This window comes from Pipistrellus kuhlii, unplaced genomic scaffold (assembly GCF_014108245.1).
Source record: "Pipistrellus kuhlii isolate mPipKuh1 unplaced genomic scaffold, mPipKuh1.p scaffold_m20_p_20, whole genome shotgun sequence".
Taxonomy (NCBI): Eukaryota; Metazoa; Chordata; class Mammalia; order Chiroptera; family Vespertilionidae; genus Pipistrellus; species Pipistrellus kuhlii.
The window spans coordinates 15,512,645-15,569,246 of NW_023425516.1; the positions used below are offsets into that span (position 1 = coordinate 15,512,645).

The window sequence follows — 56,602 nt, forward strand, 5'->3', positions numbered from 1 at the left end:
TGATCCAGACTTTTCTCTCACTAGTAAAGGCAGGTTGTTAAAATGAAGAGACAGAGGAGGAGCAGGCCTCCCCTGCCTCAGCTAATTAAATATTAGACAGTAAAGATGCTGCTACCTAGGAGCAGACTTCATTCATTCATTCAGTATTTGCTGAGGGTTTATCATGTGCTCAACACCAGAGACTCTGTAGTGGACAGACTGAGGCCCCCTTGCCCGATTCTCCCTGACCTGGACCTTTGGATTTCTCAGCACCTTCTATCACACACACTGCTCCCCAGAAGTGGGCAGTGTTGAGGTTCTTCCCAGGAATTGCAAACTCAAATTCCTGCTGAAATGTGGAATTGGGCTGGGGTGGGGGTGGGAAGGAGGAGTTAGGCAGTAGGGAGGAGTGGAGCCTGCAGCCCAGTGCATGACCCGCATTCTCATTTTAAAACACTGTCTACTAAGCAGAACTGAAGGCAGTTTGCATGTGCCCTGCAGGCCTTGAGTTTGAGACCACCGAATGAGAGGGTGGTGTGGCCGGGGCCAGGCTAGGCCCGGGCCTCTCTGAGGGCCTCTCGGTGAGAATGGGGATAAGTTTGTTTGCAGGTGTGGGCCCAGCCCAGAGGGCACAGGAAAGGCCTGTGTGGGCATCTGGGAACTGGAGAGAAGCCAGTGTCCGTGGGGAGCCTGGTTCTGTGTGTGTGTGTGTGTGTGTTATCTCCAGCTTCTGGGGGAGAAACACAAAACATACCATTTCAAGGGCAAGATGAACTGATACTGGAAAGATGCTGATTCACAAACAAGCTACATTCATCAAATACTTGCTACGTGCTAGCCACTGAGCTAAGAGCGTTATATACATCATTTTCTGCTGAGGGTGGATGTGGGTATTCCCATTCTACAAATGAGGAGATTGAGGCTCAGAGGGGTAACATCTCATTTTCAGTGAATGCCAGGTTGACTTGAGTCATGCTTTTAGAAAGGTGCATTGCAGGTCCACTTAGGAACAGAAGCACCCACGAATCTATAAAAGCTTCTGGATGATATGAGATCGGAGCTGTGTGACATTCCAGAGTTGAAAGAGATCCCAAAGTGAGTGTCTTTTGCTCAGACCTTATCAGTCAGGTGAATCCTGCTGCAGCCTCCACTCCCACCTTGAAGGATCTCGCAGAAATAAAGCAGCTATGGAACCATTGTCTTTATCCTACCTCCCTGCCTGTGGCAATTTCCAAAATTAGATACTTTTCTCCACCTATTATTTACTAAAGTTCAGTTAGTCCTCAAACCCTCTAGAAACCCTTTAGAACATCTCAGGGAAAAGACAGAGACTCCAATATTATTAGCCTCTATTGTCCCATCACTCAGCTGCTTGAAAATCATCCCCAAGGCAGTGGGTTATGTAAGAAAGGAATGCTCTAGGCTGCAATGAACAAAATAGTTGATAAGAATGCCTTAAACACTAGTGATACTTACTAGTTAACAGGAAGCCTAGAGGTAGGCAGTTCTAAGAATGGGACAGTGGCAAATGGTCAATCGGACCTAAATTTTCTCCCATCTTTCCATTTTGGTCTCCTTGTTGTGACAGTGATATTTCTCCTCATGGTCACAGGATGGTTGTTGCTGCAGCACCAACCATCATGCCTTCACAATAATTTCCTAAAGCAATGGAGAGAAGAACATGGACAAGCTTTTTCTGTTCCAAAGGAATAGAAATAGATTTCTCCTTTTGTCTAATTGGCCACATCTGGGTCACATGTCCATTCTTAGACCAATCCCTGACAAACAGGAGATGGTGCAGAGGGATCATCCCTATAGGGACAAAAAATGACCAGGAGCGGAAGGTGGTGTGTATCTAGGAGACAGAGAAATTCTGGACACTCCCCAAACCTTTCTAGACCATGGGCTTTCACCTTAAGAAACATTCCATCTCATACCAGCCACCATTTATTGAGCACTTACCATGTGCCAGGCTCAGTGCCCAACACCTTGAACAACCTATGAGGAGGCTTCTAGAATTTCTATTTTCCGGATGAGGAAACAGTCCTGTTGAACTGAAATAACTTGTCTAAGGTTAATAAGTGCTGAGCTCTGATGATTGACACAACCACCGCTTTACACTGCAGGGGACCCCTCAGTGGGTGGCAGAGCTAGTAGTTTCTATCTTAGGAATCTAGCCCCTGAGATCTGGGAGTTGGGGGGATCTCACAGCCCTGGAGGACTAGTAGGGTTAACACTGCCGTCCTCTCCTCTGAATACTTACAAAACAGGGGGTCTCCCACAGCTGAATCTGGGCGCATCTTGCTCAAACCCCACCAGAGGACTCACTGCCCTGATGCCATTTGCCCCTCCTCTTTGGGAACACAGGGGGCAGGAGGGTAAACAGCATGCTGGAACCATCTGCCCAGCTCCTAATAATAAATCGTGAGAGGAACAGGTTTCAGGCAAACATTGCTTTAAAAAAAAAAAAAGAAAAGAAAGAAGAAGCAGCCTCTTTTCACACCCGGGCAGCCATCTGCCGTGCCCTCCTCATGTGCCAAGCTGTGGGAGGAGGGGGGAGGGGGAGAAGGTGCCTCTGGGTTCTGCACCACCAACAGGGGTGGCTCACAGGTTCTCTCCCTCTTGCCTCTGTGGACAGGGCACTGCAGAGAGAGGAAGGAGCATTCGCTTGCTGAGCAGAGGGAAAGCACAATTGCTTCAAGATGCCGATGGTGGGTAATGATAGCTCTCGCGTAGACAGCTCGCTGTGGGTTAGGTGCTGTGCCGTCCAGGGTACACATCTCACCTCCTTGAATCCTGACAACAAATTTACGGGAGCCCCTTTGTGGATGAGAGACTAGATGTGCAGTGACTCACCCCAGGCCATCCAGCAAGGCTGCCTCTCCAGTATGCAATAATGGGCCTGGGCTAGGTGCTAGCTTCCTCTCCACTCTGGCACCCCGCGGGTGGGGATGTTTCCTATGTAACAGATAAGCAGTTGACATCACTTAAGGATGACCTTTCACCTCCAGCCTTGCCTCAGGGGCCCCGGTCCTCTGCCCTTGAGCTGAAATGTGTGCAACATCTCTGGTTACCTAACTTGTTGCCCTCTCTTTCATCCAATCAAAGAAGAGGAGAAAAGACTCCGAAGCTCCCCAGGAACATTTGGAGAAGGGAAAAGAGCAGCTAGCTGAGGTCGAGCTTCGGAAGCTGAGGCAGCAGTTCCGGAAGATGGTGGCAAGTCGGAAGTCCTTTAACTTCAGCTCCCAGAAGAAGATCTTGAATCAGCAGTGAGTGATGGTTGGGTTTTGTACTAAGCGAACGTGGAGAAAATTTTGGCTTTGGTTTTGGTTTCATGAGGCTTGCCCTCTCATGGGGCCTTGGCCAGGGCCCTACTTCTGAACTCAATCTGAGGACCACTTGGGATAGCCTCAGTGGGCAGGGGGATTTATTCTCACACTCCAGTGTGCCTCAGGGACTCCAAGAGGAGCAGGCCACCCATGTCTTCAGGAAGGACCCAAATGAGAAACCATTCCTGGGTCTCGTTTCTTTCCATACATGGTGCTCTCTCTGAATCTCAGCCATGGCTGGTGGGATATGGCTGCTTCCAACTCTTTCTTTCTTTCTTTCTTTCTTTCTTTCTTTCTTTCTTTCTTTCTTTCTTTCTTTCTTTCTTTCTTTCTTTCAATATATTTTTATTGATTTCAGAGAGGAAGGGAGAGGGAGAGACAGAAGCACTAATGATGGGAGATAATCATTGATCACTGTACGCCCCCTACTGGGGATTGAGCCCACAACCTGGGCATGTGTACTGACTGGGAATTGAACCGTGACCCTCTGATTCATAGGTTGATGCTCAACCACTGAGCCACACTAGCCAGGCTGCCTCCAACTCTTGAACTACCAAAGGTCACACAGAGAGATTGTTGTGAATCCATTCCAATCCCAAATTCCCAGGAGAAAGAGAATCTGATTGGGACAGCTTGGGTCAGATGTCTATTCCTGGAACAATCAGCGGTGGCTGGAGGTGGGGCTGTGGCCTAGGACACAAGATGGCTGTGGGTATCATTCCCATGGTCCTAGCCCTGGAGGAGGGGAATGCCCGGAGAAGGAGAAGTCACCAGGCTGTCACCCAGAGCAGCGGTCGCCAACCTTTCCGACCTCTTGGACCTCCGGTTGGCAACCGCTGCCCCAGAGGATGTTTCCTGCTTGGGCATCCTTATGGGATCTGCAAGGTAGAATGACTGGCCCAGTTGGCGTGGCTCAGTGGTTGAGCATCGACCTATGAACCAGGAGGTGTTGATTTGGTTCCTAGTCAGGGCATGCAGGAGGTAGCCAATCAGTGGTTTTCTTTCATATTCTCTCTCTCTCTCTCCCTCTCTCTCTCTCTCTCTCTCTCTCTCTCTCTCTCTCTCTCTCTCTTCCTCCTCCTCCTCCTCCTCCTCCTCCTCCTCCTCCTCCTCCTCCTCCTCCTCCTCCTCCTTCTTCTTCTTCTTCTTCTTCTTCTTCTTCTTCTTCTTCTTGTTTCTTCTCTCTCTCTGCTTCCCTCTCTCTCTCTCTCTCTCTCTCTCTCCTCTCTCTCCCCCCTCCCTCTCTGAAATCAATAAAAATATATTTTAAAAAAGAGAAAATGTTTGAAATCGGGTTGCCCTAGGGTTATGATATGTATAGTTTCTTTGGGCAGTAGGAAGGCATTTCCTGAGTTACATAAGCAAACATTAAACAGGTACTTTTAGATTCCCTCCAAGAGAGTGCTCCATCCCTAATGTTTGTACAGGCGGAGCTGCCCATTATTATAAAGAAGAGCTTGCTGTTAGGTGATGCGGGGGGGGGGGGGGGGTCAGAAGAGAGGGAAAAGGGGCTCTTTAGATTTCCCATGGATTTGACTCACAGCCACATGGGATCTGCATGTCAGTTAGAAAAAGGCACCCTTTCTCGAGACAAGGTACTGCCATCTGTTGGAAACGTCAGAGGTTTATTAGAACAAAATAAAGTGTCTCCCGGAAAAGTGTAATAAATCAACAAATCAATATTTTTTTTCAAGCAGATGGTGCTCCTCTGGGCCATGCAGTCCCCAGTGTGCACATCTGTGCCTGGGCCTAAATGGGGGAAGAAGTCCCACCTGCCAGGTTTGGAAGACTTGATGCCCTAGAACTGGGTGTGCACGCTAGTAGTCCCTAGCCACATGTGACTATTTACATTTGCAATAAGCCTGGCCTGTGTGGCTCAGTGGTTGAGCATCGGCCCATAAACCAGGAGGTCATGGTTTGATTACCAGTCTGGCACATGCCCGGGTTGTAAGGGCTTGATCCCCAGTGGGGGCGTGCAGTAGGCAACCAATCAATCAGTGATTCTCTCTGAACACTGATGTTTCTCTCTCTCTCCACCTCTCCCTTCCTCTCTGAAGTCAATAAAAAAGTATTTAAAAAAAACTACAATTAATTAAATACAATGGAAAATTCAGTTCTTCCGTTGCACTAGGCACATTGCAAGTGCTCAAAGCCACACGTGCCTAGTGGATGCTATCTGACAGCGCAGCCAGAGACCATTGCCATCATTGCAAAATGTTCTCTTGCGTGGTGCCGTCTTAGGACAGTGTGGGCAAAGGACGGTCTGGCTGGCTGCCTGTTTTTGTAAATAAAACAGCCACAGCTACATTTATTTGTTCATGCATTGCCTATGGTTACTTTGTTGAGTAGCTGCAACAGAGACCGTCTGGCCTGAAAAACCTAAAATATTTATTCTTGGGCCCTTTATAGAAAAAGCTTTGCAGACGCTGTTCTAGTGTGGCACTGCCAACACTTCAGTGGGCATACGAGTCACTTGAGGATCTTGTTACAGAGCAGATTCTGATTCAGTAGGTCCTGGGCTGGGACCTGAGCCTCTGCATTTCTCCAAGCTCCCTGAGGATGTTGAGGCAGCTGGCCTGCAAGCCGCACTGGGCAGCGGGTGTGGGGTGCCCAGTGTTCACCAGAAACTTTGCCTCGGTGCCGTTTTCTGTTTTCAGTTGTTGTGCAGTCACCTGAGCCTTTTCTCTTTCTGAAGCCCCCGTTCGCCCATCTCCCCCACCCTCTGTCTACTGCAGTAGACAGAGGGTGGGGGAGATGGGCGAACGGGGGCTTCAGAAAGAGAAAGGAGGAGACGCAGGTCAGTCAATTTAACAAATGGTTAGCACCCCAAGTAGAGAAACTAGTGGAAATTAGGGTTACTGTGTTGATTCAAAATTCAAAAATTGTCTGATAGGTTTGCCTCTCAATATTAGAAATAATTAGTTGTAAAGTCTGGAAAGAAAGTCTGCAGAATCAGACAGATGCCACTGAGCTGGGGGCAAAAGGGAATGTGGGGCCCTCGCCAAGTCTGGGTAATGGGTTTTGACAGGCACAGTTCCAAATTGTTCCCTGGGGGGGGGGGGGGGAATGCCCCTAGGAAGAAGGCAGAGCAGTGGGCGGAGCAGTGAACTGGGTCGCAGGTGATCTGAGTTCCAGACCTGGACCGAAGACTTGGGCGGGTTCCTTCCGCTGCTTCAGTGGGCTGTACCTCGCCGAGTCTCCCTTTACAGCGAAGGACTCTGGAGTGTCTGATCAAGGTGAACTTGGGGTTCAGGGTTAATCATGCACTGCTTTCCTAACAGCAAGGAAATCAAGACCCTGCAAGAAGAGCAGGATGAGATCACCCTGCGCTTGAATCTCATCAAGTCCTCCAAGAACTTGGATCTGAATGAGAAAAACTATTTGGAGCTGCGCTTCCTGATGGAAACCAAAGAGGACTACGACTCCTTGATTAAATCAATGAAAATGCTCTTGGCTGAACTGGATGAGAAGGTATGGTCTTACTCTTAAAGGGCCAAACAGAATCCAGAGCAAGGGGAAAGGGTATGAGAAGTACCTATGATGCCTTAGGGCAGATATAACACCCCTCCCATCTTTACTTTCCTAAATGTCTCCACCACTATGGATCTCAGCTCTATGGATCCATTTCTCCACCATGATCTCCAGTGCCTCCCCACTGTGCTTCAAATAAATCTCCAAATTTTTACTTTACCTCTAGGGATTGGCTAGAGGTAAAGCCCAAGGAAAATCCAAAATCTGACTAATATCAGTTGCAAACACCAATCACTGATAGACATGAAGCACGAATGAGGAAGAAACCTTTCTTGTTTTAAATCACTGAGTTGGGGGGTGTTTGTTATCGCATAACCAAACATCTCCTGACTGATGCAGTTAAGAATTTGAAAATGTACTCAAAATACAGTGAGGAGACACTGGAGAACAACAGTGGAGAAATGGATTAATAGAGCTGGGAGATCAGGGGTTATATAAAGTGGTGGGTAACATCCATGGTGGGACAGCTAAGGATGCTTTTGGCTGCAGGTAACATATAATACTCAAGAGGAATGCGGACTAAAAGGATATTACTTATCAATTATTTTTTTTAATAAATTGTGTTTATATGTAGGAGACAGCTTGATTCTAGGTACAGAAAATAATAGAATATTTTACAGCCACATAACTTCCAGAGGGGCACTGGACAGTCACCAAGGATGGGGCACAATTCTTGGATGTCTGTGGTTGTCTCAGCTGTTGCAGGATGTGTGACATCTCCTGACCTACTCGCTAAGTGCCACTCGAATCCCATCATTGCAAGAGCCCCCAAACACTCCACAAGGTTACCAAAGGCCCTTTGTGGGGGAAATACCTGCTGGAAACTTTCTGTTGGGAACCATGGGTTAGGGCTCGCAAGCCATATGTGGCTCTTTGGCCCCTAGAGTGTGGCTCTTCCACAAAATGCCACATGTGGGCGTGCACGTACAGTGTGATTGAAACTTCGTGGCCCATGCGCAGAAGTCAGTTTTCGGCTCTCAAAAGAAATTTCAATCGTTGTACTGTTGATATTTGGCTCTGTTGACCAATGAATTTGCCGTCCACTGGGTTAGGATAAGGTGGAATTTATGCCCACGGGTGAATAAAATTTACAGCAAAAACTCTAAATTGCCCTGGCTGCTTTGGTTCAGTGGATAGAGTGTTGGCCTGCATACTGAAGGGTCCCAGATTTGATTCTGGTCAAGGGCACTTACCTTGATTGCAGGCTCCTCCCCATCCAGCACCCTGGTCGGGGCTCATGCAGGAGGCAACCAATCGATGTTTTGTGTTTTTTTTTTTTTTTTCGTTTCTCCCCCCCCCCCCCCCCATTGATATTTCTCTCTGTTTTCCCCCTCTCACTTCCACTCTCTCTAAAAGTCAATGGAAAAACAATCCTCAGGTCAGGATTAAAAACAAAACAAAAAAACAAACAAGCAAAAAACCCCCTCTAAATTGCCTCATTTTACCCTAAGCTGGCTAGGATTAAGTTGAATTGAGCATGTACCTGAGAAATTAAAATTCTATTTATAGGAAAAGAAAGAACATTGCAATTTTTGTTAGCACACTCAAGTTACTGAACTGTCGGATTTGTACCCATACAGATGTTAACACAGCTGGGTTTTCTTTTCTTTTTTTTATCTTTTCAGATTTCTCAGATTGAAAAAAAAATTGTAAACCAAAAACAGATCTTCACAAAAGTACAGGAGGCCCATAACCCCTGGAAACTTCGAAAACAGATCCACACATTAGAGACACGTTTGAATCTTGTACGTAAAGGGTTCTCTGCAGCTTTGCAAAGCACGGGACAGCACCCCCCCCCCCCCCCCCCACAGTGCATCTTCCAGCCCCAAATGTCAACAGTGCTGAGTGTGAGAAGCTCTGCATTAAAACGGTCCCATCTCAACTTCTTTCCTGTCATCAACTTACTGAAGAGACCAGGTCAATTGCCCTGTAGAAAGTTCTACTTTCTGGATTTGGCTGATTGCTCCTCATGGTATCATTTAGCTTATTCCCCTCTCCCCTGTAATTACTGAAAACCAGAAGTTAGGTATAAAAAATAGGTGAGGAATTTGTAATCCAAGAGAAGTAACACGTCGGAGGCCACTGAGCCTGGTGGTGGCCAACTTCAGCCTCCCTCGCAGTGCTGCAAGCCACTGTCCTTTGGGCCTGGGTGGGAGGTTGGGGGAAGACCTCCCAGTCCTCGGCTGCTTTTTGGAAGCTTATCTCACGCCCTAGGAATGAGCTGTTTTGAAGCACACCCCTCCCCACAGGTCACCACGAACTTCAACAAGATGCTGACCACCAATGCGAAGCTCCGGAAGGAGATTGAGAACCTACGGTTTGAGAAGGCAGCGTATGACAACGTCTACCAGCAGCTCCATCGGCGCCTGTTGCTGCAGAAGAAAACCATGAACGAGGCCATTGAGCAGTCTGCTCAGGCCTACGAGCAGAGGTGGGCTGAGGGAGATACCCTCGGGGGGGAGGGGATGTCTCTTAGACCCCCCGATGAGCATCTAATTTCCCACTCTGGGCACCCCCTGCCTCCGGTGCTTACGTGCTGAGGAACCTTAAATCATCATAATAACTCTAAGGGCTGACTCTGTGCCAAGCCTGATGCTAGGTGCTTTGCGTAATATGTCAACCCTCACAAAGGCCATAGAAGTTATACCCCCTTTTTATAGACCAGGAAGTGTAGGCTTACAGATGCCAAAATACCTGAGATCCAGATAAATGGCAGGGCTGGGAGTCAAAGCTCTATGCTATATTATCTCCTTCAGGTGCCCCTGCCTCTAGTCCTAGGGGTCTCTCTTAGTCTCCTGGCATTACTATCAGAGGGCCAAAAGACATATAGTTCGGCAGTGAAGAGCACATGTTTTGGAATCAGGGAGATCTGGTTCAATTCCTGGCTCCGACACTACTATATTGTTGTAGGACCTCTTTGGGTGGTAGTGAGGATTAAATAATATATATGTATTAAAGAGTGGCTGGGACATAGTAATTGACAAGTGGTGATGATGGTGGTGGTGATAATGCTGATGGTGGCGGTGATGACAGTGATGTGTGTTCTGGTGGTGATGAAAGAAGAATTGCCTGGGAGTGGTCTAACCTGGTAGCTCCTGCCATTCAGGTAAAGAGAGCTGTTCCTCCACTCTCTGATTAAAGGAAGTGATGGTCATTGGCAGAAAGTCCCTCTGGGCTGGCAGGGAGAGGGGAGGGTCCTCTGGACACTCAGGCTCTGTGCCCCCTTCACCCAGACAGGAAGCCACGGCTCGAATGGCTGCCATGAAGGATCGCCAGCAGAAGGACATCTCTCAGTACAACCTAGAAATCCGAGAGCTGGAGCGTGTCTATGCCCACGAGACCAAGCTCAAATCCTTCCTGCTTATCAAGCTGAATGACCGAACGGAGTTTGAAGAGCAGGCCAAGAAGGAAGAAGGTACACTCTCCTGAGGGCAGAGGGACCAGATGGTAAACCAGGCTGAGAAGCTGTAGCTTCAGCCCAACAACAGTGGAGAGCCATGACATGTAAATGAGGTCATGTGACCAGATGTGCCTAGAAAGATGCTTCTAATTGCCACATGGGTACCAAATCAGAGAGATAAGACTGAATCAGGAGAGTAGGAGCTATTGCAGGTATCCAGCTGGAGAGAGCAAGGTTTAGAGAACTTTCTTGGTTCTGATTTCATGAATCTGCCAAGTTCTGAGCCTGTCTCTGGCACCTGTCCCCAGGGCTTCCTTGAATTTCATTCTGCTCAGACATCTCATCCTTTGAGAGGAATTCCCTACCACCCAGCCCCCCATCTCAGCACCTCCATTCACAGGCCACAATGGCAGTTATTGGATTTATTTTTCTTTTTACTTGGATCCCTTCTTTTTGTCTGATTCCCCCACCACAGCTCCATGGGGCAAGGATTTTGTACTCACAGGGCCCCCCTCAGTGTCTGGCACATAGTAGGTGTGCAGTTAAGATATTTGTGAAGCAAGTAAGGAGTGAAGTTCCTGCCCCATCTCCTGGGAAAGCCTAGCATCTTCCTCAAGGCACAATGATAATAAGCACAGAACACATCTCTGCTGGGCACCGCACTGAGCGCCTTCCTTTCCACACTCGCATTGCTGGCTTTTCCTTTCTAGCGGCTCTCAAGCCAAAGAAGGCCAGGAGGAAGAGCAAGGGTGAGAGTATTGAGAGCTACGAGGTGGCTCACCTCCGGCTGCTGAAGCTGACTGAGAATGGGAACATGAATCAGCTCATTGAGGAATTTCTGGCTAAGGAGGAAAGGAACTTTGCCCGGTTCACGTATGTCACAGAGCTCAACAATGACATGGAGACGATGCAGAAGAAGACTGAGAAAATCCAGGTCAGAGCCACTCTTTAAAAAATTTATTTTTATTTTTATTGATTTCATAGATGAAGGGGGTCAGGGAGAGAGAGAGAGAGAGAGAGAGAGAGAGAGAGAGAGAGAGAGAGAGAGAGAGAGAAGGAGGAACATCAATAATGAGAGGGAATCATTGATCAGGTGCCTCCTGCAGCCTCACACTGGGGATCAAGCCCACAACCTGGACATGTGCCCTGACCGGGAATTGAACCGTGACCTCCTGATTCGTAAGTTGACACTCAAACACTCAATCACTGAGCCATGTCAGCTGGGCAGGGCCACTCTTCTTTCCTAGGCCTGAGACCAGCCTGCTCCCAGAGCAGCCTTCCCCGTTGGGGGCTCCTCGGAACACTCTTTGAGATGCTCTGCAACAAAAAGGGCCTCAAGGTCAAATCAATGGGGAAAGCACTGCCTTTCCCCCAATGTCCCGCCTGCCTTTCAACCTTCCTGGAATTGGTATTTGCCTTTCAATCAATACGCACACTTAATGTGGTCATGTCCCCTCACTCCAAGTGACATCTATTATCCATGGCATGTTTTATAATCCAGGGCTCAGTGAACTATAGCCATGGCCAAATATGGCCGGTGGTCTATTTTTGCATAGCCCATGAGCTAAGAATGGTTTTTATATTTTTAAAGGGGTATACAAAATAATAATATATAAGACAGACCATACGTGGCCTATAAATTTTGAGAAATCTATCTGGCTCTTTGCTCCAAAAGCTTGCTGCCCTCTGTCAATCAACAACTTCAACAGAATTGAGAGGAGATGGTCAATCCATCTTGGAGACACTCGATGTCGATGAGCATACATAGGAAATGCTCTGACAAGTCCTGTGGTGAAGAACCTGTTTGCCTTCCTTGAATCTATCATTTCCCAAACTAAATAGGCTCCCTGGGCTACTGATTCCCCAGAGCATAGCTAGACAGCCTTTGGGATGGCTACAAAGAATAGAGTCTAAACTCAGGGTGACACTCCAGGCTTTTCAAAATGCAGCTTCTACCAGCCCCTGCAGACTCCACTCCCAAGGCTCCCTCTGCAGCCGCCAGACCCAGCTGTGCCAAGCATCTCCTTCCCCGGAAGCTTTCCTTCTGCTGCTTCCTCCTGCCCATCCCCTTCTGATGAAATACTGCTCATTAGTCCCTGCCCTGCACAAATGTCATCTCTTCGGGGAATTTATTCTTCTCTCTGAGGTCTCAGCGTTCTGTTTATATGGCAAGAGGAGACACTTCCTTTTGTGATGTCACTGTTTCCTGAGTGTGGGGCTTGTTGTAAGTAGATCCTAGCTAGAAGATACAGGTGAAACTTTTAATTTACCAGCGATGAATTAATTGTAATGAGGATTAGGAAGAATATAGCTTGCAGAGCAATCTTGTGACTTGGATATTATTAGTCGTGATCAATAATGATAATAGTAAACAAACAATCATCAACATATGAAACTAAAGTTTGGTTGAATTAAAGACTATTAAGAGGTAATAGTAGGTTGATAGGTAATAATAGTATAGGTGGCATGCAAAAAATGGCGGAAATGGAGGCAGTTGTATCAGTTAGGGTTGTCCCAGGAAACAGATGGCGTGCCCTAAATGGGTAAATTGAGGTGAGTTTTTAAAAGGGGACTATTTACAAAGAAAATCAAGAAAGAAAAGTGCAGGACCAGCCAGAGGAGAGGGTTCCAGAACTGGTGAGGGGAAGAAGGGGAGAGCAGTTTCTGGAATCAGGAGAGAGGCGTGTGGAGAAAGCTGTCAGGGTGCCCTTCCTGGAGGGATGTGAGCAGAGTAGTGACCTGCCAGGGAGTGGGCAAGTAACCCCCAAGCTCACTCTCCTTCTGCCCTGTAATCTCCAGCTGGTGTCTCATTGGCTAGGCCCAACCTAAACCAGAGGGTAGGAAGGTAGATTCTGGGAGAGATGGAGAATGCTCACCTCACAGTGTATTCCCTCTGCATTCCTGATGCCCAGGAAGGCCCTGCACACATGGGAGGCACATTTAGAAACTGTTCCCAAACATAATTGACCTTGACCTTCCCATTCACCTGGAGGGTGCTCTTTCCTCCATTTGCCACACAGACTGCCTCTGGCATTGGGACAAACATGTCTGATGAAAATGGCCAAATTCTCACCCTTCCTGGGCCTCAGTCTCCTCATCTACAGAGTGACTACTTGCACTAGAGCAGTGGTTTCCAAGCTTTTATAAAAAATCTATAGATCATTTTTGTTTAAACTCAGGTTATGAGGAAACACCAGTAAGTAGAGAAAACAGATACAATGGAGCAGTCCCTGATGAAAGGGGTGGAGGTGGATGGGTGATTGGAGGAGGTGCCTGAGACCTTTTCTTTTGGTTTTCTTGTGGCATCTCTGCTCAAACTATGGCTCAGGTAAAAAAAAAAGGTCAAAACAATTAGGATTCTGCCGAAACCGGTTTGGCTCAGTGGATAGAGCATCAGCCTGCTCACTGAAAGGTCCCAGGTTCAATTCTGGTCAAGGGCACGTACCTTGGGTGCAGGCACATCCGCAGTAGGGGGTGTGCAAGAGGCAGCTGATCGACGATTCTCATCGATGTTTCTAACTCTCTATCCCTCTCTCTTCCTCTCTGTAAAAAATCAATAAAAATATATTTTAAAAAACAAACAAAAAACAATTAGGATTCTAACATCTGCCTTCACCCCTCCCTGGAGGGTTGTGGTTAGAGCTATGGGTAGAGCTGGTTCCCCAACATCCTGTATGCAGCTTTCCTTCTTTTTTGCTTGGTCTCCCCCACCCCATATTAAAAAATGTATAGCTCTGGTTTTCTGATTTCTCTTGGAAAACCAGTTTTGACAACTCCTGCCCACTTTCGCGTGGGAAGCTTAGTCCCCAGCCTCTATAATCCCCAAGCCTGCCCTCTTTCAGCCAGACCAGCTGGGTTTGAGTTTGCATTCTCCCCTGTAGGTGCTTCACCACTCCCCTCTGGTGGCCATGTGCAGTATTGCAAGGACCGTCTTTGAATACAAAGAGATCTGAAGGAACATGGAAGGATGGTCTGGGAGCTGGCAGGACCCCGAATCCTTATTTTCCAGGAAGGAGCACCTTACTAGTCCCAGTAGGGTGACAGAGACAAGCCATAGAGAGGGATTTGAGGAAACTGACATGGCCAGGAAATGGCTCCCCAACAGAATTGACCTAGATCTTCCCCATTCACCATGATGGTACTTACTCTTAGCCACACAGCTTGTCTCTGGCATTAGGACGGAATGTGTCTGATGAAGAAGGGGCAGGTCCTTACCTTCTCTGGGCTTCAGATTTTCCATCTGTAGAATGATGTTTGGACCAGAACAGTAGTTTCTGAGCTCCTTTTTGAAGTTACAAAAAGTCCCTTTGGGGGCTTAAATAGAGCTGCAAATGCTTGTTGAATAAATCCCGAAAACTCTGCTTTCCAATGGGAAGGCTTAATACATTAAAAATCTTAGAAGAGAAAGATATGCTCATTATAGAACATTTGGAAACTACCCAAGGATAGAAAGAATTTTAAAAACCACCCATTATTCCATTGCCTAAAGACAATCATTTTGAACTGTTTTCTTCTGATCTTTTTTGGTGATGCTTTAAAAACTTTAAAAGCTTTATAATGTGTAATAGTTATTATCACACATTATGCATAAAATTGTATATTATAATGGAAAAAAGTGTTCTTTGGGTTATTTGTTCATCCAACAAGTTATTTGTTGAACACCTACTATATGCCAGACACTGTTCTGGGCACTGGTAATGTGGCTGTGAGCAAGGTAACAAAAAGCTTTTTCCTCCTGGAGCTTCTTTTCTGCCAGGGAGAAACAGACAATAAACAACAAGCCCAACAAACACATACCTGATATATTAGAGAGTGAGAAATTTCGATAAAAAGATGCAGTGGAGCATGTTAAGAGAGGGATTCTGGAGTCAGGTGAGGGCATGGCCATTGAGAAGTTAAGCTTTTTTTAAAAAACAATAATTTTTTAAAATATATTTTATTGATTTTTTACAGAGAGAAAGAGAGAGGGATAGAGAGTTAGAAACATCCATGAGAATCATCGATCAGCTGCCTCTTGCACACCCCCTACTGGGGATGTGCCCGCAACCAAGGTACATGCCCTTGACCGGAATCGAACCTGGGTCCTTTCAGTCCGCAGACTGACGCTCTATCCACTGAGCCAAACCGGTTTCGGCAAGAAGTTAAGCTTAATCAGACTTGGAGGTGAGGGAATAAGCTGTGCAGATCTTTGGGGGGGATGCCTGTTCCAGGCAGAGTAATCGCCGTGCAAAGGTCCTGAGGCAGGAGAGTGCAAGCAGGCTAGGGTGCCTGGAATGGAGAGAGAGATGGGGTGGGGGCTGAAGTTCGAGAGGGGAGGGATGCTATGGGTGCCAGGCAGAGTATATTTCCAGGAGAGTTTTTTGCAGTCACGTTGAGAAACAAGAGCCGTGGGAGAGTTCTCGGCAGAAGAGGAATGCCACCTCCTCAGGTTATGCACGACATTTGGAAAAGACTAAAAAGTATAAAGAGAAACCCCACATCAAGAAGCATCCCATCACCCGGGCATCGCATGGGTTCATCTTTTGGTAGATTTCTTTCTGGGTTTCTCCTTTTCCTTTAAAGATGGGAAATATAATCTATCTGCTGGTGGGAAGATGTAATTCAAGAGAACATAAAGTTTCCCGGTGATTCTGGTTCGTGCTGGAGCTTGAGAAGCCCTGCTGTGGAGCTGCCTGTCCATTACAGGAGCCAATCGCTACACGTGGCAATTTAAGTTTAAATTAAATTAAGTTTAATGTAAAAATTAGTTCCTCAGTGGCACTAGCACATTTCACGTGCCCTCGTGTGGCTAGTGGCTGCAGTACTGGATGATGCTGACAGGGCATTTCAGCCACCACAGAAAATCCTATTGACTACCCTGTCCTAGACACTTACCCAGGAAAAAAAGAAAAGAAAAGAGAGCTCTCCACCCTCCTATTCCCGCCATTATTCTTGTTGTTGTTTCTGACGAGTGTAGTATTCTTTTTAAAATATATATGTTTTATATATTGTATTTTAGAGAGAGAGGGGGATAGAGAGAAACATTGATGAGAGAGAAACATCAATCGGCTGCCTCCTGCATAACCTCTATTGGGGATCGAGCCTGAAACCCAGGCATGTGCTCTGACCGGGAACTGAACCAGCAACCTCTTGGTTCATGGGTTGACTCAACCATTGAGCAACACTGGCCGGGCCCTCACTTTTTTAAAATTAGGGAACCTCCAGGGGCATAAGAGGGCCTCAGGGGATCGGGGATCCTTGGATTGGATCATTTAAATCCTCACAAACTCCTCGAGGCACAGGCTCATGTCCAGGTGCGGCGCGGAGGGGAGCACCCACTTTTTCTCACTGTCTTTTTTTTTTTCTCGAGCAGAATGACATCATCCACTTGCAATCCGAGCAGAAAACGTCTGATGATTGTGACCTCTCAGTCGTGACACAGCTGGAGGTAAGACCTGGATGGGAAGGAAGGGACACAGAAATTTCCATTGTCTGTCTGTCTGTCTGTCTGTCAGGCAGTCTGTCAGTTGGTTCTCAGGAGGACTAAGAAACCTGCCCTGTGGCTCTCTACTGGCCTGAGTCACATCTTGGCATATCTGACCCTTTGTCACAGGCAGCCTCTGCTACAGGTATTGCTGCAGAATTTTGTCCCTAGGGCCACTCTGTCCATTTAAAGACTCCCCCACCTCAGGGAGCCTAGCCCAGGCCCTTGCAATTATAAATTGATCCCAGGTTGGCAAATTGCAGGCAGATCTCTGCCTCAGTCTTTTCTCTCTCCCTTGTCCTGGCTGTAGCCTGTTCTCAATCAATAATAGTTATTACAAACATATCTTGAGCAAGTACTACATACCAGGTATTAGGCTGAGTGCTTTGCTTGCACTCTCATTTAATTCTCACAGCAGCCCTATGAGGTAGGTGATCCATTTTACAGATGAGGAAACTGAGGTTTAGAGAGGCAAAGTCAATTGACCAACATCACGGAGCTGGACTACTATATTAGCTTTGCATTGTATTTAGCTGCCAATAACAGAGACCCAAAATAACTGGGGCCGAATCAAGATGGAAGTTTATTTACTTTGCTAAGAAATAAGACTGAAGTCATGAAGACATGAGGGACCCAGCTCCTCTTTTTTGTAGTGTGTGGCTTACACTCCCAAGGATGCCTTTTGTTGTGAGGTTGAATATATATATATATATATATATATATATATATATATATATATATATATATATATATATATCTCCTTGCTGGTTGAGTCAGCCAGCTTGAAAGTTCTCTCCCGGAAGTCTCAGCCAATGACTTCTGTGTTTACACCTCACTGGCCATTCCTATTGCCGAGGAGAGTTGGAAATACAATTTTTAGCTGGGCACATGGCCACCCTAAATACAACCAAGGTTTTGTTACCCAGGAATAAAGGGAGAGTGGATACTAAACATCTGCCTGAGATGTGAATTCAGAGAGTTGACTTTAAAGCCCCATTTTAATCCAATGGTTTCTGACCCAGGAACTGTGTTCCGAAGTCATTTCCCTTCTCTGTGGCTAATTTCTGTTCTTGGCATAAGCACCTGGTAGACAGCTATGGCGATGCCATTCTCTAGTGGGCCACTGGGGGGAAGCAGAGCACATGATGCCCATTGTGCTGCTGCCGTTCAGAGAGGCCTTCCCCAGTGTGAGGAATTAGACTTCCAGGCAGGACCCAAGTCCAAGGACATCCTTCCCACGCTGGGCACAGACTTGCAGTCCCATGTCCTCAGCTTCGGGTCACCCAACGTCCAGGTGCTTTCTTGAGGTTGGGGTTGTTAGTGCTGCTCTGCATCTCTCTCTCTAAAAATCAGTGGTAAAATGCTCTTGGGTGGGGATTATTAAAAAACAAACTGACTAACTACCCAGTACACATGTAGATATGCATATGTTATGTATACAATACATACATTATGTACTAGCATACAATAAAACGTACATTAAATAATACTTATCCTATTACCTACAATGCATACTAGTATTAATATTTTCCTCTTCCTTTCCTGTTCTATTTCATTTTTAAATGCTGACTGAAACTCATTAATTGATCTTGCACCCCCTTCGAGGTTTGAAAACCTGCAGTTTGGAGACCCTGGCCCCAGAGGGTCCTGAACCCTCAACCCCACTGAAAGTCTTTAGGGTGGGCTGACCCCATGGGGGTAGCCTGGCTGACCTGGGGTGGGACTCGGGGTCTGCCACCAGGAGAAACTGAAGAAGACCAGAAAGGAGGCGGATATGTATGAGGACAGCTACCACGAGATCCAAAAGACTTTGGAGAAACTCAAGAGCTCAGTGGAGAGTCTTTTTAAGAAAATAAATTGTGATTCCACCAAGATCCTGGTGCAGTTAGGGGAGACGGGGAAAGTCACCGACACCAACCTTCCACAGTACTTTGGTGAGTCAAGCTGGGGCCCGTTAACTTCTTCAGAACCATTTCCAGAGCTTTCTGTCACCAGGCATGAGGACTTGTTTTTGTTTGTTTTTTTGTGGTAGTGAGTCTGGTGGTAAAGCATGTGGGTACTAATGCTCACCTGCCTGGGTTCAAATCCTGATTGTACTCTTACAAGCTGTGTGACTTTGGGCAACTTTCTGAACCTCTCTGTGCTTTAGCTTTTTCATCAAAAGAAAGAAAGAAGTGATCTTTCTCAGGGCAGGACTGCCAGTTTGTTGACACTTGATTTTTCCTTCTGTGCATCCACATCTACCACAGTGCCTGGCATAGGAGGCATCCAATAATCATCTGTAGAATGAATGACTGACTCCGAGACTGCATGGGGCTTTGCAACACAGGGGAAAGGGCAGCCCCCCCAAGCCAGGCAGGTCTGGGGAACATTCCTGCAGGTGGCAAGGCCTGGCCTGGGTCTTAAAACTCCAGTAGGGGTTATTCAGGGAAGGTGTGGTGAGAGCATTTTAGGCAGAAGGAACAGCATGAGCGAGGCCTGAGGTCTGAGACAGAGAGAGCACTGAGGAAAAGTCAGCAGTTTAAAGCAGGGCAGCCCCAGCCTTCCAATTTTTACTGTAATCCAAAGTTTCTCACCTTCTTTTTATTATCACCTTCTAAGGAGCCTTTTAAAATATTCCTTCCCTAATTGCCCCATCCTCATAAAAATTTAATACTGTTGATACACTGTATAGCTGTTTATGTCCTGTATGTATGTGTGTGCTTTATACGTTAGAGCAGGGATGGGAAACCTTTTTTTCTGCCAAGGGCCATTTGGATATTTATAACATCATTCTCGGGCCATACAAATTATCAACTTAAACATGAGCCTGCTATATGTGGTCACACATTGAATTATCTCACCCCTGATGCTTTGGCCAGGCCAGACCAAATGATTTTGCCCAAGGGCCAGACATTCCCCACCCCTTCCTTCTAGTCAGTTTACTTTTTGCCTCTCAAGAACCAAATTTTACCTTTTTGGGTGATACTGCCCCCTTAAGAATGCACAGTGTAACCCAAGAGAAAGCCATTGTCCACATAAGAGCGCATGGCAGCCCCCACTCCCTATTCCTTCCCTTCCTCTCTAGCAGGGGGCGGGGGAGGGCACCAGCCGGAGAGTCCCCTCTTGGCGGTGATCTTGATCGCCTTGTTTGTCCCCAGCCATTATTGAAAAGAAGACCAACGACCTGCTGCTGTTAGAGTCCTACAGGCGGTACCTGGAAATGGTAGAGGCAGAGACCGAGATCCCCTTCAACAACCCTTTCTGGGGCAGCTCTGCCCTCCTCAAGATTGCGGAGCCCACCAGGGTCATCCCTCCAGTGCTCAGGGCTGACGCCTTCAGCGACAGGTTGGATGATGGTGAGTTCTCTTTCTACCCAGACCTGCCCAGGTCACGCCCGCGGTCATGAGGGTCTGCAGTGTTGAGCCTCAGTTTCCCCCTTTTTACAAGTCCATGACTTTCATCGAGTACCTTCTTGGCTGTGGCCACTTGACATGGTTCCCTTAGGGATGCTTCTCCCTGTGGCCCAATGGCCTGGCCGCAGATCCGGACGGTTAGTTATCCTGGGTATATTTTTAAATCACAACTGTTTTATGACTGTTTAAAACGAATCTTAAGCCTTTGCTGGTTTGGCTGAGTGGATAGAGTGTTTCCCTGTGGACTGAATGGTCCCAGGTGCAATTCCAGTCAAGGGCACATGCCTGGGTTTCAGGCTCAACCCCCCAGTAGGGAATGTGTAGGAAGCAGCCAACCAATGATTCTCTCTCATCATTGATGTTTTTTTTCTCTCCCTCTCTGAAATCAATAAATATACATTTCATAAAATAAAATAAAATGAATCTTAAAATATCCAAAATCTCCAAATTGGCAGGTTAGGGGCTCACAAGATCTCCTCTCACCCTCATGCTATGCTCTTGAGTCTCACTCCACCCATGACCTCCCTTGGTCCCGTCCCGTCCAGAAGCCTTCCATTGATCTTCCTTCCTTTCAGAGTTCATGACACCCCCTCCTGGCGGAGGGAGGGTGAGGAACCAGCCCTTCTCCCTGAATCTGGGGATAAAATAGCCCCACTTGGTTTGAGGAGGGCAGTGTGGCAGCATGTATGGGAAGCCTGAGAAGTGGGTGCACCCCTGAAGCCTATAATTTCACCTGTGGGAATTGGTCTTCCAGAGAAAACATATTCAGGGGTTCAAGAGGAAGGTGGTAGGATGTTCACTGCAACTCCAAACTGAAAGTGACTTGAAATGCCCACTCATCAGAGATTGGTTAAAGAAGTTACCACTCACACCACATATAATGGGATACCACGCAGCCACTAAAAAGAATGTGATGGTATATAATATATCTGTATATTCAGTGGTTCTCAACGGGGGGTGATTTGCTCCTCCAGGGACTTTTGGCAATGTCCAGAGATATTTTTGGTTGTCACAACTTGGAGGAGGGAATACTATTGGCATTAGGGGCCAGGGATGATGCTAAAATCCAACAATCGTACAATGCACAAGATAGGCCTTCATAACCCTGATATATATGGAGAGAGAGAGAAGAAAAAGGAGGAGGAGGAGGAGGAGGAAGAGGAGGAGGAGAAGGAGAAGGAGAAGGAGGAGGAGAAAGAGGAGGAGAAGAAGGAGGAGGAGGAGGAGGAGAAGGAGGAGGAGAAAGAGGAGGAGAAGAAGGAGGAGGAGGAGAAAGAGGAGGAGAAGAAGCAGGGCTGGGAGGAGGAGGGAGGGAAGTTGAGAACAAAGAGGATGTAGAGGCGACTTATGGTGGATATTTCTAGGTGGTAGTTTGCAGAGAACTTTACATTTCTGAGTTAAACAATTCTGTATTTTTAAAGTTTTTTGTTGTTTTTTACAGTGACCTGTGTCACTTTACTAATCAGAGAACAAAGTAGGTTTTGAAAATGCTGCCCCGCCTCTCTGAGCAGCATTTCAAGCATGCAGGGGTGCCAGGGACGGCTAGAAAGGCCTGCCAACACACATGGCACATGTGGGCATGCCTTCTGTTCGATTTAGCCGAGGCAACCGAAACTTAGCAGGAGTGAAAGCTGGGTCTGGTGTCAGCCGCCTTAGTCCGGCTTCCCTTGGCCCTTTGAACTCCTGAAAGAGGTGGTTTGTGGGCATAGATAGCAAGGTCAGATGTCTTCTTCTCTGTTCAAGGGAATGTTGATAGACATTGGCTACTCTTAGCTCACTCACCTCTATGGCTCACATGTGTGGATTAAAAGTGACGCCCCCCCCCCCCCCGGGCACATTAATTAGAAAAAGGTGCCCCTTTTGGCAATCTAGTAGGGGCTGGATTTCAGCTCATTCATTCACTCATTCATCATTCATTCATTCATCTCCTTCTGGCATCCTTGTGCAGTCTACCTCCTGAACAATGGCACATGGGGTGGCCCTGTCTCTTTGAGATTAAACCAAACTCACCCGGAAGAAAACAAGTTATTGTCCGGGCATCCCTGAGCAGTACATCTCTCTCTGTCTATCCTCTTCCTCCCTGAACCCTAAGAATGGTCATACTCCAACCCCAGCATTGTGGAGGAACCCAAACCAGGCTTGGACATTCTTGCCTTGGGCACCCACGAATGGGGCAGAGAGGCACTGTCCCGGGGAGGGGGGTGTGCTGGGTTCGACTTTCAAACTCTTCACCCGATTCTCCCTTCTGACACAGTGGACCAGCCCCTGGACCACAGCAGCCTTCGGCAGATGGTGATCAGCAACAACACTGCGAGGGGGTCTCATACAGCATCCCTGAAAAGGGGGATGACCTGAGGCCCAAGGAGAAGGTAGTCAGCATCTGACATGAGTGGGGCCACGTGTGTACCATAACCCGAGGGAATAAATGTTTTGTTCTGTAACCCCGCTGCCTCTTCACATTCACTACTAGGAGACGAAGGTGCTGGGAGCCACCCGGGAACAGGGTAGAGGAGCAGGAGGGGTTGAGGTCTAAAGCCCGCACAGGATCCAAGAGCTGTGTGAGGCCACCATGGCCCCGGAGAACCTGAGATTGTGGCCAGCACAGGTCCCCTCTTGTCATGTTGACTCGGTGAAGCAGGGATGAGTAAAGCATAGGGGCCAGGGGGAAGCCAAAATATTTAACTTCATGTTGCAGAATCACATGGGGGTGCAGCAGCCACTCACAAACAAGAAGTGGGAGCCACAGGACCTTTGCGCGCGCGTGTGTGTGTGTGTGTGTGTGTGTGTGTGTGTGGTGGATGAATGCAGAGCTGTATCCAGGCCGTCTTGCCCTGAAACACACGCTGCACTTGAATGTTCTGAGCTGGGGCCCCTCCCAGGCCTTCCCCGGAGCTGGCTGTGTTTCTGCAGAGCCCCGGGAAGTAGGTTCTAGGCATGAGGCATGTGGGTCATTGCAGTGAGTGGAACATGGTGGGCACCCTGGGTCCTTGCCTGCCCAGCTTTTTGTTGACTTTGAAAGGGGCCCCATTTCCCTGCAGCCCAAGCTGAGGTCATCATTCGTGCTGATGGGGCTGCCCTGGGCTCTTGCAGGGGCTCGTGGTTATTCTTGAGCTTTGAAGACTCTCCAGTTCTGGCTCTTCTGACTGCCTGGACCCGTCATTCCTTCTAGGTGGCTCCAGCTGCCACTCCCACCCCCACTTCAGCTCTTGGTTCCCATCCCATCATCGCTTGGGCTGTGTCCTAAGCTCTTAGGATTCTCTTGAAAACGTACGAGGGTCTGATGTTCACTCTTCTTCCTAAAAGGCAGCTGGGTTTTCCTCTGGGGAAGAGCCATGTGTTTGGGAAAGGGGCTGGTTTTAGCCCTAGGATGGGATGAAGGTGAATCATGTGACCCAGCTCTGCCAGTCAGAGCACTCCACCTGTTTCAGGGTTTGTTAGAGAACCCAAAGGCCCTCATCTGGGATGGGTGTGGAGCTGGGAGATGTGCCCTCTCTCCTGTAAGATTGCTGAGGGGATGGACAGGAGCCACATTGCTACCTTGGAGAGCAGAGCAACAGGAAAGAAAGCAGCGCAGTGGAGAGGCCTCCTCTGGTACTGATGGCGCTGTGTGAGCTCCTGGATGCAGCTATGCCTGAGGCCCTGGGACTTTTCAGTCACGTGAACCCATTTGTTTCCTAAGTTGGTATTCTCACAGCCAAAATAGACCTGAGTGCTTCAATCATGACTGATCACTCAAAATCAAGAGTCGATTCATGCCTAGGCCTAGCTCCTAGACCTCAGACAGAGTTGGAAATCAGTACCAATTCTCCAACTTCCTAGAGACAAGTAGACAAGTTCTACTTTATCTCAAATTAGAAATTGATCTCTTAAAATAGGGGTGTCGAACTCAGAGAAGGGGCCAAAATCTAAAATCCAGCCTAAATCGCGGGCCGAATGGTTTACTGAACAGTCATAAACTGTCATTGTGATGGAAACGCAGCGGAGTGCAGTGATGACAGCGCGGTGCGGGCCACATTGCAAGGCCTGGCGGGATGGATTTGGCCCGCGGGCCTTGTGTTTGACACATGTGTCTTAAATCATCACGGGGCCTGCGTAAGCACATTTGTTGGAGAAGCACTCCATTGGTGTCCTGGGGGAAAGGGTGGCAGGGAAGCTTGAGCTCTACAACTGCTTGAGCTCTAGTGAGCATTCCAGTAAAATGTGGCCCCTGATAGAAATAGTGCTAAGTGGCCACAAAGGTCTATTTTAAATAGAAAGCAACTAAGATTCAGTACTAATGACAGCAGGGCCATCACTAGCTTATGCACTGCCTTTGTGGGAACTCGCGAAGGGCCATCCATTCTCCAGGCACTACTGTCAGAGAAACACCGTGAGCAGATACACGACCTCCTGTTTATTTGGGGGTGGCCTCTGCATGGATCTCCATCTGAGGGTGTGTGGTCATGTGGTGTCGATAAGCCACCCAGGCTGCAAAGAAGGTGGAGGTGGATACATGGAGCAGCCACAGCTAACAGGCCAGGGGCAGGGATGGCAGCTTTCCTGGGCCAAGTGATAGGAGAGCGGGGACTCCCCCTCCCCACAAAGACAAGCCCAGGTGGGGCACTGAGCCCCTCCCTCAGTCCTTTTCTTCTCCATGGGTGATGATGTGCACCAGGTTCTTATAGTCCAAGTTGCCAGTCACATCAGGGGGGAAGGCAGCAAACATCTGATCAATCTGCAATGAACCAGCAAGAGATGCAGAGGATGATGGGAGGGGAAGAAGGAAGGAGGGCTGTATGCAGAGACGGGCCTGAGGGGAGAGGCAGTGGGGATCACGGGATGGGATAGGATGGTGAGGGTTCGTGTCAGGGGAGTAGTAGACGTGGAGATGCATCACTAGACCCCCTCCAGGAAGGCCTTGTCACCCAGCTGCTGCAGAGCTGCAGGACCCAAGGTCACGCCCTTCCTGAGGCGGCCCATAACCTACTGGTCAGCGTGGGCCCAGCTCGGGACCTCTCGGAAGGGCTATTCTAGCCACAGGGAGTATCGACCACTTGGGCCTGAATCTTGGGTCAACATCTCCCTCCAACCCTTCTGCTTCCTTGCCCAGTTCCTTCCCAGGTGCTGACCCCAAGGGCCACTCTGCAGGGATGTCCCCCAGAACCCAACCTGAGACAGTAAAACAGGTATCACACCCTCAAGTGTGCAAAGGAGCTGGACAGGTTATGTGAGGGAGCAACGTGGGCCTGGTGGGGACTATGGCTAAATGGGGACACATGGGCCACCTACAAAAGTAGCAACTGCTCAGGGCCAGCTGTTTATGGCCACGTGGTTAAAGAGATCAGACTCAGGGAATCTGAGTCTGGAAATCTAGATTAAAAAAAAAATGCAGTTTCCACACTTAAAAAATATTGGCTAGTTATCTTAAAAAACCATACTGGCTACTAACAGCTAACATGTGATGACATTACCCTTATCACATGTCAGCACTTTACTCACACTAACTTGTTTAATCCTCACAGTGTACTTACTATAAGGTAGGTTCTATTATCGTCTTCACTTTTTAGATGAGGAAATTGAGGCACAGGGAGGTTAAAGAGCAGGTCCAAAGGTGAAGGCAGGCTCTTTTATCTGCTTAAGTTTTGGAGAGGAAAATCTAAATAGAATTTTTAGTAAAATGTGGAATTTGATGGAATCAGGACCGAGAAGGGACTATCTATAATAATAAAAGGGAACTATGTTAATTAGACCAGACGGTTGATCAACCTTCCGTATGACATTCTGGGTGACCTTCTAGGCAAAGCTGGGGCTGCAAGGGTTGGGGCTGTGAGAGCCGAGGCAAGCCGCTGCGGCTGCGAAGGCCAAGCCCCTTGCATGAATTTCGTGCATCAGGCCTCTAGTTTTAAATAGACTCCTTAGGGAACATTAATAATATTGATAGGACTGTTGCTGGGTCATATAGGACCAGGCATCTTATTGCTATTTGCCAGAAAATTATATATTCTGATTAAAATATGTATGTAAAGATATTTGACTGCCATCTGCTGGAAAACTGTTGCAACAAATACACACTCTGATATACACTGAATGGCCAGATTATTATGATCTCTGAATGCATAATAATCTGGCCACTCAGTGTATATCCAAATAATAAAAGGCTAATATGCAAATTATCCCTTCGCACAGGAATCCAACCAGCAGGCAGGCCGGCCAACTGTCCATGTCCCCTCCCCCTGGCCAGGCTGGCCAGATCCCACCCTGGCACGAATTCATGCACTGGGCCTCTAATATATGTATATATACACTGAGTGGCCAGATTATTATGCGTTCAGAGGTCATAATAATCTGGCCACTCAGTGAATATTGTAAGAACAGCTTCCAGGAGAATTGTGTGGTGTGGAGCCTACATGACAGTCCGTGGTACCTGCACGCTGCTCTTCCTCCATCAGGAGATTTGTGCTCTAACCAGGGCTCCCTGCATTGTGAGGGAGGTACCACCTGCATTTGCCATCAGTGTTGTCCTGTTAGGCAAGTGACTTTACTTCCCTGGGCCTCAGTTTTTCCATCTATAAAATGACAATAATACTAGTTCTGACCTCGTGGGGCGATTGAGAGAACGGCATGGAATAAGGGCTCAGTAAGCAATGGCAGGTTCTATCTCAGTGTGGGTCAGGGGTGTCTTAGAAAAGAGGAAGATGGAGTCCCCAGAAGGGTGATGCCAGGAGCTGGGCTGCAGAGAGCATCCAAAGGGCCCTGTTACCTCCTCGTTGGAAAATCTCTCCGCCTGTGTGGTCAGCATCTCCTTAATGCTGCGGAGAGAGAAAAGCAGGCGTTGGCTCAAGGTGTGTGTGTGGGAAGCAGGGAGCCTCCACATCCTCCCCGACAGACCGCACTCACTAATCAGCCTTTAGCACCCCTTTGCCTTCGGGGTCAAACACTTTGAACGCGTTGAGAATGGTCTCTTCCGGGTCTGCCCCTGAAACAGGAAACAGGGTTGAAAGGTGCTTGGAACCGGTTGGATCCCAGGAAGCAGGACCTGAGCCCCCCTCCGCCCAGGATGGGGGGCCAGGACAAAGGCTAACTTGCTTGCCTTCCTCTGAGCACTGAGCCTTGATATTTTTTAGAGAGTGGGTTAAGAATCCAGTTATTATTATTTTTTTTTAGGACCTTTGGCAAAGGATTAAGTGTCCCTTCTTCGAGGCACCTTACTGCTACCTGCCAGAAAATTATATATTTTTTAGCAAAACTCAAGATCAAAGGTGGATCTAGATTTGGAAAGACTGGGATTCAAATCCTGACTCCAGCACTTGTTAACTGTGTGACTTTCTCTGAGCCTCAGTCCCCATCTGCAGACAGGGGAGCGGAATAGAACCCACTCCGAGTTGCTGTAAAGTGAGGTGATGCGTACAAAGTGTTTAGCATGAACTCTGGCTCAGTGGGTGCCTTGGAGCAACATTAGCTGCTATCTTTGTTTTTTTTTAGAGAGAGATAGAAACATGGATGAGAGAGAGGCATTGATTGGCTGCCTCCTGCATGCCCCCTACTGAAGATTTGAGCCCGAAACCTAGACATGTGCCCTGACCAGGAATCAAACTGGTGAACTCTTGGCTTATGGCTCAATGCTCAACCACTGAAGCATGCCGGCTGGGCTAGCTGCTGTTTTTATTCTTCACTCCTGCTGCGCGCTGCCTCTCCCCGCCTCTCCCCACCTCCGTCCGCCCCCATGTTACTCTGCCTATGTCTTCTGACAATCCTTGTCTATTCTCCTAGTGCTTTAATTCATAGCCAAAGATGAACACACATGCAGACAGACAGACGGACACACACACGCACACACACACACACACACACACACACAGAGGCACACCAGCTTACCCTTAAGTTTCTCCCCAAACATCGTTAGGAAGACCGTAAAGTTAATGGGACCTGGGGCTTCCTTTATCATGTCATCGATTTCCTCATTTTGCACGTTCACACGCCCTAGGAAGGGAAACACAGCACACTGGCATTTGCCCTGTAATTCCACTTCAGGGAATCCAGTGTAAGAATAATCAGAGTGGACCCGCCAGAGATTCACGTGAGAAGATGTTCCTGATAGTGTTATTTATAATAGCCAGGCAAAACTCTTATGTAGGAGGGGTTAGTTATATTTAAAACAGTGTCTTTAGAACCTGGAATATTTTATACAGACATTTTAATATTTTACTCCGATGGGAAATGGTCATTTTATAAACTGGCCCTTCTCAGCCGGAGGTGGGAGAGACAGGCCAGAGTCCCTGGAGGGTACTTGTTCTGGGTACTGCTGGGACCCAGGCAGCCTTGGCGATTCTGACACCCCTCCCCATGCTAGTCCTTGCCGCAGGCCTATATAGGACCTTTGCACAGATTAGAAAAAGATGCCCCGTCTTAATTTATTTTTATTCTTTTTAATCCTCACCCAAGGATTTGCTTAGTGATTTTAGAGGTGGGGGGGGGGGAGAGAAATATTGATTTGAGAGAGAAACATGGATTGGTTGTCTTTGGGTATCAAACCTTTTAGTATATAAGATGATGCTCCAACCAACTGAGCCACACCGGCCAGGGCAAGATAATTTATGTTTTCAATATATAAGTCCATAATGTCTACAAACATGAAGAGTCTTCTGTCGAGCTGTGCACTGCATAACCTGTACTGCTGTTCACAGTGACCCTGAGCTCTGGGGATCAGAATGTGTATGTGTGTGTGTGTGTGGGGGGGAGGAGGTGTGAGTGGTGGCAGGTGGGACATATCCTATCTAATAAAGAGGAATATGCAAATTGACACAGCAAGGTGAGAGGCAGAAGGCAGCTCTGGCCAGAGCAAAGGCAGAAAGGTGGCTCTGGGCTAGAGTGAAGTCGGTGCCAGCAGCCAGAGGAAGGAAGGCCTAATCTTGCACAAATCTTTGTGTATCAGGCCTCTAGATAAAAGAATAATATGCAAATAGACCAAATGGCTTAACAGTGGAATACCATCCAGATGACCATCCAGACAACCATCCAGGGCCACCCTATGACACCCACTGGTGCCAGGCTAGCCAAGGTAGGTGCAATGTGATTGGTTGGAGGGACAAGCCATCGCCCATGATTACCCCATAGAGCGAGGCCCAGGCCACTGGCCAGTGGGCTTCTACGAGGGAAGTCTGGGTGCTGGAGGGAAGCCAGTGACGGCAGCCAGGGGAAGAAAGGCTTACTCAAGAATTTCATGCATCGGGCCTCTAGTATATTATGAAAAACCTCCGTGCACTTATGCTCACATTTGAAATGTACATTTAAAAAAAGCTGAATCCAAAATAGATGATTCCAATGATTAACCTACCCCTCTAATAAACCTAGAAAAGACTGAGAGGCTGAAATGTTAACAGTGGGTGTGGCCTAATGGGTACTATTGTTTTCTCCTTTATACTTCTCTAAATTTTCCAAGTTTTCTGTTGTGAGCTGGCACTGCATTCAAATCACATACACAAAAAGTAATAAAAAGAAAAGAAAAGATATGAGGACCCTCAACAGTTAAACTCTTCTTTCCTGTCCTCTGAAATTTGTCTTAAAGGTCAATCATGGTTGAGCTGTCTCTTTGGAAAATGGCAAGCTCTTCACCTTTTCAATGGCCCCCACCTCCTGGCCCTCCTGGACGTGGGATGGACCCTCCTGCAGGCCTAGAGGGGCAACGTACCAAGAGCAGCAAAGGTGTCCCTCAGGTCATTCTTGTCGATGAAGCCATCCCTGTTCTGGTCCATGATGGTGAAGGCCTGTGGAAGGAGATGGTTGGCTGATCAGCCCAGGAAAATTCGGGGGGCAGGAACCCAAGAGGCTGGGCCAGGGGGTAGGGGAAGTGGGACTCTGGAATTTTCAAGGAACATTGAAGGACACTAAGTCCAGAGTCAAAGATTTAAAGCAATCTGGCAGTTCATCAAAATGTTAGGCACAGAGTTACCGTATGATCCAGAAACTTATCTGGCAGGTGTCCAGTCAAGAGAATTAGAACATCTGCCCACACAGAAACCTGAACATGAATGTCCATAGCAGCATGTCCAGTATATAGCCCCACACTGGAAACAGCCCACATGTCCATCCATGAATGGATGGGTAAACAAAATGTTGTCTATCTATGCCAGGGGTGAGGAACATCGGGCCTGCAGGACATATAAGGCCCTCAAAATCATTTGGCCTGGCCCTGACAAGGCATTAGGGGTGAGTTAACTAAATGTTGGACCAAATATAGCAGGCTAATTTCTAATTTTAAGTTGATAATTTTATATGGCCAGTGAATGATGATATAAATATCCCAATGGCCCTTGGCAAAAAAAAAAAAAAAAAAGGTTCCCCATCCCTGATAGACAACAGAATACCATTCAGCCATAAAAAAGGAAGGCAATAATGGCAGGTGCTACAATATAGGTGAGCCTTGAAGCACGATGCCAAGTGAAAGAAGCCAGGCGCAAAAGGCCACATATTGTGTGATTCGATTTCTATGAAATGTCCTGAGTAGGCAAGTCCATAGAGACAGAAAATAGACCAGCGGCCACTAGGGGCTGGGGAAGAGGGACGTGTGGAGTGACTGCTAACAGGTATGAGCTTGCTTTCGAGGGTGCTGAAAACGTCCTGACATTAGATAGGGATAATGGTTGCAAAACTCCGTGACTGCACTAAATTGCCCCTGAACTGTACACTTACTTTTAAAATGCCAATGTGTGGTATGTGAGTTATATTTCTATAGAACTGTTATTAAGAAAGAAAAGTTAAAAACTAGGTTCTCGTGTCTGCCCCCCGACTCGCCAGCCCACATTATCTGTAAAAGAGAGCTGGCGGGCTTTCTCAGCCAGCTAGCAGGGCGACTCCAGAGCTGTGTAAATGGCCAAGGGTTTTATAAATGACATGTCATCACTCTGTTTTTTTTTTTAGTTTTTTGCAGCAGCTGGAACCATGTCCCTTGTCCCCACCTCCAGCAGCTGATCTCCTCTCAGAGGTTGGGATGGGGTGAAGGAGAGGGGTGGTGGCTTTTTCTTCTTGGAAAGTGACTATTTTAAGTTCAGATGTGACATTTCATCCCAGGAATTCCTCGCGCGCTCCCTGGTAACCTGTGGGACACAACATTCCTGCGATGGAATGTTAGTGGGGACAAAAGGTCCGGGTGTGCACATGCCATTTGGACATCCCGGTGGTCTCCCCTTTGGTATAAAACACACTGGCCTCATTAGCAAAGCTTAGCATGTTTTCCTCTGTAGGACCAGGGTTGGGAGCGTGGGTGACTCAGTGTGAGCCAATCACAACCACTGGAAAAACAATTAATTGTCTGTCCTTCAAAGCCTTCAGGCCGTGGCTTCATGTTGCCTGATGGGTACTTAGTTTGCTTCCTAAGGCACAGTCCGTGGAATGTGATAGGGTTTCAGATCTCGCTGGTATTCAGCAATCGAGGACTGTAACATTTGAAATCTAAGAGATACTGGTTTTCATCTCTCAGATTGGCAAAAAGATTTTAGACTGTTGGCCAATGTTGACAGAGATGTGAGAGGAAAACGCACTTTTTCGTCTTGGGGTCAACGGGAGTAGGAATTAGCATTTCATTTCTCGAGGACAATTTAGACCAACGAAACATCAATGCGAGAGAGAAACTTCTGGTTGGTTGCCTCCCACATGTGTCCTGATTGGGGATTGAACGAGCAAACTTTTGGTGTACAGGACGCTTTAATCAATTGAACCACTAGGCCAGGGCTGGTATGTATGTATGTATGTATGTATGTATTTAATTCCTTTGACCTAGCAATCCTGCTTTTAGGATTTTACTCCAAGGAAATAACCAAAGATACAAGCAGAAATGTGTTACTTAGAAAAAATAAAACATTCTAAACACATGTAACATTCCATTGTAGGAAGTGGTTTAAATAAATGATAGAAAATGTTGATACTGAATTGCTCAAAGAAAATTAGCAGACACTCATTGGCAGATGCAGAAGACTGTATTTAACCAATATATATTGTTTAACCAATATATATATGTGTGTGTGTGTGTGTGTGTGTGTGTATATATATATATATATATATATATATATATATATATATATATATAAAACAAAGGTGACTAGAAGGCTGTATACCCAAATGTTAACTGATAATCTACCTCTGGGTTGTAGAATTATAGGTCATTTATGTGTTATGAAAATTTTCCTACGTTTTCAACAACAAAAGCTTTACTTTGATGATTAGCAGAAGTTATTAAAAATCTGGGGTTGTTTGGAAACTAAAGACATCTAAGCAAGGTTTCCATGAGGAACACGGAATGAAGGGAAGGTGCTCCCGGAAGGGTGGGAATCTGCCTCCAGGCTAATGATTCCCCGGCTGCACCTACCTCCTTAAACTCCTGGATCTGGGTCTGTTCGAACATGGAGAACACGTTGGAATTGGCGCCCTCTGCTCTCTTCTTGGCTTTCTTGGGTGCCTAGAGTGAGGGAAAAGCATCGATTAAAAGAGTCAGAGATTAGAAAATTAGCTCAGGCCCTGTTTCTGGGTGAGCCTCAGCTGCTCATCTGTGAAATGGGGGTAGGCTGTTCACATTCCTCTCAAAACACAACATCACATTTCTAAAAGGGCCCCTGGTTCTGGTGGATTGTAAGAGAGTGAGGATCTTGGGGGAGGTTCCTTTTAAAAACTTGCTCGGTGGGTTTTTGATGTGGTTCAATGTTTAGTGTCCACCTATGAACCAGGAAGTGGTGATTTGACTCCCAGTGAGAGCACATGCCTGGCTGCAGGCGAGGTTCCCGAGTAAGGAGGGGGGGGGGCGTGTAGGAGGCAGCTGATGGATGATTTCTCCCTTCCTCTCTCTGAGATCAATAAAGACATATTTAAAAATATTTTAAAACTAGGAGAGGTGTGTCTCTGGGGATGGAGCCATGCTTTCAGATCAGCCCCTGCAGGGTCCAGCGCTTTTGTTCCAAGGCATTTCACAGAAAGTTCAGTAACGCACAGCAGGAGCATTGATTGGGGGCGGAAGTAGGGCTCACTAACCATGAGGAATGTTGAGATGAAATGACACTTTTTTTCAGGGTGTTAAAACCCAATCGCTCACCCCTCCACACACACAATTTTCTTCGATCCAAATGGCAGCGAAACCTCTCTAAATGTTCCAGCCTTGCACCACACAGACAGTGCAAGGTCCACTTTAAATAGTTACAGCTTAAACACTGGTACATACATTATTTCATTTAATCCTCATAACTGCTCTATCGAGTAGATGCTGTTATCACCGTCACCTTTTTCCTGGGGAGGCAACCGAGGCTCAGAGAGGTTGGGTCACTTGCCCAAGGTCACATAGTCACAGAGCAAAATGCAGAGCTGGCATTGAACTTGGGCAGTGTGGCTCCAGGGTCTGTGCTCCTGATCTCTCTCCTATGCTGGCCCTAATGTGGGGGCTTCCAGCTTCGGGAGGGGGAACACCTAGCCGAACTGCGCCTGGAAAAAGGTTTTAATTTTGCAAGTTCAAAAGGTGAGAACAAAAAGATCTTTTCCCCAGCTGCCCGAACAAGAGAAAAGAATTACAATTTGATCCTTAGAAGCGTTCAATCCCATTTTGCAAGCCCTGGGAGTTATTGATTCCTCCGGAGGTCAGGAGACAAGCCATAAAAAAGCCAACTCTCTTATTTTGTTTTTGCAAGTCCCGGGAGCTGCTGTTATTTGTGGCTTATCAGGGCATTGATTGGGGTTCCTCTGTGTGCCCACAGCCAGCAGCTCTCTCCCCACCGGAGCCTGGGGTCCTCAAAAGCCACCGCCCCACCCTCTCAGTCCTTTGCGTATATAATAGGTGGTGTCCCCTTCTCACCCACCCAGCTTTGCTCACCCCCGGGAGCCCTGGCTACTCACCATGGTGGAAAGGACTCCGCGCTGGTTCCCTAGAAGAATCCCACAGGCTTCCCACTCTCCTCGCCCGAACAATAAATACTTCCTCCCCTTGTTTAAAAATAACCGCATGACCACTTTTGGCAGTCAATAGGTAAGCACCCCCCTTCACCCCCACCCCATGCCGTTCTTCTGAAGTAAGGGCAGCTCATTCGACACCTGGTGACACTTGAGACCCAAAAAGGCATTCAAGGTTAAAGAGGCAGGCGGCTGGGTCACGGGGAGAGATGCTTTCTGCAGCGCTTGGGCGGGCGGCACTTGTGCTTGTCAGTTTTGAGATGGAAAATGGCAGGGAGAGGGGATTAGAAGTCTCACGTGATCAGGCACGGGTCCCATCGCAGGGCCTTTGCACCTGCAGGTCCCTCTACCTGGAATCCTTTTCCATCCGACATCTGCAAGGCTCCCTTCCTCTCCTCCCTCAGATCTTTGCTCCAATGTCACTTGCTCAGTGAGACCTCCCTACCACCTGATTAAAATGGCCATTCCCACCCTGCACTCTGTTCTCTGTTTTCTCCACAGCATTTCTCACACCCTAATGCACTAGGCACTACAGAGTGAGCGCAATTCACTTACTTTTTTTTGTTGTTGTTCAGTGTCAGTAGGCAACTCCAGAGGGCAGGGTCCTCACCAATTTCTCCCTGGCTCCCCGCCCATGACCGGCACAAAGCAACTGCTCAACAAATACTTGTTGGCTGACTGAAGAAATAACTCACTTGCCAACCGAGCTCACTATGGGCTAGGCGGGTTCTCGGTAAGTGGCAGTCATCACTCACTTTCCTTCTCGGTGAAAAAAAAAATTCCATTTTGGAGGCACAAACTCAAGAACCATTTATTGCCTTGACAAAAAAAGATGTGCTTCCTCCCCCCACCTCCCTCTCTAGTTATACATGGGTTAGAATTACCCTGAAGCATCTTCTAACAGAGTCTTTAATAACTAAATACGTGTTTTGTTGTGTATTCATAGGTGGGTAGACAGACAAGTGGCACCTGCATTGCACACACATATGCGCGCACACACACACGAACAGGCAAAACACTCCCATGCATCCATGCACATACACATTGGCACGCACATTCACACACATGCTCAAGCACATGGACAGGTCAAGAGCTTTCAGCCCAAGATCCTCTGACAACACGCTAATGATCTCTGAAGCTAAGGGTCTGATGACCTCTGACATTTATCACGAGCTCACAATGCATAAGGGACACACACATTATAAACTTCAACTGGACAAGAGTAGGGATTCATGTTCAGCTGTAACGTGGTACAGTGATCTATTTTGATAGCCTAGCAGTGTATGATCTCATTATTTTTAAAGCTCAAGCATTGGTTTACTACATAAAACAAAAGCCAAAACAAGCAAAACTTAGGGAAGCACGAGCAAAACCCAAAAATGACTTCCTGGACTTTAAGACCTGATTTGTGAACTAAAAAAAAACACACAAGGAGGTGCATTTCCAAAAAGGGTGTCGCCGTCCACACAGCGGCTGGGAGAATGATGTGCAGGGAGCACCTCAGGGTGAAACCACCGGGAGGTGCAAATAACAAACAGTCCGGAGGAAAGGCCGAAAGCGAGCAGGCACAGGTGATCCTCCACCAACACAAGGGCCAAGCTTCCCCCCCAGGAAACCCAGCATAACTCCAGCCTCCGCAGGCGGCCCTTCGCACACGCAGCTCCGCAGATTCGCCAAACCGCACGCCCCCGGGAACGACGCCCACACGCAGCGGGCGGAATACACACGCGGTCGGTCGCGAATCTGCGGCTGCACGTGTGACGATGCTGTTCTGGACCCTCGGGTGGTGGAATCCCCGGATGCGAAACCTCGCGGAGACGAAGGGGCCACACTGCATTTCTGGGGGGAAAACAAGACCACACCCGCATGGAAGTGGGCCCCCGCCATTCACACCCGCGTGGTTCAGGGCCAGCTGCTGCGCTGGCACCTTTTCCTCAGCGAGGCCGGAGGCGCCTCAGCGGCGGACCGGACGCTGGGCGGCGAGGACACGGCGCACACACCCCACCATGTGTCCTGGCACAATGCACCGCGCTCCCCGGATTCGGAGAGAACCTGCCGGCTTCCGGGGAGGAAGAGCATCGATGGCTGCGGTGGAGACCCGCTGACCGGCCCCGGCCTGCCCTGTGGTCACGCTGGAGGCGAGCAGACAGCAGGGGGCTGCGGCCCACCGACCCCCGTTCCCCTGAGGGGCCTGCGGTCCGCCCCATGGAGGAGGAGGCACACTTCCTTCTGCTCCTTCTCCTCCGAAGGACCCGGCGGGGCTGCTCAGAGCCTGGGCATCGGAGACGCCAGGGTGCGAGCCCAGGCCGGGTGCGTGGCCTCCCCGTGCAGGCCTGTTCTCTCCGCGTCTCAGGCTCCTCATCTGTAACCCGGGGACCATCGTGGCCCTCACCTCGTCGGGGTGTCAGGAGGATGGAGTAGGATGAACGCATCGTGAGCACGGGATCAATGCGAGCCACCGTGACTGTTTTGGGGTGCTTGGCTCTCAGACCAGGGTGCACACACCCCCTACACACACACACACACACACACACACACACACACACACACACACACACACACACACACACACACACACACACACTTGGGACCAGGAAGTTGCTAGCCTGTTCTCAGGCCTGGAAAACGTGGCCTAACCAGGCGGAGGGGAATCCTTGGCCAGGAACTATATCCTCTTTCCACCGGCTGGTTGGAGCCTGGAGCCTGGAGCCTGGAGCCTGCTGGGAGCGTCGCAGGGTCCGAGCCTCCATTTGAAATGGGGCCCAGCGCCTTGGCCTGCGTTCCCTGTGCTTTCAGCGTCATGGAAGGAGGGGAGACAGGTAAGGGACGTTTGCATTCCTGTAAGCCTTTGATTCCCCGAGTTTCAGATCGCTGCTAAAGTAAACACTAACCTTTCAGTCTCATAAAGGGATGTGGATGGACTGGCAAAAGGAATCTGCTGTTGGTACCTACGTACTGCAGACAGAATACCAGTTATGTCGGCATTTGAGAAAAACACGCAGTCATTGGGGGCCATCCGGGGCACTGAGAAAGTATTGCAATAACTTGACCCAGGGGCCGTTTGCACAGATGGGTTACATTTGGGGAGAGTCACCAGCCCAGTGGTCGGCAAACTGCGGCTCTCAAGCCACATGTGGTTCTTTGGCCCCTTGAGTGTTTAGCAAAGGCCAGCTTAGGAGTTCCCTAATTAAGTTAATAGCAAAGTACCTACCTATATACTAGTTTAAGTTTAAAAAATTTGGCCCCCAAAAGAAATTTCAATCGTTGTACTGTTGATATTTGGCTCTGTTGACTCATGGGTTTGCCGACCACTGCACCAGCCCTACGCTGAGGACCTGTGTCCTTCTCTTCAGTTCCCCGAATTCAAGTCTAAGTCATTATATCCTTCCTGGTAGGGTGAATGGAAACCCTTCTCTGTGAGGCTGTTCAGCACCATTCTTCAGCAGACCAAGTGAACTCATACCAAGTTAATGCCAGTAAATTAAAAGTTATCTTAGTAACCTGTTAATATTTAGGGAAAATGCCTGGCCCAGGAAAGTGCCATAGAAGTGCTTATTTTGGTATCGTTGGAAGTAACTGGCTTAGCAGGTCAACTTGCCTTGGAGTGTAATGCCCCTTTAAGGACGGAGGTGAGGTCAGCCATCTCCTATAGAACAAAGGCATACCAGGCCCTGCCAGCCCGGAGCACGGTGGCTGATAGGCTCTATCACCAAGTGATAGTGCCTATCTCCCCGTGTCAGGGCCCCCAGGCGTGAGCGAGAGCTACCAGTGAGAGGACGGGACCTTGTACCAGGGCAAACGGGTCAGCCACACCGCTGGGCCACCCACTGTGTACCGAGTGCAACATGGGCAAGCAACATGAGCGGACCACACCTCAGTTTCCTCGTCTGTGAAATGGGGTCAATAGTGAACCTTCAAGCGTCCTCATGGTGTTCGAATGCGTTCACTGATACTTGGGAAGTACTAGGGCACTGCTGGGCTCTTAATCCAGAGTGCTGGCTGTCACCTGTGTTGAGAGGGATGGGGTAAAAGAGACAACAGGGTCAAATATGAATTCATTTCCTCTCCACTTCCTCTCCCAAACCCCTTTTCTATTAATATTATTGCTCTCTTCGGCACCCAGACCCAAATTTTTAGCCATCTTGATTCTATCCCTTGGTGACAAAGTCTATCCTGCCTCTAAAATGTCTTATGGATTCATTTTCTCCTTCTCTGCTCCCCCTGCCCTGCCCAGATCTGGCTTATGGTAGTGGCTTTTGATTGGTCTGGTGCCTCTCCTCTCTTGCCTCTAATATACTCTAAATATTTTCCCTCAGGAACATATGATGATGACCCACATATGTTCCAGAACACTTAATGGCTCCCCCATAGCTGTCAAAATCTCGCCTCTTAGGCTTGAGTGTTAAGATCTTTTGCCACTTGACCTTGACCTACCAGAATGGTGCAATGTTTGAAAGCCGGGTTCCAGGTCAGTGCCTCTTGGCTGTGGGGCCCTGGTCAGTGACTTAACCTGCGATTTCTTACTTGATAAATGGGAGAAACAATAGTGCAGATCTTAGGAGATTGTCTTTATTATCATTTTTAAATTTATCTTTATTGTTGAAAGTATTACAGATGTCTCCATTTTCTCTCCCTTGATCCCCTCTACCCTGCTCCTGCGCCCTCCCCAGGCCTTCACTGCACTATTGTCTGTGTCCATGGGTTATGCATATATGCACATATAATAGTTCTTCGGTTAATCTCTTCCTACCACCACTCCCTTCCCTCTGAAATAAGTGTACTTCAATGTCTCTGGATCTATTTTGTTCATCAGTTTATTTTGTTCATTAGAGTCTACATATGAGTGAGATCATGTGATACTTGAGTAAGTCAGATACAGATACTGGCTTATTTCATTTAGCATAATACTCTCCGTGTCCTTCCGTGCTATCTCAATGGGTAAGAGACACTTCTTTTTCGCTGCTGCAGAGTATTCCATTGTGTAATTGTACCACGTTGTTTTTGTTTTTTTATCCATTCATCCATCTACTGATGGGCACTTGGGCTGTTTCTAGATCTCCGCTATTGTAAATAACGCTGCTATGAACACATCTTTTATAGGGAACCTAGGTAATTGTGATACTAATGATAGCAGCTAACGTTTATTGTGTGCTTACTCTGCCAGGCACTGTTCCAAGTGCGCTCCATGTTACACTCATGCAATATGTGTAAATGGCTTTGTTCAGCACCAGGCACAGAGTACTTACACCATGAGTTCATGTGTGTGTGTGTATGTGTGTGTGTGTGTGTGTGTGTGTGTGGTTATTATCAGTTACCTTTCCAGGTCCCCCGGGCAGAGCTCTTGGGAAGATGCTTCTGGCACTGTTGGCTAAATTTCCTTTGTGGAGTTGTTCCTGGCTTCAGTGATAACTTCCTGGTGGAGGAAGGATTCATGCAGACTGACTGAGTCCTGGAAGGGATATTAAGGCTGTGCTGGATCCCTGAGGGTAGGCAATAAGGACTGGGGAGAGCAGGCCTGCCCACCACGGCCTCCATCCATCCACTGCTCTGTGAGATTGCCAAACTGTGATCCGCAAAGAAATAAAATCATCACCATCGCACTTACCTAGAGCTTCCCGTGCCACAGGCCTTGTGCTAAGTGCACTACCTACCATCTATTTCATCCTCACAGCACTCTGAGAAAGGCACTAATTGATAGTAGACCCATTTTTCAGATGAAGAAACCGAGGCTCAGAAGAGCAGTCACTTTGTAGGGCCCCACTGCACTTCTCCTCACCTTGGTATTGGGGTTTCAGGGCTTGGGCATCTGGACCCCAGCTCTCACCACTCCAGGAAGCCCGGTGGGCGGATCCAGCAGCCAGCAGCCAGACAAACCTTTGATAGTGGTTTTGTTCTTGGTATTTTTAGCTGTCGTTCATCTGCTTTGCCCGTGTCGGGGACAGAGGCACCTAGACAGTTCCATTCTTATTGCTGCCCTTCAAATGTCCGTCTGTCCGCCCTCACCCCCACCCGCCCCGGCCGGCTCAGCTGTCTTGGTGGCATGCCTGGCATTCCGGGGGCATTGTCCTCTTGGTGGGGCCCAGATTCCAGTGACAGCTGCTGCCCCGACCTCCCCCCAGCTTTTCCGCACTCTCCTCTGCTGCCTGTGGGAGTCCTCCGAGCCGGACCGAGTGGTGCCCTGACAGCTGGACCTGTCACTATGCCCGTCAGTAACGCCTGCCCTGGAGCTGCTTAAAGGACACACTTCCAGCTCCGTTATCCGACCCGAGGTTCTCGGGTGAAGGACCTTTCAGCGTGTCTTTAGCTAGCACACCCCTGACCCCTTCCTGGCACCATCTCTGGCGTTTATGGGGCTGAGATCCTGGGGCAGGAGTTGCTGCCTCAGATCTGTTGACATTTTGGGCCAGATCATTCTTTGTTAGGGGCAGGGGGTGTCCTGGGCCTTCTAGAACATTGAGCACCATGTCTCTACCCAGTAGGTGCCAGTTGTAAACCTCTCCCCGCCACCCCCATCCCAGGATGTCTCCAGATACTGCCGACTGTCCCCTTGAAGGAGAAATCATCCCCTCTCTGACCTAGAGAATGGTTACCCTGATGGGAGAGATGGGTTCCCTGCCAGGACACTCTGAGATGGGTTAGGGGTGCTGAGTCCACAGACCTGCTGGTGTCTCCTATCTTGGCCGGGGGCCTGGGGGAAGCGTGGAGTCGGGTCTGGGATAGAATGCCATATATGTCACTTGTTCGCTGCTGATACAGGGCAACTGTTTTTCCTTGTTGGACCTGCCTTTTCTCATCTGCGGAATGGGTTGGGTAAGAATGCCAGCCTCGTGGGGATGCTGTGAGGCTGGACTGAGAGAATGTTGAACTTAGCTCTTGCCTCCCGCTGTCTTCCCAGATCCTATCCTCGGGGAATCTATGCTCGCTGTAGGGGAGAAAGACTTTTCTGCTCGTGGCTATTCTGCTTACTCTATGGTCGTTGAGTCCCAAATACAGTCTTCACTATTCACAACATCCAGCCCCAAGTGGTGACCAAAATTCAAAACTCGACCTAGCAGTGCCAGCCTGCAGTGAGCACACAGCTACACGGATCACATCCCTGTGACCTCACCTGTGACTCCAACAGGCTCCCTGTTTGTCTTCCTGCCTCCAGTCCGTGGCCTCTACAGTCCAGGGCACCTGGCAGCCAGAGAGGCCTTTTCAAAGCCACTTGTCTCACCCCTACTTTTAAATGGCTGCCCCCTCTTTTTTTTTTTTTTTTAAAGATCCATTTCTCTTTCATTAAGCTTTATTTTATTTTTAAAAATATACATTTTATTGATTTTTTTTATAGAGAGGAAGGGAGAGGGATAGAGAGCTAGAAACATCGATGAGAGAGAAACATTGATCAGCTGCCTCCTGCTCACCCCCCACTGGGGATGTGCCCGAATCCAAGGTACATGCCCTTGACCGGAATTGAACCTGGGACCTTTTAATCCACAGGCTGACGCTCTATCCACTGAGCCAAACCGGTTTTGGCGCTGCCCACTTTCTTAAGATAAAAACTCTTCCAGAGGACACCTTCAAAGGAGATGGAATATCAAATGCATGGCATATGGCATGCATGCATCACTCTCTGACCCAGCGCCCGTGGCAGACATTGCTAATAAGTCACGGCTCAATTGGAGTTGGCAGGAGAGATGAGCTGACATCCTGATCTCTCTCACATGATGGGGTGGGTGGGTCAAGACAGGTCATCAGCACTATTGACATTCAGGGCCAGATAATTCTTTGTGGGGTGGCTGACCTGTGCATTGAAGGATATTACATATATCCTTAGATGCCACCCAGTCATGGCAATCAGAAATGTCTCCAGACATTACCAGGTGTCCCCTCAGGGTATAAATCATCGCCATTGAAAAACCACTGAGCTAGTTAAGTTTTATTCATTGTTCCCCAACTCCTCGGATGGAGGTGTCCAGTACCTGAGTCCTGGCTCACTCACTCACCACAGCTGCATGGCTCATGTATCTGTCTAATAATTCTATGAGCATCCGATTCCTGCTTGGGCTGTAGTGCCGGAAGGCAGAGATCATGCCTATCTCACCCCCCATCTTCCCCCAGCACCTAGGCACTCAGTCAGTATTTGTTGAACAGCTGAGGGACGCTCTATTGTGGCGTTCACTGCATTCTGTCAGGACAGAGGCTAGGATTCACAAGTAACCTTCACAAGTAACCTTCACAAGTAGGTTACTTGTAGGGCTGTCAGTCCTGGCACATAGTAGGCGATCACTATAGACTTGTTTCATGGAACTGAATTCCAGAAGGACTGAGGATGGTCCCAAAGTTAGTCCAGAACCCAGATGGAAAGGCCTGGGCACACTTCCAACGCAGTGTCTTGGGGACTGAAGTCACTGCTCCTTGCACCCACCTCTACTGTCCAAGGCTTCAGGTTGGGGCCCCTCTGGCTGACTCAGAGGGCATCAAGGAGACAGCCCTTAGAGAAATCTTCCTGAGTTGAGTGTGGATGACATTCTTTATCCCCTGCCCCTAACCTTGTGAGAAAGGCCAAGAATGTCAGCTCATCTCTCCTGCCAACTCCAACTGAGCCGTGATTGATTAGCAATGTCTGCCGTGACGCTGGATCAGGGAATGGTGCACACATGCCATGTGCCATGTATTTTCCACTCCTCCTTTGTAGGTGTCCTCTGAGACGAGACAGAAAGCAAGTCCTAGGCAAGGACAATAGGAGAGAATTCAGAGGTTGCGACACACAATGGAGCAATTCCGTTTCCCCAGGAAAAGCCAGACAGAAACAGCTACTTTTGCCTTGTTCTCCTGGGTGACTTTAGACCGAGACACAGGAGCCGGAGGGATTAAGGAGAGTGTGTACTAATACCTCTGTATCCTGGCCAGGGACCAGGGCATTTTACAAAGAACAAAAATAGAAGGGTGAAATGGGAAAGACAAAGAGGGGTGGATTATGGAATCCGCTCTGGAATGAAGGTGTGAGGCCAACAAGGGCCTCTGAGGTGAGTCATGGTTTTACAAAGGGAACGGGCCCAGGGAAGGGAACGGTTCAGCCTGGTACAGTGCCCAGAGGCTGTGCTCAGGGCAATCGAGTGAATGTTAATATAAATGGAGAAAGCAAGGCTTACCTTAATTCTGAGCACAGAGCTGGGACCCCTGGATCAGTGTGAAATTCTTTGGGCTGCAATGACAGAAATCCATTAGTAGCTGCTTAAACCAATTGGAGTTTATTTTTCTCTCATAACCAGGAGTTTGGGAATAATAGGCAATCCAGGGGTTGTTCAGCAGCTGGACATGATCAGGGATTCTGGTGTTGTTACTGTGTTTCTATTGACTTCCTTCATGCTCCCAAAGTGGCATTCACAGATCCCAGTATCTTAGGGTTCTGGGGCAGGGCAGGGTAGTGTTTCTTTACACACACATCTACTTATTTTTACATTTATTTTTCATTTATGGTTGATATAAAATATTGTATTAGTGTCAGGTGTACAACATAATGATTAAACATTTATGTAATACCTTATGAAGTGCTCACCCCAATAAGCCTAGTACCCATTAGACCTCATATATTGTTATTGTTATACTAGAGGTCCAGTGCATGAAATCATGCATGAGTAGGGTCCTGAGGCCTGGCCAGTGATCAGGGATAATTGGGGCATACCGGCTGCCAGCTGGGGCCTCCCTTCCCTGGCTGCCTGCTGCTGGCCAGGGGTTCCTTCATTCTGTGCCGCCCACTGGTGGTTAGCACTCGTCATACTGAGCGATTGAACTCCTGGTCTCTTGGTCAAACTCCTAAGGGGACAATTTGCATATTGGGTTCATATATATATATATATATATATATATATATATATATATATATATTATTGACTGTATCCCTTATGTGTACTTTACATCCTGTGAGTATTTTATAACTGGAAATTTGTACTTCTTAATCACTTTCACCTTTTTCATTCATCCCCCAAACACCCTCCCTCTGGCAGCCATCAATTTGTTCTCCAATCTGTAGGTTTGTTTCCGTTCTGTTTGTTCAGTTATTTTGTGTTTTGGATTCCACATTTAAGCAAAATCATAAGGTACTTGTCTCTCTGTCTGACTTAATTCGCTTAGAATAATACCCTCCAGGTCTATTCATGTTGTTGCAAATAATAATATTTTATTCTTTTTATGGCTGAGAAATATTCCATTCTATATAAGTATCATATCTGCTTTAGCCATTCATTATCGATGAACACTTAAGTTGGCTCCATATCTTTGCTATTGTAAATAATGCTGCAGTGAAAATAGGGATGTGCATATCTTTCCGAGTTATTGTTTTGGATTTCTTTGGCTAGATATCCAGAAGTGAAATTGCTGGGTGTCATGGTAGCTTGCCTTTTTTTTTTTTTTTTTTTTTTTTAGCATATCGCCTTCTTACCAGGGGAAAAAATAGCTAGCTTTCCCAGAAGCCCCCAGAAGATTCTCCAAACATTTCATTGGCCAGAACAAAGTAAGGTGCCTGTGTCTAGATCCTTCTATGAGATCAAAGGCTTTTTAGCCAAATCCTGAACAGAGTTCTGTTAGCAAAAAAAAAAAAAAGGCAAATAGATTTGGGATAGGCAATGAATATTGTCTGTTCATTCCCACCTCCCTTTATATAGCTTAGGTAATATTTCCCAAAAATAAATAGTGGAATACAAAATATTCAGCAACAAAATGTTTCTATAGCCAGAGAGTGAGAGTTAAATAGGTTCTTAGTTTCAGAACTTCTCAGAGCCTTTAATAATAGCAATTAGCATTTATTGAGCACTGACTGCATGCCAGGCATGTTATCAATTGCTTTATCTCTATTATCTCACTAAATCTTTCTAATTACGCCAAGGGACAAGGAAGTGGGAACTAAAGAAGAGGGCAGAGCCAGGATTTGAACCAGGGTTGTGATTCTAGACCACTATGATACCATACTCCACGGAGCAAACTGAAATGGACACATTATTCTCTCTGGGGAGATGCTTGCCACGGTTGAAAGCCTGGAGACTAACTCTCTTTCTCCACACTGCCCCTGGCTACTGGGAGGAAAATCCAGATTTAAACACATCCTCATATGGACTTCCCAAAATTGAAGTCTACCCCCATTACTCTTCACAACACCCCACTTTTCTCTTTCAGAGCACTTACCACAGTTTTAAATTAGATATTTGAATGTATTTATGTGTCAAGCATCTGTCTCCCCTGCCAGAATATCAACGCCATGAAGGCTGAGACTTTTGCCTGTCTTTTTCTCTGCTGCAGCCCAGCACCTCCGACCATGCCTGACACACAGGAACCTGCTCAGTAAAAATGCTGAGTCAATGAACAACCTTGGCGTGGCCAATCCATTTCCACCCTCTGTAAGGGAGCCAGCACAAAAGGCTGGGTAAAAACTGAGTTTGAAATTCTCATTGTGTGGGGTGATAACAGATACCCAATACCTGAGAAATACCCTAGACCTGAACTGACCTCAGGGAAGCCAGAAGGTCCAACAAAGATTCCTGGAGAGTTGACTTTGAATTGCCACCATCTGATTTCCATCAGGGCCAGTCTTGGCCAAATTTCTCATCAGGAGAAACCCATCCACTGTGAGAGATGAATGCAGGGCCCCACTTTGTAGGGAGTGCGCCCCATTTCCTTCTCAGCCCCTCTTTCAGCCTGAAAAGGCCCCACGGATTTATCTGGTTGCCCCGAGGAAAACATGGAGGCTTCACTCCCACTCCCCTCCCTACTTTATTCCTTTCCAAATTCCTGGGTTTAATAGTATGAATTGTACCTGGGACAGCTGAATGCTGCAGTTCTTCAAACTTGCCAGGAGGGGGCGGTGCTACTTTAGGCCTCAACACAGCTGTCTTCTCGCTTGCAAATGAAGGAAGAAGAAATCTGAACAGGGAGAGGGGCATTTTTCCTGCCACCTGCCCCTCACTAGACTTGCCAGATCCATCTCATCAACATCACTTCGGAAAAAGAGAAAGGCGAGGATGGAAATCTTTGTAAAGGAAAACCATTTGCTTGTTTATATTCCATCCATCCATCCATCCATCCATCCATCCATCATCCATCCCTCAAATATTTATTGAACTTCTACTATATACTCCAAGCCCAGTTCTAGGTTCTGGGAATCAACAGGGAACAAAACAGACAAAAGTTCTTGCCTTCCTGGCGCTGAACTTCTGGCTGGGGGCCGCAATGGGGCCGAGGGATAGGACAGGTGGGGTGGAGAGGAAATGATAGATGATAAATATAATACATAAGTTACATAGTAGGCTAGAAGTTGGTAAGTTCTGTGAGACAAAGGAGGGACATACAGCATGAGAAGAGGGAGGAGAGAGAGGAGTGTGACGGCGATTTTAAGGAGAGTGGTGAGGGAAAGCTCCTGGAGAAATGACACTTGAGCAGAGACTTGAGAAAGTGGAGGATTTGGGGGGAATATTCCAGGCGGAGGGAGCTGCCGGTGCAAAGGCCCTGGTGAGGCTGAGCTGAAATGCTATTTTGCTTTAGTTTTTAAAAGTACAAAGTAATATCCACTCGTGGGAACATTAGATATTGAAAAAGAATAATATCACTTGTAATTCTTACCCAGAAAAAAACTGATGCATATTTCTGTGGTCTATTTTAAGCATACACATGTACAAAGACTCAAATATATGCAGTAAATATGTACACACAGATATATACAAGATATACGTATACATGTGCGTAACAAAATGGGGTCATTCCATATATATCTCTATAATCTGTATAATAGAACCAGAGGCCCAATGCACAATTCATGCAAGAGGAGGCCTCCCGTCCCCCGGCTGCCAGCACCAGCTTTCCTCTGCACCCAGGACCCAGGCTTCCCTTGTAGCCCCGGCTTCATCTAGAATAGGGGTGTCGAACTCAATCAGAGAAGGGGCCAAAATCTAAAATCCAGCCTAAATCGCGGGCTGAATGGTTTACTGAACAGTCATAAACTGTCATTGTGATGGAAACGCAGCGGAGTGCAGTGATGACAGCGCGGTGCGGGCCACATTGCAAGGCCTGGCGGGACAGATTTGGCCCCCGGGCCTTGTGTTTGACACATGTGATCTAGAAGGTCATCCAGAAGGACGTCCAGTCTAATTAGCATATTACACACTATTATTATTATTATTGTTATTATTTACATTCCAGGACTTATTTATTTATTTTACAATAAGAAATTTGTACCTTTTGACCACCTGTAACTATTCTTATCAAACTTAAAGTTATTTTCTTTTTTTAAAATTTATATATATATATATTTATTGTTTGAAGCATTACAAATAGTAGTATATATGTCTCCTTTTTCCCCCCCTTGACCTTCCTCCAGCCTCCCCTAAGCGCCCCCTCCTTCCCCCCCCCCCCCGCATATACCTTCACCTGCCCCCTCCCCCCCGTGTCTTGTATCCATTGGTTATGTTTATATTATAGATATAAAAGCCTAATATTCAAATTGTCCCTGTGGGAGTTCGACCAGGAGATCAGTTGCTAACTATGATGTGCGCTGACCATCAGGGGGTGGCGCAGAATGAAGGAAGGCCCTGGCCAGCAGCTGGAAGGCCCTGATGGGCCCTGACTGCTGGCCAAGCCTAGGGACCCAGATTTTGTGCACCGGGCCTCTAGTCTATATAATAAAAGCCCAAGTGACCTTTATGGCGGAAGCTGCCCCCTGGTGGTCAGTGCGCTCCCACTTGGGAGTGCTGCTCAGCCAGAAGTCGGGCTCACGGCTGGAGAGTGCAGTGGTGGAGGCAGGAGTCTCTCCCGCCTCCACGGCAGCACTAAGGAGCAACAAGCCAAGTGGTAAGGAGCAGCGTGCAGAGGGGAGGAGTGGGCGGTAAGGAGCGAAGGGCCCTGGAATGCAAGAGGGATGTCTGCCTGCCGGCGTAGGCTCGCTCCACCTTAGGGAGCAGGTGTAAGCCAGCAGGCAGGCATCCCCAGAGGGGTCCTGGGCTGCAAGAGGGCTCAGGCCAGGCGGAGGGACTTCCTTCCTTCCTCAATGCGCTAATTTTGTGCACGGGGCCTCTAGTAGTTTTATAAGCATTTGTTTGCTTACTAACATAACCAGAAGATCACTCCTTGTTAATAACTGTTGATCCACATCATTATAACAGCATTGAAATCCCATTGTATGGATGTCCCATATTTTATTCAACCATCGCCCCCTTTAATGGGCATTTCAACTGTTTCCCTTTTACCCCAATAGTAAATGGTGATGCAGGCACCGTTCTTGTAACATTTTTACATTGTCCAAGTACCCAGTTCTTTCCCTAGTGGGCGCTTCTGCAAGTGGAAATGCTGGGCCCAAGGTTGTGCACACTTTGGAAGCTATTTTATGTGAGAGCTGTGTGTTCCCTGAGAGTGCTTTTAGGAGGGCTTCAAGGGGACCCTTCGGGGGAAAAGGTTATGCTTCTTGGTACAAAATTGTCTTTCCTGAAGAGAAACAAATAGCCCACTGCTGGCTTGGTTCTAGGGGCTGGCCATATGGGTAATTTTCATTTTATTCTTTATGTGTTTCTATATTAAATATTTTATTTTGGGGCATGCATTGCTTTTTATATTACATTTTCTCACAAAATAAATGCATGCTTTTTATAAAAATCAAACACAAGAGAAGTATGTAAAGTATAATAGAAAGGGAAGATCTGCATCTCCCTAGAAGCTGCCACTGTCAGTTTGTGTGTCCAGCTTTTCCATATGGTCCAGCCCCGGTCCACATGTCTGATTTTATTGACACATCTCTCCCCTGTGCTCACTCTGCTCCAGCTACACTGGCCTTCTCACTGCTCCTTAAACACACCAAGCTCATTTGGCCTCAGGGCCTTTGCACCAACTGTTCCCACTGCCTGGAGCTTTTCTCCCAGGTCTTTACAAGGTTGGTTCTTTGTTATCTCTGTGTCGGCCCAGATGTTCCCTCCTAAGGGAGAGGTCTCCCCTGGCTGCTCCAGTATAGAAGTCCTCTTCTCACTTTCTTACATCACTTTACACTCTTCTTAATATTTATTGTAATCAGAGTAGATTCTGTTAATTTGCTTCTTTATGTTAGCTCTCTCCTATTAGATTAGAAGCTCTCTATAGACAAGCATTTTTGTCTGGCTTGTCTACTACCACTGTACAATGGCTGGTACATTGTAGGTGCTCAGTAAACATTTATGGATATTGTTGAATGAATGACACACATAAACATGCATATACTTAAAAAACCAAATAGAGAACTCTTACAACTCAACAACAAAATGACAGATAACCCAGTTTAAAACTGGGCAAAAGACCTGAAGAGACATTTCTCCAAAGAAGATCTACAAATGGTCAACAAGCACATGAAAAGATACCGAGCCTCACTAGTTGTTAGGGAAATGCAAATCAAAGCTATAATGAAATATCAGATCACACTTATTAGGATAAAAAAGAAGAAGCCAAATAAGTATAGGTGAGGATGTGGAGAAACTGAAAGCTTTGTATATTGCTGGTGGAAATAAAAAATGATACAGTTACTGTGGAAAAACAGTCTGGCAGTTTCTCAACAAGTTAAACATAGAATTATTATAAGACCCAACAATTCCAGTCCTAGACGTATACCCCAAAGAACTGAAAAGAGGTACTCTAACAAAATCTCATACACAAACATTCACAGCAGCACTATTCACAATAGCCAAAAGGTGAAAATAACCCACATGTCTATCAGTTGATAAGTGGGCAAACAAAATGTGCTATACACAGACAATGGGATATTATTCAGCCGTAAGACAGAATGAAATTCTGATATCTGTTACAGCATGAATGAGCCCTGAAAACATTACGCTAAGTGAAAAAAGCCAGACATAAAAGGTCACATATTGTATGGTCCCATTTCTAGGAAATATCCAGGATAAGTTATTCCACAGACTCAGAAAGCAGGTTAGTTGTCAGGGGGTGGAAGAAGTGGAATGGGGAGGGACTGTTTAATGGGAATGAGGTTTCCTGTTGGTTGAGGAGAATGTTTTGGAACTAGGTAGAAGTGATGGTTGCACAACATCCTGAATGTACTAAATGCAACTGAATAAAAGTAACCCCAAGATGGTTACTTTTATGTTTTGTGAATTTTACTTCACTAAGAAAAGAATACTGTCAAAACAATAATCAATCAATCAGTCAATCAAATTAAGATCATGCCACACATTTTAAAACAACCAAATGGGCTCGTTTAAAACATGTCTTCTGTTCTTGCTTTCATCACTTAACAATATCTAAGAGATAACTAAAGCAGCAATTTTCAGCCGGTGTGTCACAGCACACTGGTGTGCAGCAAGAATTTTTAAAACGTGCAATCCCTGTCTATTTAATCAGGAGCACTGACCTCTTTTCCCTTAGACTGACAAATAAAAAAATGACAATAGCCAACACAGCAATAGCCATTGATGTGAATGAATCAAAATTATACCTATTTGTTTGTCAGATCAGCATTTATGTACAAACTCCCTCTTAATGGACCACTAGGGTGATTCAAATTTTTTCCTGATGAAAAGCCATTTTCTATTGCTTTCCTGGTGTCTATCTGACTACTTCTTTGGAATTAATTCCTAGTAGTGCCGTTGTGGGATAATGGCACTTCTTAAAGAGATCTGATGCATAGAACCGAACTGCCTTCTCGAAAGATGCTCATTTACACACTTACCAGCTGTATATGATGTTACTCCACACCCTCACTAAAACTGCTTACTTGAGAGATGGAATATATTTCCAAAGTGCTTTTTAGCCATTTTTATTTCTCCTCCCTCTCTTCATCCTCATTCTTATATCACATTGCATGTTTTTGCCATTTTCCCATGTTAAAAAATCAAAACTGCTGAAACTAGTTTGGCCCAGTGAATAGAGCGTTGGCCTGCGGACTGATAGGTCCCAGGTTCGATTCTGGCCAAGGGCATGTACCTTGGTTGCAGGCACTTCCCCAGTAGGGGGTGTGCAGGAGGCAGCTGGTCGGTGTTTCTAGCTCTCTATCCCTCTCCCTTCCTCTCTGTAAAAGATCAATAATATATATATATATATATATATATATATATATATATATATATATATATATTTTTTTTTTTTTTTAACCAACAACTGACAATATTATTTTTGCAACTATATTGCAAATATTTTTTCAGTTTTTCTGTTTGTCTTTACCTTATTTCATTTTCATTGTGGTAAAATACATATATTATAAAATTTACTATTGTAACCATTTTTAAGCGTACAGGTCAGTGACATTGTAAGTACATTCACATAGTTATGCAACCATCGCCACCATCCATCCCAGAACTTTTCCAACTTCCCAAACTGGAACTTTGTGCCCTTTAAACACTAACTCCCCCTTTCTCCCTTCCCCGGCCCCTGTAACCTTTATTCTTTCTGTCTCTATAGACTTAACTGCTCTAGGAACCTCAGATAATACAATACTTGTCCTTTTCTGACTGGGTTATTTCACTTAGCATAATGCCTTCAAGGTTCACCCATGTTGTATCATGTGACAGAATTCCCTTCCTTTTTAATTCTGGATAATATTTCATTGTACAGAGATACCACATTCACCCATCAATGAACACTTGAGTTTTTTCCACCTTTTGGCCATTGTGAATAATGTCATGAACACGAGTGTGCAAATATGTCTGAGTCCCTACTTTCAGTTCTTTTGTGTATATTCCCAAAAGTAAGTGTCCTTAACTTTTAACTTTTTTATGACAGTTTTTCACATGCAGAAGTTTTATAATTTAAAGTATTTATCTATCTTTTCTTACTTTGTCTCTGGGATCATTTTTTTTTTTCAGTTTCCAAGTAATTTTATTCAGAATTTTGTTTCCTGAATCAATAAATACTATACAAAACAATGTAAAAATGGCTACTATTTTTTCTCCCCTGCTCCCCCCCACATGGGAACAATCCCCTGGGCCACCTAACTCAAGGGTTCTCCCTCCAGATTTGGTCCAGTAAATGAGGTTTAGTGACACAGCCCCCTTGAAGAATCATTTTCAGAGGAATTTGGCTGGAGCAGGGAGTCGGGTTTGGAGGTTGACTAGGTTAGGGAAGTGGATTAGTGTTTTGGGGAGAAGAGACGGCGCCTGGGGCATGAGCCTACCCCAAAGAAAAGGGTATCTAAATTGTTCACGGTTCCTTCTTTGCCTCAAAAAGTGACATTTATTCAAAGAGAAAAAAGAAAAGAAAAAAATTGACAAGATGTCCATCCCTTGGCTCCCTTCCCTTCCCCCTCCTGCTCCTCCTCAGCCTGCCAAGGACTGAGAACCCTGGCCGGGATGAGGTAGCAGGCCAGCCCCTCTCAGATGAGGTCAGCAACATTGAGGGGCATCTCCTCAATGGAGGTGTTGTAGAAGGTCTCGATGTCTCGAAGAGTCCTCTTGTCTTCTTCTGTCACCATGTTAATAGCCACACCCTTACGGCCAAAACATCCACCACGACCGATTCTGTGGATATAGTTTTCCCTGTTTGTGGGAAGGTCATAGTTGATGACTAGAGAAACCTGCTGCACATCAATGCCTCTGGCCAGCAGGTCAGTGGTGATCAATACCCTGCTCGAGCCAGAGCGGAACTCCCTCATGATCACATCTCATTCCTTTTGGTCCATATCCCCGTGCATGGCAGAGACAGTGAAGTCTCGGGCGTGCATCTTCTCAGGGAGCCAATCAACCTTTCTTCGGGTATTGATGAAAATGACTGCCTGGGTGATGGTGAGGATTTCGTATAAGTCACACAATGTGTCCAGCTTCCACTCCTCTCTCTCCACGTTGATGTATTGTAGAATTGGCAGATACCCTCCAGAGTCAACTCTTCCTTCTTGACAAGAATGCGAATGGGGTCCCTCATGAACTTCTTGGTCACCTCAAGCACATCAGAAGGCATTGTAGCTGACAGCAATACCACCTGGGTGTTGCTGTTGAGCTTTTGGAATATGTCGTAGATCTGGTCCTTGAACCCACGGCTTAACATTTCATCAGCTTCATCCAGTACAAACATCTTGATGTATTTGGGAGACAGGTATCTGCGATTAAGCATGTCAAACACAGGACCTGGGGTGCCCACGATGATATGGGGAGCTTCCATCTGTAGCTTGTGCACCTCTGCACATACGTTGGTACCCCCAATGCAGGCATGGCAGGAGGCACCCATGTAATCTCCTAAAGTAGGGGTGTCGAACTCAATCAGAGAAGGGGCCAAAATCTAAAATCCAGCCTAAATCGCGGGCCGAATGGTTTACTGAACAGTCATAAACTGTCATTGTGATGGAAACGCAGCGGAGTACAGTGATGACAGCGCGGTGCAGGCCACATTGCAAGGCCTGGCGGGACGGATTTGGCCCTCGGGCCTTGTGTTTGACACATGTGTCCTAAAGCCATGACTACTTTCTGTATCTGCTGCGCCAATTCTCTAGTAGGTGCCAGGACCAAGGCCTGAGTGGCCTTTAGGTCTAATTCAGTCTGTTGCAGAATCGAAATGGCAAAAGTGGCTGTTTTTCCTGTCCCAGATTGGGCTTGAGCGATCACATCATAACCCTTGATACAAGGAAGAATGGCTCGCTGCTGGATGGCAGAGGGCTTCTCAAAACCATAGGCGTAGATGCCACGGAGGAGGGACTCTGAGAGGTTCATGTCATCAAAGCTGTCAACGATCTCATTCCAGTTGCTCTCGATGACGCCCTCAGGCTCCATTCCGTCGGGGCCATTGTCTCTGGATCGGGGATCTTGACTCGCAGACATGATCCTTAGAAACTAGGTGGGATCATTTAAAAAAAAAAAAATGTTTTTATTGATTTCAGAGAGTGGAAGGAAGAGGGAGAGATAGAAACATCAATGATGAGAGAGAATCAATGATTGCCTGTTGTATGCCTCCTATTGGGGGATCGAGCCTGCAACCCAGGCATGTGCCGTGACCCAGAATCAACTATGACCTCCTGGTTCATAGGTCTATCCTCAACCACTGAGTCACACAGGCCAGGCTCTGGGGTCATTTCTATGTTATTTAAAAATATCTCTGGATAAGGGCTCTATTCAAACCTCCCCATAACTTAATGGCTTGAAAAACAGTTATCACTTATTTTGCTCATGAATCAGCCATGTGTACACAGTGGGGCAAGTTTGTCTCTGCTCCATGGGGCCTCTGCTGAGGCAGCTCAACTGGTGGGGGGAAGATCCACTAAGACTCACCTGGCTTGGTGCTAACCTGGCTTTATAGTTTTATTTTTTTTACATTTAGGTCTATAAGCCATTTTAAGCTAATTTTTGTATATGGGGCAAGGTATAGGATGTCTGCCGTCACCATTTCTGATTAACCCCTGTAGTAGAGGTTATGTCTACTTTGATAAGGCACGGTAAAGAAATAAAAGGCATTCATATTAGAAAAGAATGAGTAAAATTTGCAGATGACTTGATCATCTACTTAGAAAACTTACATAACCTACAAAAATGCTACTAGAATTAGTGAGTTTAGCAAAGTTGCAGGATACAAGATGTTTATACAAAAGCCAAGTGTATTTCTACATAGAGGCAGTGAACAATTGGAAGCTTTTTTAAACAGGGCCATTTACAGTAGATCAAACATGGGAAATATTTAGCAGTAAGTCTGACAAAAGATGCAGACTAAAAACTACAAAGCTGAGAAAAATTAAAGAAGACCCAAAAAGAGAGGTCTGTTGTTCATGGGTCAGAAGACTCAATATTGTTGAGTTTTCGATTCTTCTCAAGTTGAACTATAGATTTGATGCAATACTAATCAAAATCCCAGGAGGCTTCGTATAGCAATTGACAAGCTGATTCTAACATTCATATGGAAATGCAAAGGGCTTGGAACAGTGAAGACAATGTTGAAAAATAATAAAGTTGGAGAACTAACACGACATGATTTCAAGATATTGTAAAACTACAGTATTCAAGACAGTGTGTTCTTGGTGCAAAGATCAATGAAATAGAACAGAGTCCAGAAATAGATCCAAGCATAAATGGACAACCGATTTTCAACAAAGGTGCAAAGGCAATTCAATGCAGGACAGATAGTGACTTGCCCATTCTAAATTGGGTTGTTTGTTTTTATAATAAAATTGGATTTCTTTTTCAAATTGTGTTTTGAGAGTTTTTATCTACTTATCCTGGATACAAATCCTTCATAAGATACGTGTTTTGCAAATGTTTTCTTCAGGATGTAGCTTCTTGGTTTTTCATTTTCCTAACAATGTCTTTGAAAGAGGAGAAGTTTTCAGTGTTTTTAAATATATATTTATTGATTTCAGAGAGGAACAGAGAGGGAGAGAGAGACAGAAACATCAATGATGAGGGAGAACCATTGATTGGCTGCCTCCTACATGCCCTCTACTGGGGATCAAGCCTGAAACCCAGGCATGTGCCTTGACCAGGAATGGAACCATGACCTCCTGGTTCATAGGTCGATGCTCAACCACTGAACCACACTGGCTGGGCAGAAGTCTTCAATTTTGATGAAGTCCCATGTCTCATTTTTTCTTTACTATTTGGTTTTGTGTCCTCTATAAGAAATCTTTGCTTAACTCCAGTCACAAAGATTTTCTCTGAAGTCATCTGGAAGTTGTATAGTTTTAGGTTTTACATTTAGATTTGTGACCCATTTCAAATTAATTTTTGTTTAGAGGGTTAGCTAAAGGTTGATGTTGTATTTGTTTCTGTCTTATATATGGATGTCCAGTTGTTCTAGCATGACTTGTTGAAAAAGACTATCCTTTGAATTTTGGAAGAAAATCATTTGACCATATATGAGTGGGTCTATTTCTGGGCTCTTTATTCTGTTCCAAAAAACATATGCTTGGGCCCCCTAAACTCCTCACTCTAGGGAAGTCTGTCTCTCCAAGTTCCAGAGGGAAGGTGCTGTGCCCCCCATCAGTCCCTGTGGCCTCCTGGGGCAGCTAAAAGCCCTCATCTTACAGGGCTCTGCCCCGGGCTCTCTATTCCTTCCACGTGGTGAGTGTGATGACAGCTGTCAAGAGGGGTCAGGCATTTGAGGTGGGAAGCTTTCCAGACCAAAGAGGGGATTAGAGTTTGCTGCTGCAATTGCCAGGGCTTCCCCTGGGCTGACTTCTCTCAGAATCATTGTCTCTGAGATTCATGCTTCCTCTTAAGGACCATTTGAGTTACATAGTGTGTGTCTAGCCCTTTAAGAGGCATCAGAGCATCAGGTCACATACCTCTGGCATCTTATCTCTCTTCCAGTCACAGCCAAGCTGCCTGCAGCCAGGGACAAATGCCATCTCATCTCAATCTAAACACTTTTAGTGAGCACCTACTGTGCTAGGCATCGGGCATTATCTCAAACATCAGGCAATATCCCAGCAAACTAATCATTAGAGTTTCCTTTCACAGTTTTTGGAAGTTCCATCTGTACTGTTTTTGTCCTAATATTTTTCTTTAAATCGGCTCCCTTTTTATTTGAAAAGGAACTTTAGGTCACTGCCGTCAATAGAAAACAAGTATCACTTGCCAAAAGCAGATAGTAACCTTAAAAATAAAAACATAACCGTTAAAATAAAAAACCCTTAATCTTTGTCCAACTTAGAATCACCTTTAGTACCCCCCAGTGATGTATATAGCCAGGATGA

The 56,602-nt window shown here is 46.7% G+C and overlaps 3 protein-coding genes across 4 annotated transcripts; 1 reads left to right on the forward strand and 2 right to left on the reverse strand.

Moving 5' to 3' along the window:
- The first annotated feature begins 3,087 nt into the window (after positions 1–3,087).
- Positions 3,088–22,538, forward strand: CCDC63 (coiled-coil domain containing 63). The gene is made up of 10 exons (XM_036449362.2): positions 3,088–3,248; positions 6,590–6,779; positions 8,465–8,584; positions 9,089–9,270; positions 10,073–10,254; positions 10,950–11,173; positions 16,592–16,666; positions 18,444–18,636; positions 19,843–20,040; positions 22,352–22,538. The coding sequence occupies exons 1-10, from the start codon at positions 3,190–3,192 to the stop codon at positions 22,450–22,452; spliced, it is 1,524 nt and encodes a 507-aa protein (XP_036305255.1). The 5' UTR covers positions 3,088–3,189; the 3' UTR covers positions 22,453–22,538.
- Positions 22,539–24,475: 1,937 nt separating this feature from the next.
- Positions 24,476–34,082, reverse strand: MYL2 (myosin light chain 2). 2 transcript variants are annotated; one of them, XM_036449360.2, is made up of 7 exons: positions 33,946–34,082; positions 32,438–32,527; positions 29,765–29,840; positions 27,952–28,056; positions 26,974–27,052; positions 26,837–26,885; positions 24,476–24,811 (listed from the first exon to the last, which is right to left on the reverse strand). In XM_036449360.2, exons 1-7 carry the CDS (start codon positions 34,051–34,053, stop codon positions 24,713–24,715), a joined length of 606 nt encoding a protein of 201 aa, XP_036305253.2. In that variant the 5' UTR covers positions 34,054–34,082; the 3' UTR covers positions 24,476–24,712. The 2 variants fall into 2 exon arrangements, with proteins under 2 accessions (XP_036305253.2, XP_045441552.1); XM_045585596.1 differs by lacking the exon at positions 32,438–32,527 and having other exon boundaries at positions 33,946–34,068.
- Positions 34,083–52,306: 18,224 nt separating this feature from the next.
- Positions 52,307–53,759, reverse strand: LOC118725477 (eukaryotic initiation factor 4A-I-like). The gene is made up of 3 exons (XM_045585362.1): positions 53,372–53,759; positions 52,738–53,162; positions 52,307–52,420 (listed from the first exon to the last, which is right to left on the reverse strand). Exons 1-3 carry the CDS (start codon positions 53,739–53,741, stop codon positions 52,307–52,309), a joined length of 909 nt encoding a protein of 302 aa, XP_045441318.1. The 5' UTR covers positions 53,742–53,759.
- Positions 53,760–56,602: the final 2,843 nt, after the last annotated feature.

Bases quoted from the DNA above. Each gene is read 5' to 3' on its own strand.
- MYL2 (XM_036449360.2), bottom strand. From the start codon at position 34,053: ATGCGGTTATTTTTAAACAAGGGGAGGAAGTATTTATTGTTCGGGCGA. The intron at 27,053-27,951 runs GTAAGCTGGTGT...TTCCTGTTTCAG, and splicing joins GTTTGGGGAGAAACTTAAGG to GGGCAGACCCGGAAGAGACC. The intron at 24,812-26,836 runs GTAACAGGGCCC...GGTTCATTGCAG, and splicing joins AGAGATTTTCCAACGAGGAG to ATTGATCAGATGTTTGCTGC.
- CCDC63 (XM_036449362.2), top strand. From the start codon at position 3,190: ATGGTGGCAAGTCGGAAGTCCTTTAACTTCAGCTCCCAGAAGAAGATC. The intron at 16,667-18,443 runs GTAAGACCTGGA...GTCTGCCACCAG, and splicing joins CAGTCGTGACACAGCTGGAG to GAGAAACTGAAGAAGACCAG. The intron at 20,041-22,351 runs GTGAGTTCTCTT...CTTCTGACACAG, and splicing joins CAGCGACAGGTTGGATGATG to TGGACCAGCCCCTGGACCAC.
- LOC118725477 (XM_045585362.1), bottom strand. From the start codon at position 53,741: ATGTCTGCGAGTCAAGATCCCCGATCCAGAGACAATGGCCCCGACGGA. The intron at 53,163-53,371 runs GACACATGTGTC...CCCCTACTTTAG, and splicing joins GAAAGTAGTCATGGCTTTAG to GAGATTACATGGGTGCCTCC. The intron at 52,421-52,737 runs GTGACTTATACG...TTTGGCCGTAAG, and splicing joins GTGGAAGCTGGACACATTGT to GGTGTGGCTATTAACATGGT.